The sequence below is a fragment of the Drosophila guanche genome, unplaced genomic scaffold (assembly GCF_900245975.1).
Source record: "Drosophila guanche unplaced genomic scaffold, DGUA_6, whole genome shotgun sequence".
NCBI lineage: Eukaryota > Metazoa > Arthropoda > Insecta > Diptera > Drosophilidae > Drosophila > Drosophila guanche.
This window is the reverse complement of record NW_022995745.1, coordinates 6,616,308-6,687,847: the sequence shown is the minus strand read 5'-3', so window position 1 is coordinate 6,687,847 and position 71,540 is coordinate 6,616,308. Positions and strand designations below refer to the sequence as shown.

Sequence of the window (71,540 nt, the reverse complement as noted above, 5' to 3'; positions counted from 1 at the left end):
TTGATTTTATTTCCATAAATTGTACACTAAAACTTGTACCAACGCTTACATGTCTTGTCTTTTTATATAACATACATTTAATTGCTTTCTGCCTTGGTATGCCCTGTGGCTCGTAACCAACCGCCTGCACTCCCCTTTGGCAGCGTTAAGATGGGTCAAGATTCGGTGAATAGAAAAGAAATCGCTCGGACACGACCTCTTTGCATATGAATGAAAATTGCTTAACGGCACTTTTTACCATCCGCCGCACAGAGCAAAGTTTGTAAATGAATTAATTTTGGATTACACTGGGGAAGGGGATGAGAAATAAATCTCTTTGACTGAATCTGAGGAAAATTTGTCTGGACTGTTTGTGGAGAAATCTCCTTGTCGGCCTTATGCAAATGCGAACCTTTCGCTGTGTTTGTGCTTCTGCTGATGGAGCAGAACGGAAAAATGCTGAATGGGTGCGCACACCCCGCACACCCCGCACAGTTCCCCCACAAACGCTGTGGTGGCACCTGGCCGCTACTTCCAGCTGGTGAGGTGAAATTGAGTAATTTTGTATCCCTGAGATACTTTCACATTTCCCAGAACACGAACAGAGCAGAAAAGTCGCTTGCCTACAACCAGAATTATGTGGAAAAGCGTGAATGGGAGAATAGCAACAAATGCAACATCTGTCGGCGTGAGCAAATAAATAGAGAAGCGCGATGATAGACCGATAGGATCGGAGGGGAATGTTGGGTATAGAATAGGGGCTGGTGGCAGTATCTGATAGATACCAGATACAAAAGGCCTTTTTATCAACGAAAACATCGACAACATCGCTGATGGTAGATGGTAGATGGTAGACAGTCGACGGACAATAGGATGAAGTGCAAACATTTCACGTCACCGGGAGGACAGACACACACAGCGGCAAACATGTCAACCAATTCTGACACGTAGCCTCTGAAGTGGCACCCGGGCAGGCCCATGGCCCATGGCCCATGGCCCATGGTTATGGCATGGGGTACGAAATGTGGTCTGTTATTGGTTTATCATCATTAGAACCATCTTTGGCTCAGGGGTGATTGTCCCCATGTAGAGGAAACACCACTGCGAAATCCGCACAAAAACATTCTTCAAATGTGAGATTGATCATAGAATAATTAACATACATATGTACATGCAGAGGTGGCTTTTTCCTCAAGAATGTTTCGCATTCACCCTGACTGACGCAGAATTACGAACTTTGACACTCGAAGACTATTCTGAGCTTCAAATTAAATCGAAAGTTCAACAGGTTTCTCCGCATCATCATCAACAGCTTCCTGCAAAATGGCATTTGACATTTTCTATTACCGTTTGCCATTTGCCATTTGCTCCACCACGGACTCCGGTTCCGCTTCCAGCTCCAGCTCCAACTCTGTCTCCGTCTCCGTCTCGGTCTGAAGTTATTTGCTCGACAATGGCAACGCAGCGAAGTCAGCCTCCTCCTACCCACAGATCCCCATCGTAAATAAGTTGTTGCAGGGCAAATATTGGCAGCCTCGAGTGGCGCCAGGATGGGTGGGGCGGTGTGGCCTGTCAAATGCACGCAACAGCAAGGCATTTCCACAAGAGCTGCGAGTGTGTGCACTTGACAGAAGTTATTAAATCGAATCAAATCAAAGCCGCTGCTGAAGTCTGACAGGTGCATGGGGTATGGGTTGCCCTGGATCTCCCCTGTGCCATATTTATTGTGCAATCATGACAAGAATGCGTATTGTGTGCGTGCAACGTTTGGCCATTACGATTCCATGACTCCACCGCCTGCCGCTGACATGCAGCCGGCAGCACAGGATCCTCAAGCGATTGCAACTAAACGAATTTCTATTCCCATTCTATGATTCCCATTTCCACTTGGGGGCCATGTTGACTGTTCAACTGTTGATATTGCACTTGGCAGTGGGAATTACACTTCCCGTTCTAATTCGTGCAACATTTTAACTCTACGGTCTAAGCGTGTTTCTATATGAAGCGTTTATCTATGACTGAATAACTGTAGAAATCATCTGCTCGCTCTCGTTGGAGTGCTTCGATTGCGTAATAATTAAATGTCCCAATTGTCCCAAATGTCATACAATTTTCCACCCATTAAAGCCTCTCAAGTCTGCAGTGCTACCGTGTAATTGGTGGCCCTCGCCCATTCTCCAACGGCTCTTTCGGAGCCATCCATTAACTTTGGCCGTCCGCTATGGGAATGGACAAAAAAAATTACAAAATTTCAAATTCGATATAATTCAATTTGGCGAAACGACAGAAAGCAGGGACAACAGTCAATATAATTCCCCATTGCAGTTGTGCGCCATAATGACTTCCTGTGCGCAATGCAACGACCAACCCACAACAGCATCAGCAGCAGCAGCAGCAAAAAAAGAGGCAGAAGGAGGAGGAGTTGTTGCAGCAGCAGCAGCGGCAGGATTATGGAGGTGGTCCTGGCAGGCAGCCATTAGCGAAATATGAGCACCAACAAGGACAACAAGGGGCACCCAAGGCGAATCGAATCGAATTGAGTCAAAGCAAAATGAAGGAACGACAGACCAGGCCCAGCCTGGTGGGTGGTGGATGGTGGCTGGTGGCTGGTGGCTTTTCGGTCTGCAAATAATGCCAGAATTCCGAATTAAGCTGAATAATTTACACAACCCCTTGAAAGTGCACTTAAGAGCTACAATATAATAATAAATAGCGAAAAAAACGAATCGCTGAAATAATATTTCTTTTCGATTTCTCCTTCCCAGAATCATCATCATCATCATCATCATCATCGACAGTCACATCCACATCAGCTCTTGCCTGAGGCATCCTTCGGCATCCTGCTGCCTTCCTGTCACTGACTGCCAATAGAAAATTGCGTTCCCCAATTGACTGACTGACTGACTGACTGATTGACAATCCGACTGACTTACGGACTGCGGAGAACTGAGGACTGTGGACTGGGGAGCAACTTGGATTCTAGCAATTCTATATGCGATGATGGGCTGTGCAATTGTCTGAATGGGCATTCAATGGCTGGGGATGGGGACTGCTGCTGCGACTCCGACTGTATTGGATTGGGACAGTGACAGGAGCAGGTGCTGGGGGTGTGCTGGATTCAGTCAAGTGTATTATCAATTGAAAAACTCAACGAACTTGCCAGGTAGCGATGAATTGGATTGGATTGGATTGAGATGGATTGAGATGGATTGAGTAAGCGCGGTCGGTTAAAGAACCCTACAAAATCTGATGTCTTTCAGCTATCCTCCAACTTCGATCAGTTTGCTTCAGCCTGGAGTTTTATTCCAAAGGATTCACCGTGATCATTAGCTATGCTTGGATTAGATCGTAGCAGTCTACCATAGATAGCAGCTTTGGTTTTCTCAAAAGCATCGTAGTTCTTTAGTGAGAGCTTTCCAGAGATATCCTATCCGTTGGGCTGCTGGTGCTCCACCTAAACCGCTTCTAGCCGCTTTTTATAGCGCATTGCAATGCTCAACTCGCCCCGAAACCATTCTGAAAATGTTTCTTTTTCTTTCCTTCCGCTGCAGCTTCTTCGCTAATGACGCTGATGAGTTGACGAGGTAGGTTTTCCAGGATATTAACGATGATGATGATGACGAGGACGACAACGACGGCGCACCGTTAATGAGGACGATTATAATGTCGCTGATTTTGCGTTCAAACTAACAGGCAACTGAAGCGCAACAGTGCTCCTCCTCCCCATCTCAGCCTCTGCCTCCTGGCCCCGCTGCAAGATCCCTGCTCCCTGCGATACCTTCTCTATTATGCCGAGTGCTCGTCGAGAACGGTTGGCATATTTCTGGTCCAAATGAGGTTGAATCTTGGAGCGGAGCGGAGAGGAGCTCCTCTTGGGCAAACAATGCCGCCACCGCACCAGCCCGCTTGAGAGACCCCTTGAGGACCCATGCCACCCCACAACCCACACCCCACGGCACCCGAAGGCTGTCCTCGTCCATTGAATTCAAAATTTGCTGCGTCGGTCGTTAGACGAGGCAGGAGGATTGTGAGGAAGGGGTGGAAAGGGGGAATGATGATTATGTGGATGATGTTGATGCTGATGTTAACTGATGACTACTTCACTTAATGCAAATTTTACAAAATGGAAATGGAAAAAAAAGAAACGTTATATTTGATGAGTGCTTGCCACGCCCCAACCGCCAAAGACAAGCGGTGGTGGGGGAGGAGGCAGCAGGCTGGAGAGCTGCAAACGAGGCCATAATACTGCAAATCGTCGTATAATGAATGAGGTGCTGCAACTCGTTAGGCCGTAACCAGATATATAGATAGAAAGATAGATACGCAGATACAAATAGAAAAATATACAGATACGGATACAGACACAGACACGGCAAGAGGTGGCGCAGGGATCAGCTGAAGAGTCCTCAAGGATGGGGTTTGTACTCGGATCGCGCTTTTTCGAGCGCTTTTCTATATTTGAAATTAATATGTCATTGTGCGCGGAGGGGTTGTGTGTGGTGTGCGGGGGAAGTTAGCAAAAAAAATACTTGCGAAATTCAATTTCCACCTCGATTTTTTCCACCTCACCGTTTTGGCTGCATTCGAGATTCGCTAACGATGGGCCAAAGGAGAATGGGGCACAAACTAACGAGATTTGCATATGGAAACGAATGGCTGCGCTGTGCTGTGCTGTGCTGTGCGGTGCTCTACCCTCATATTTCACGCATCATAATTCCCCAAACTCAATTCCCACAGCGCCATAATCAACCGCAAGACGAACTGCGGACTCTTACCAAAATTAAGAGACAAAATTGCATCAAAATGTGGAAAAAACTTGGAAATCAGCAAAGCAAATGAAGCATCCAGGAAGCAGAGTGCCTGCCCATAGGTGGGGCGAAGCCCAAAAAAATTTTCTTCATTTTCTAGCCTTGGGGATTGGCCGCTGGCATAGAGGACGTACGTGAACGTGGCAAGTTAACTGACTCAAAAGTTAAGTATTTTTGGGGAATGATAAATAAATAATAAAGAAATAATTTATAAAACATATTTCACTAGAGATTGATCGCGTTCTTGAGTATAAAATTGCTGTTCAAAATTGGATTAATCACTTAATCGCTGACTCTCGTTTCTCCCACCATTAAAAGGGGAAATGTGGAATGACTTCTGCACACCCACTTGGTACCCTGGGGAGCTGCTGCAATCCTTAATGCATGCAGGCCGCAAAGATGCCTCATTAAAAGTCAGGCAACGATATGCCTCATTAGAGGCGACAACGACCCCTTCGATTCCGATTCCTGCCTGCATAATTGCTGATTCGTTGCGATGAGGTGCAATCGAGTTTGGACTGTTTAGTCGAGTCATTAGACGCTACCGAACCAATTCAGCGATTCATCAGCGTCATCCGCAATCATCCTCAGAATTATCAATGCGAGCAGTCAATATTTCCAATCTCATATCCGCTCTCGGGGCGACCCATACCACACACGAGTGCCACAGGCCGAAGAACGAAGCACCAGCAACCCCCAGCCACCGGCCGATGGCCACCGGCCAAGACCCAATCACGGTCAGCAGAGTCCTGTCCATAAGCTGGAGCTGGAGCAGGAGCAGGAGCAGCAGCAAGAGCTTGGGCAGAGACGTAGACCGAGGCCAAGGCAGGTTCTCTGCCTCTTCTGGTACGAGGCGCCTCGCAGTTGGCGTCGCTCTTGCCATCACTCTTGCACCCATGCCGCATGCCGCCTGGTGGTTGTTTCCCATCGCTTACCTGCAGTGGGTGGCGGTAGGATTGTGGGAGGACTCGGGGTGTATGTTCTTGTGTGGCAAGCAACCCTCAACGCCCTCCCCTGCTTCTGCTGCTCTTCTTTTTATGTTTTCTTCCTCCGCTTTGTTCATATTCTTTTCTGATTTTTGCAATCATCCTTGACAGGACTTTTTCATGTGCCCGCCCGCTCTCTGTTTGTGTGGCATGCCCCTCCCAGTTAATTTGGCTCTCTCTCTCTCTCTCTCTCTAGCTCTATATCTCTCTCTCCTTTTCTTGGTAAATTCATTCATTCATTTTCATTTTATGAATTGCATTTGCTCTTTCTCTCTCCCTCTCTCTCTCTCTCTCGCACTCGCTGGACCTGCGCACGCTGCTCTCCTTCACTCACTCATTCTAACTCTCTTTGTCTGCTTCTCTCTCTCTCTCTCTCTCTCTGTCTCTCCTTCTTGCTGGCTGCAACGAGAGGAGGACTCAAAGCGGAAGCCATTATAAATTTTCGTTCTGTCGGGCGCTGGGGTTGAGGCGTTTATTAAAACGCTGATTACTCGATTTGGCAACCCCTCAGCCGGAGGACAGCAGGAGAACCCTGAGCCAGTCAAGGGGGTGGAGACGTCGTCCTCTGGTGGTGACTTTGCCTTTGCCCCCGGACCATGCCAGTGCCTTGGCCGTGTGGATACCCGGGATTGGCAGGCCCAGCAACTAATTGTAAACCACAAAATCGACTCAGATCCATACTTGAGCACTTGTCGCATCTTAATTGCCATTTAGTTAGTTTATTCTATATACTTAAACAATGAAACATAATTTTGCAATAATATTTATGGATTAAAGAACGCTCTCTCCATACACAACGCAGAAAAGATTGTTGCAGCTGTCATTTACTTTCACTGTGCAAAGGATCTTTCCTTGCTGTTAATGCATTTACATAAATTGTTTATTATTACACCTATTCGCTCTCATGTGTGTCTCAATCTCCCTATCGAGATTCTATAATTCTGACATTATTTTAAGTTTAAATAAACCATTTCAAATACATCCATAAGCTACTTTAATCAGTTGACAGTCATTAACTTTTCGCCAATTATTTAACAAGTAGCGTATCCATTTCAGGATGCTTTTACCATCAGCGGATGGCGGATGGCGGATGGCGGATGGCGAACCGTATCACTTGACAGGCATCCCATTAACAGGCCACCATTGAAGCCACAAAATGATGCAATGCTTGTGCTCCCGATGGATTGTGCAGCCTCATCACATCCACACACAAAGGGCACAGGGCAAGGCATTTGGATGGATACGGAATTCTTGAAGCATATTAATGCACGTACATATATGCAAATTACTCGGTATCAGGATGGGCATGGGCATGGGCATGGGCATGGGCACAAAGGGAAAACTGCAGCCAGCAGGTGTGTGTGGGGTGGTTCGATGCTTCTATGGTGGATACCGTGATGGCTGGCGGTTTCGCTTGGTTGGTTCGTTATTCGGTTACATTACATTTCATTATGGGATCGGTGGGGTTTGGGTGTGGGGATGTGCAGGGACATCGTTGGAAATTTAATTCCTTCCAGTTTCATGCATATTCACAAGATGACGACGACGACGGCAACGCACACTCTTATAAATTAAGGATAACGAACGACTTTCGTCCTCGGTCCTCTTCTGGGAATGCGAATGCGACTGGGATAGGGGATGCCTGTGCGTGTTTGTGTGTGGGTGTGTGAATCTATAATGAGACGCATTTTCCTCGGATATCCTTGGCTGCTTTGCATAATGTGCAACCGCTTCCTTTGCTCCACAACCCCATGTATATGCACATGAACATACACCTCATTCTGGTCCTCATGCTCATCTTCATCCTCGTCCTGCCTTTGCCTTTGCCTTTGCTTTATAATTGTTATATGTTTGCATTTCTCGAGGTTCCTTCGCCCAATGAGAATTGCTGCCTTCTGTCGTTGGTTCTTTCGGTTCTCTGCAAATTGTTAAAACACCATAAACAATTATTTTGCATTTTGCTTTGAGGTGCAATCCCTTTGACGCACTCAGTCCCTCGTGTGTGGCTCAGGGGAAGAGAAATCAGTAGAAGGAAAGGTGCCACAGCTGCATTTTGTTGCACATTTTTGTTGCACCGTTTTACCAATTCATTTAATATGCCCCACGGCACATTGTTGGCCAGGAAGATGTCAGAAGGAACGTAAAAAGAAAGGATATGTTATTGCATTATGGGAGTAGAGGATAATGGTTAGATTACAAACTTTTAGTCAAAATACACAACAAATCGCTTCATTTGCTGGTTATTTTAGAACTCCCAAGCTACCAGATAAAATGCTACGGGCATGTGAAGGAATAATAATAATAATAAACGAAACACCAAAAATATTGGCACCAAAAGAAGACGTGAAGAAGAACGCACAAAACGCGGATAAGTAGAACCAACAAGCACAAAATAAAGCAGCGGAACAGACATAAATAATAAAAATATAACAACAAGCACAATCCCAGAGCAGAGCTTAACAGAATTATGTCAATGTAAAGATGATCAGATGTAAAGTTATTGACTGAAAGCATCCATTACACATTTTCCGGTTGATGAGTTTTTGTGTGTGGCTTTTCGGTCTATCTATCTGCTGAAATTTCGCTTTTAGAACTACGACATGTCTTACTCTCGGCAATAATGTCCAGACTTGATTTGCAAGTGGGAAATATCAGGCAACAAATATATCAAATATGTTTGAGGACTAACATAAGCAATAAGAAACTGCCAATGGAACTTGTGAATTTTGCAAGTCTTAAATCATTTCCACTTATCACTTGCCTTTTTAAGTTTTCGTGCATTTGATGCTCAAGATTGGGTTGTAGGAAACATTATCAGCTAAATCTTTAGTAAAATATGTTAAGAGCAGTTAGAAAAGGGAATACCAGGGAATATTTAAGAGCAGTCTCAAAGCATTGCCAAAAAGTTTAAATTAAAAAAGAAGAAATAAGAACATTGCGGAAAGGCCCTTCCAGATTTGCCAGCTCCACTCCAAGAAGTATAGACCACGGAGGGGGGGAAAGAAAGTTTCATTTGGTGACCGCGCTGGAGCGTAAAACCTTTCAGAAATTTTAATTTTCCACGTTCAACGTGTGCTGGCCCTTTATTTGTTGGGTTTTTTGTTTGGTGTTTTGGTGTTTTGGTGTTCGGTCTTTCCCCTCGACTTGCCCACTCGAGGGGCATGGCAGTGTCGGGCCGCGCGGCACCAAGGAGCGCTGCACAATCACAAAAGGCGAACGAGTGAGCATTCACGAAATGTTCCACATCTCACATGGGGCTGACTGTCCATGGGGCTTTGATGTCCGCGAATTGGGCGGAGTCCATGGCAAAGAGCCACCAGCTGAAGATTGTGAAACAAAAAGGTAACCATGATGGCTGACGACTGCAATTGCGATGATGGCGAACGCTTTGCGCCGCTCTTGATTTTAATTTGAATTTCAATTTAAATTTGAATTTCAAAGGGCCGCCCCCACAAGAGGCAGCCATCCATCCATCCAGCCAGCCAGCCAGCCAGCAAATGCACAAAGATGAAAAAATCAAACAATAAACTGCACTCAAGCACGAGGCGGGGTGGTGGGACGAGCTGCTACTACGGCTGCCAGTGGGGGTGGCATGGCTAAGACAAGTGCAAAGGTCTCTAGACACAAAGTTGGCCATATTTGAACGCCATGCTGTGCGCCTTAATTCGATCAAAAGGAGCTTCGCAGCCTGCATCCGCAACCTCCTCCCGATGGCTGCATGCGTCTTGTTGCACTTGAGTGCTGTCATCATCCCCCTTTTGCCCCACTTGGCCCTGAATGGCGCTAGGCACGCCCCCCGTCGTCATCGTCGTCGTCTAACCCTTAACAGGGCACTGCGTGGACTTTCAAGAGCATTTTGAAATTATCCTAAAGAAAAAATAAAAAAAAAGATTGTTTCCTAAATGATTTTTAATGAGAAAGGGTTCCCTGCCCGGGTTGTCGTCCGTACTGCCACTCCTCCACTGAAGAGGCAACGCCCCGGGTGGCAACATTCGCCAAATTCCCTTCACTGCGACTTAGTTGCAATTCGAGTGTCCAAAAAGTGTTCTGCTGGTGGGAAACTAAATTTGTTTGTGGATCATCACAGTCCAGTTTTTAATATTTTTTAGGTAATTCTATTGCTAAATAATTGCTTTGTAGATCAATGAACTTCCCTGACACTTATCGTGAAAGTGCACCTTTACTTTTCGCAACTAAGTTCTCATCCAGAATTTTCCCTCCAATTATTATCAGTTTCTGGTTACAAAATGGAGACACGGACATTTTCGCCTGCAACTTTTCTCATTCATTCATTCATTTGGATTCGGGCATTCTGTGGCACCCTCCGACCGGTCTCCCATTTACAGGGGTCGTCCGGGGTGTAGGCCAGACCCAATCAAACAATCGACATCAATCATAATTTTCGCTATTTTTCTTCTCACATTGATTACATTTATTCTGTTTGTCTACTTGGGCTTTTCTTTGGATCCTTTCTCTGATGCTTCTAATGCTTCGCGTCCTGTCTTCATTTTCTTTTTTATACATTTTGTCATTTTCTTATTTTCCATGGAATTTTCTTTTGCCGTTGATGTCCTTAATCCTTGTCAACACAAGGCAGCAGCTAACAATGGCTCTGGGTCTGGATCCGTTTTCCCCTGTCCTCTGTCCTTCATCCTCGCCCTCGTTCTCGTCCTGGGCTGTTGCTCCTTTCGTTGTCGCTGTCGCCTGACGAGTTTTCATGTTCATTTGTGGTGGGAAAATTGTCATAATCTTTTGACGCGCGCCTTGGTCCTCACCCGGGGTGTCACACCTCCATCCCCCGTCATTTGTTTTGGATTTTTCCGCTCCTTTTTTTGCTTTAGTTACCCCGCATTCATGCAGATAAAGGGTATGATGTGTTCTATGAAAAACAGGTAACTTTTCACGCTTCTAATTGATGCATTAGAAACTCAGTAAAGACTGGATTTTCCATAAATTATAAATTTAATATACCAAAACAGAGGAACCTTCGCAGTCTGAATTCCCTATAATTTTGTCAACAGATCATTCCCAGCAGAGGGTATCTGATAGTCTTGCTCTAGTTTTATTATTTTTTCATCTGATTATATCTCCTGGCACCCACACACACCCTTATTGCTACTGGCTCGCCTTTGATACTCAATAAGAAATTGTCCTTTACAGGATTAGTGAGAGGTTGACAAAGCGTCGGGTCTCCGTCTCCACTTCCCTTCATTTGCATCTCCCACTCCAACGCCATTGCCAGGTTCTTGTCTTGCCTTACAAGGCGTATCGACTTACGAATCATTAAAATTTCACGGCTGACTTTCTCCACTCTCCGATGTCCTCCCGAGAACTTTCTCCGGGGCAGCGGTGGCAAAGAGCAGGCAGCAATTAGTCAGTCAGAAACTCAATGACAATGAGGACGATGACGATGACGATGACGACAGTGGCAGGGATAATGATATCCCAGGCATCCTCAGCTGCGGCCAGCCCTTCAATTGTCCTGTCATGTGAACTGCAATTGAGTTTGCCCCCAAACCCGAGCACAATTTGTGTCCTCTGTCCAGTGTCCAGTATTCTGTCCTGCCCTGGCCTGTCCTGGCAAGTGCGAAAATCGGCAAAATGTGGCAGTGTGGAAACGGCAAGCCAAGTGTATGGGAATAAATGAGCAAATTGAGGCACAAATTGAGCAACAAAGAGAAGGAGGGAATAAGCGATGGACATACTCGCATGCAGAAAGGTGCCTCAGCTGCGGGCACAATGAGACACAGAAATGGGTGAGGTGATGGGTGCCCAAGTGAATACGTTTCATGGCTAAGTGAGTGCCAGTTCGATTCACCGATAGAAAATCATTTACGAGCATTATTCGGGGAAGAGAAAATCACACTACCACTGCCACTGCCAGTGCCCTAGGACTATGATTGGTTTTGTTTATTCAATTGGTTGAACCACTTCAAATGCTATTGCTGCGGGATGTGCAAATTGGATTCTGGAGAATGTATCTGGCTGTACTTATATGTTGTATCTTAAGACTGATTTATGTCAATGGGAGTAACTATTGGATCGACCAGCTTTCCTGTGAACCTTCAAGGTTGCCGACTTGAGGCACTCTCTTCCACCCAACCTTCCACTGCAATGAATATAATAATCAGATTCAGATGGATCCCCAGCGAATCAATCAATAATAATCCGTAGTTTGAAGACGAACCACTTGTGGTTGCAGCAGGTCTCCATATTGTGGTCTTGGGCCCATTCCGTCTGAGTAGTCAGCGATTTGAGTTGACTTGATTCACACTCATTCATGGATAATGGGGAAGGGGAATACGACTGCACACTTCACGCTCCATTGCCCAAATCACCTGCAAAGATTTATGCAAATTTCTATATATTCGTTTATTTGTTAATAGGCATAAAAATATAATGATTGCATAATGGGGGACAGACGTTCTGTTGTCATCATCTGCGTATCTATTCGAGTGGAAAATGAGGCTTTCTCATTGTTTTCCGCTGGAGTGGGTGGGTGTTGAGTGCTTGAGATGGAGGGAACGAATTTCGATAATTTGGATGATAATGGGCCAAGGATTACGCCAAGAGTGTTGCAGTACCCTCACCCTCACTCTCACTCTCACTCGCTCTCCTTCTCCCCATTTCGCGCTTTCCTCGTTTCAGTGGTTTAGCGGAAGTGGAAATGTCAACGAGCTGGCTGGCTGGTGGAGTCGGGGTGCAGAGGCTGGCACATCAAACGTTCTGTCAAAACACGCGATAAATGTCACTTGAGATGCCAGAGCTGCATTTCAAGATGGCGCATTTGATTTCCATTTTGCTTATTGCGACTGGCAGGGCAGCCAGCCAGCCAGCGAATCACTTGACGTAATTAAAACCAACCAAACAAGGCAGAGAAGAACCACAAGCACAGTCTTTTGTCTTGGGCCCCGTGGACGAATGACATTTGCGCCAGGAAGCGGCAATTGAATTGGAGCTGCGGATGGGAATGGGAATCGGAATGGAAACAGGATTTCCATGGGAATAGGAATCTGAATTGGAATTGGATTGGGTATGGGTCTCCATAGACTGGAGACGGCATTTCCTTTTTGTAATTGAAACCCGATCATCATGACACGGGCAATCCTTTGGCCGGCTTCCCCTTTTGTCATTATCCTCACGGTTGTCCTTTAGCTCTTCACGCAATTTAATCAACTTGACGCGTTTCTCTCTGTTCCATAATTTGTTTTGCTCTCCGGTGTCCCCATTGTGTCCTAGTTAGTGGCGGTGAGACATCCTCCCGGTATCAATTACCAAATGTTTTGACAGCAATTGTCTAAATAGGTAGCCAGCTTTCGGGCCCTGAGAGCGTGTCTGTCCTTTGATTATTGTCTGCCATTAGCGATCATACCATCCTTCTTCGAATTTTGTTTACTGCGACTTTAAATGGGAAATGAAAGAAGTGTATTAGTTATTTTTGTATAGCTACTTATCATTGTGTTCTTTACTTTATTTAAATCCAAAATGATTTAGTTTCTATTGGCAAAATCCTTTGTTTACTTAGCCTTCAATGGTAAATGGAAAGCAAATCTCTCACTCATAGATGGAAAGACTGTGGGATAAATTATTAAAATACGTTACTAGATACGTTGTACTGTATTCAATTTATAGCAGATAACTTCAACTACTCTTCCCTCAGCAACTATTAATCCTATTACCCCCAACAGCTGTTAATAATTTGTAGAATTCGCACTCAATAATTCTTGGATCCACATATTGTTGAACAAAATCTAATAATCCACATAATCATAGAATCCGTAGACCAGATTGAATAATTTTTCCAATCAATCAAAGCACAAAGCTCCCTTAAGAGGAAGGGAGCGTAGGATGGCTGAAGGAGGGGGGTCAGTGGTCGCTGATGAAGCAATCAATAGCGTTGATGTCTGATGATGTTGGGGACGCAGGAAGTCATTGTCGGCGGCGTTGTTATTATTATGTTATTATACTCTTAGAGAGAGTTTATTGAATGGTATATTGAAGCCATATAGGGAATAAACGCACTACAATTTCTGTTAAATTCTAGAAACGTTACACAGATCATTAATTTTTGGTGGTTTTAGATATTAATAAACTATCACAACAATTCACAGTTCTAAAATCTTTATGTTTTGGTTTGTATATCACTTCTAAACTTTCATAATTGTTGCTCATTTTTTTTGCCAATCTAAAATGCATCTAAACTTGAGAAATGGTTGTGTTCTTCTAGATATATAAATCAATTCTTACGGGCCACAAAGCTAATCAAAAAACCATTCAAAAACTTCCAAAAATATCAAATAAACATTTAGTACAAATATTTTCTTAAGGGTATCTATCCATAGTTGCCACAATGTTATGCCATTTGTTTTGATTGTCGTGCTACTGCTGCTTTTCATGTTGTTGTGCTATGATTAGTAAGTGAAAATAGAAACAATTTGAGGCTCGTTAAAGTTGACACTTTCATTAAGTTGGCGAAATTGGAATCATATTTTTCCCACTCTCTCTTTCCTCTCCCTCTGTGTGTTCGTTGCTGGTGTTGTCGTTGTCGCCGGCTTAAAAGGCGTTAATGAGGACAGAAGCGGAGCGATGAAATTTGACGAGACATGGAAAATTAGTGACAAATTAAAAGTCCACCCCTGGCAGGGTAAGGGGGAGGGTAGGAGGAGGTTTGTTGATGCCGCTCCGAGTCATCCGAATTGTGTCAAATGTCAAAATAGACGCAACCCCCAGCCAGCCCAGCCCAGCTCAGCCCTCCCATTCATCCGCTCCGATCCGATCCAATCTCATGCCTCCCCCTACCAGCCACCTGCTGGGCCTGCGACTGCCAACATCCAATTAAATGGCAAAAGACGGCCAAGGGATGGGCCGGGGCGTTGGATAAAATAGATGTCAATGATGTCGTCATGCCACCAATTAAACTAATGATAAGCAAAACGAGGAGCGGAGCGAAACGAAACGCAACGCAACGCAATGGAACGCGTCAAAAGTCAAAACATATCCTAAAGAGCCATCATGGGGAGCCGAACCAAACCAAATCAAACCAAGCCCAGCCGAACCAAACCGTTCGGTGTGTGCATTTTGATTTGAATTTATTCACACTCGAAGAAAAGATCAGTCCATAAAATGGGACATACAAATGGAATGCTTTGAGAAGGTTTCTCATCGTGCTTGGCATATCTTTCTTGGGCTTATCTACCGTCACAGAACTATTGTTGTGCTATCTGTCTGCTCTGTTTGAACAGCTCTTTTAAGATACACATTTTAGTTCAAATTAATTACACAATTACCAGTACAACTTTAGGTTGGCTGAAGGAACTGCTAGAGATACCCTTTCTGATGCCTTGATGTTCCTTCAGTGTATGCCAATTGTGATTGGGATTCATGTGTGGCATGCCGTGAGCCTGCTCCGCATCATCATCATCATCATCATCATCATCGACGGGGCCGATGGAATGGACGACTAACCCATCCCAATGGACAGCAACCAAAAATGGCAACTGCCACGCTCGAGAGACGTGAGAAATTGCTTGTTATCAAGTTTATTTCGGTTGGCACGTTGCACATTCCAGAAAGTATGCTATGGGTGCGTGCGTTTGTGTGTGTGTGTGTGTCTGCCACATGCAAAATCCTAACTGAATCCAGCACACACACACACACACGCAAACGCACTGACACACAGTCGACATCCAGAGGAAGCGCTTAAGTGGCATCATTTTGAAATAAAGTTGATTCAATCAGGGCCGAACCCGACATGGATGGGGCTCCCCATGCTCTCCCCCCACACTCTCTCCCACTCACATCATACGTGTATCCCTGTTTCTCTCTATCTGTGTGTGTGTCTGCTGGTGGCACGAGTGTTTGTAGTGCTGCTGTCATTTGTCACGCATCCATCCAATGTTGCCAGTCATCCGTCAGAAATGAAGCCCACTCCGAAGTGCGGAACTCCCACTGCCACTGCAGAAATTAACCGATTTAAGTTGCCAGCAAGAGATCAAAGTGTTAAAGTTTATCTCTTCCAACTTTACAGTTTTTGCAGGAAAAGTGTGTCCCATAATCAACGAGGAATTGGGCTAAAAAACAATAAACAAGAATCATGTTTTGGCACATTTTCCAGGGCGCTGTCTGAATGTTATTAGTGGTGGACTGAAGCCATATTTCCGCACTTGTAGAGCTCTTAAAGCACCCAAGAGCCAGCTTGTATTGCCACAAATAAGAGTCCCATGCCTGGTTCAATCTTTGGCCACATCTTTGCTCAAATTTACTTAAATTTCGACCACAGTTGGGTCCGACCCTCCCATTTCCCAATCAATTGTTTATCAAAAAATATTTTAAGGATTCATCCCAATAATTACACAAGAAATTGCAGCTTTCCGAAGTTTAAGCAGAAGCTTTTTCTTGCTTTTAAACCCAATGCACGCACCCCCGAGGCTCAGCGCAAGCTCCAAAGGACCTTCGAGGCGACATATGGTGGCGCCCTCTGGCGTTGCCCGACACAGCGTGCCATAAAAATTAGGTTTTGCCATAAAAGTAAATGAGAGACGACAAAGCCATGACATGTTGTGCGCCCTTGAGGGGAATCATCAGCATATCTTTCGCTATCTGTCACTTTTTGGCCGTTGATTAAATTTGTTTGAAAAGTTTCGAGGAGCATTTTTTGCCAGCATCAGCCCCATCTGTGCGTCCGCACTAATTCCTGTACCCAGAAGGAAACGAAAAAAACTCATATCCAATGAAATGGAATAGAAAATTCGAAACAAAAGCAGAGCTCCAACCATCCCATTGACAGCTTGTCGTCGTTCTTTTGACTCTTTTTAGCTGGGGGCTTGGGTGGTGTGGCTCTATGTGGGTTTTAATTGAAAAATTCTGAAATCACATAATTGCGGGGCATTGCGGGTCCAGCATTTTGAGCTGCGTAATTAAGAAAATAAACCCCATGTAAGTAAGCTCCCTAAGAACCCCACCATCTAAAGCCACATCCCCTAACCGCTAAGATGCAAATGGAATTATGAATACTCGTACTTGAATGTGACGTTTACTTTTAATTTGTTTGCTGTCGCAGCCTTCCTTTAGCCTTTAGATGATGGTCAAATAGAACGCCACGTCAACAGAAAGTGAAAAGCCATATACAGCCATACAAGGGGGGAGGGAAGGGGAGGTCGCGCTTTTGAAGTTGATGATGATTCTGTGTCTGATTCGAATTCGAATGGGTCTGATGAAGAGTTCGCTGCTCATTTAGGCGCAATGTCCACAAAAGACAACCCCCATTCGGGCTTTCATTCGGTCTCCGGGATTAATTCTGAATTATGAGCGTTTTTGAATTCCATTTAAATGTTGTTTCTGCAGCAATAATTGAAAAGAGAAGAGCCCAACAGCTTAATGAGCTCACAGCCAAACAGCTCGGGAGTTATTAACGTTGGTATGGGCATGGCTCGCCCTGGGTCTCGTGGTTGGGTGAAGTGAAGGTTCTCTCTTATCTCTTTGTGCATAGGGTGCGCAATTTGCTGAAAAGAGACAGCTGATTAGGCAGGAGTGGGAAGGATATTTTCATAAAGGAAGCTGCAAATCGGGAATGGGATTGAGCTTCATCAAATCTTCAAAATGAAATAAATCAAAACAAGAAACCAAGCACTGAAACAACTTTTAATCGCTATTGAATAGAGCTACGAATGTTTGATGAGGAATTCTCCTGTAATTCGAAAGGTATTGAGTAATCTGCAGTGGAAGATAAGCAATAGACTAGCTGCATTCTTTCCACGTTTTAGCTCCTAAAGAGTTCTAAGAACAAAGTCTGGCCAACGAAAATTGTTTTAAAATAAGTTTTATAGCATTCGTGGTTACCCATATTTGGCTCTAACAACCTCCCTCGCAGCGGGCGGGCAACCCTTTTTTTCCATTTCTGTGTCAACCCTCGAGCCAAAGAAATCTGAGAGCTGCAAGAAGAAGCCAAGTGGCCGCCGCTGGGGCAAGGAATGGGGCAGAAGTTGACCAATTATACAAACCACTTGCACACACTCGCAAGGAGTGGTCTGGAGGGGGGTTATATGTGTGTTTGTGTGTGTGCACACCCTCAAAAAGCAAAAGAAGAGAAAAAACTGAAAACGAAAACACGTCAATGCGATAATTATTAATAATTATCCACTCGTCCTTCTTCTTCGGTTTCTCTTTCGCGTTTGTGCCACTGCCGCTCCTTTGAGGCCACTTCCCCCACACCGCCCCTTGGCGCGGCGCGGCACGGCACGGCCTGCCTGGTGCTGATTTCTCGCCGAGTGGCGTTGCAACAAAGGCACGCCCCACGCCTCAGACACCTCTCCTGACGTCCCATGCCCTGTCCTGCTAATGGACGGGTAAAACTAAATTATGGCCAAAATGGTGTTGGCTTTCTGGCTGGCTGCCACTTATGTGCCACTTACACACACACGCACATGCACACACACACCCGCCCCCCATGCGCCGAAGCCCGGACCAGCCACCGCTATTCCCCATTTTGGAGTCCGGGGCACAGAGCGTGTGCATGAAACATGTAATTATGAAATTAACGATTTCCAAGTGGCTTAAAGCGACGTCGCCATCGCCCATCCGACCATTGGGAGTGTGTCTGCCAGGATAAGGAATACAGGAACAGCACGTTGCAACAATGCACTGGGGATATTTTTTTTGTATTCAGCTAGACGGAGAGCTGCAATTGGGTACAGTCTCTATATTGATGGGGAATGCACATGCAAGGTCGAATTCGGATATTCTTATAATTCCATCAATATGGTGTAGATTTTTCCTTGGCATTCAATCGATTGAACTCCATAAATGTTAAGCCATACAGGGAATCCATGACTAAGTCGAGAGGTTCCTCAATATATTACCAATTTGTTATCTTTATCCAGAGAAGAATTTACAGCTTTCAAGCAACAGTTGCAGCCACTTATAGGCCATTACTTATAAGAAATTGTTAAATAGAAAAGTTTAAATTTGAATTCTTTTATACAGAGAACTTTTATATTTTACAAAGAGTTTTCTTGCACTTACGATTCGATAGCTCGAAAGCCCCTCAATCAAATTCCCTGAACCAAAGGACAGCGGGACACCAGATCTACAGATCTCTCTCCTTTCTCTTTCTGTGTGGCATGAAATCTCGCCAAGATTTCTCGAGTAACTCCACTTAATCGCAACGAAGTCATGTGGAGTGTGAAGCGCAATTGCGGTCGTTGCTTGTCATTAGTTAAATGGTAGGACTCCCCGGCTAATGCCGAAAGGACAATGGCGGTGAACTGCCCTGGGGGCTCCCCACTTCGCTCTCTTACTCTCTCTCTCTCTCTCTCTCTATCCGTTTCTGTTCCTGTGGCTAAGCAATAACAATGGCCAAGTCGTGGCCCATTCGAGAACCTGGCTAATATGCAGGCAGAGACAATGGCAAATGCCAGTGGCAAATGCAATTCCCCCCTGGGGATTACCCCAAAAGTGAGCAAAAACAAAACGAAAATAAGCAATCGAAGAGCTGCCAGATGTTCCAGCTCCAGATTCATTTGCAGCACCTCGAAACGATGGGTAATTAGTTGGCCACAGATTTGAGTGGAATGGAAGGCTTTCAGCCTAATGAGCTGTTTTCGATGGCCTGGATGACGGGACAAAAGGTGGGCACATAACGCAGTGCAGAAGCAGGGGTTATGTGGATCAAAGGATCAATCAACCAATAACAAATCGAATTGAAATTCCAATTTGCATTCAACAATAAAGGAACCCACCCACACCAACTGCAAGCCTGGCTATGAATGTGTATGGATGTGGTTCTGGCTGTTGCCGTGTCCCAGGAAAGGATTCCGACTCCCAACCAAATGGGAAGTGCGAGTGCGATTGCAAAATGCAAAGTTCTTCCAAATGCATCTCAAGTGGCCGTCGAACATCAAACAAAAAGGCAGCGCAACGCCGCACAAATGGGAGGCAAGTGAAGGCTTTTAGCCTATGAAGTGGACGCCTTCCATATGGAATCCAAATAGTCGCCCACTCACCCACTCACGGGCGCTGGCACTGGCACTGGCACTGGCAATGGTGCTGGCAATAGCACGTCTCCATTTGTGTGTGATTTATGCGACGTCTCTTTGAGGATGAAGTGCAGATTACATTATAAATATGAAATAATGCGGCGGCCCTTGAGCACAATGCGAAACGGAAACTCCTTTTATCGAACCACAGCCGAATGGGGCAGAGCAGGGCCACGCTGTCGCACTAGCAGTGGCAGTGGCACGACAACCGAATGTCCAAATGTTAGCAGTCCATAAAGGAACCAATTAGGTGACAGTAATTGTATTAGAATAAGTACCTTTAAAATGTGTGCATATGCCAAGGAAAAATAATCTTCTCTAGAAAGTTAATTCGTTGACAAAAATGTTAAAATTTCCTGTTAATTTTGGCACGAACAAAGTGTTTCTAAGTGTGGTGTTAGTATTACGTTCTCATTGATTAAAATCTACAAATAATATAAGTGAAAGTATGTGGGCAGAACCTCAAATTACAGACGCTTCAATGTGTTGTCCATCGATTTTCATGGACATTTCTGAATTCTTGAATGAATATAACCTTTGAAAGAACCTTCTTCTGTAGTCTTTTTCACTCATACACTTTATGCAAATCTTTTCGGCTGTATTAAAGTTTTGCGAATATTCCCAAATGGCTTTCTTCCACCTAGTCCTTCTAGTGCGAACGTTTTTTGCTTAATGTGCTCCTGCTCCTGATTGTGCCCCCAACTATTGTATCTCCTTCTCCTGTCCCCAACTTCCCATCCCTTACTTCTTGTCCTTTTGTCAATTAGATTTATTTCATTTGTGGCTGCGACATCCAGTGTGGGGTGCGAGGCACCAAGCCACTTGAGACTGGCTGTGGAGTGCAAAGCGGGAAAATGGTGATGGAAATCATTGAAAATTGTCAGTTTTAATGTGTTGCTTCTGAAGAGTGGAGAGTAAAGATGAAAGCAAAGGACAACAAATCCATCAGTACATAATTGTTTTATGGGATTGTAGGAGGGAGAATGCATACTCTGTATTTACAAATGTAAACATTCATATATCCATGTTAAATTAAGAATATGGAGTATTCCGGTGGTGTTATTTCGTCGAATAAATACGTAAAGGATAGACTCTACTCGGACTTTGTGAAGGTCAAAATTCTACCTTAAAAAAGCTCTTTTAGTAATTCGTTTAGTAATCTCTCTTGGGCGGCAGCTATATTTTACGGACATTTTATTGCAATACCTCGAAGAGCCCACCGGAATAGAATTTTCATAGATTTCCGCCAAGCAGAAGCCTCACTGTAGATGCATTGGTTGTGTAGGTGGCTTTTAGGTGTGGTGGTGAGGGCAGTTATTCTCGAGACAAGAGTGCTAATTGAAATGGCATATTGATTATGCAATGCGACTAATTAATGGATGTGAAAATGCAGTCAAATGTGTGGGAAGACGGAGAAGCAGCTAATCGATAAGCCACCACAATTAAACTGGAGAGTGAGATAGACAGAGGCAGAAAGAGAGCGCTCAAGCAAAGGGACTCCTTAATTAACATGACCAACTTTGGCCCGAACAATGTTTGCAATTTGGGGACGGAAGGACGGGCCGAGAGACGGGTCCAAACGTTGAGGAGCGAGCCTGGAAGCAACAACATTGAGAGTGCCAAAAGAGAAAGAGAACCAAACCATTTCCATAAAATTCCAATTCCAAATTCCAATTGAAAGTTCAGTTTAAGCTTTGCATCCACTTTGAAAAGTATTTTTCTCTAGAAGTAATTAAAGTTTCCCCCAGCGAATATAGAAATAATATAAATCCAGGTAAAATATTGACAAAAAAAATGGATTGGATGGTAATTAATTGGGCCATCCTCTCGTCTTATTTTATTGACATTATTGACGATTCCTATGGAAATGCAACCAATGAAATGTCATAGTTTAGGTCGGTTTTGTTTTGCTATTATTGAACACAAGTGAAAATCCATTTGCAGCTAAATTACAACCAACAAATATAGAGGAAACATTGGGCCAAGAGCAAGCACGTAAGTCCCATCATTCGCACACACCCACACAGAGGCACACACATATAGACACAGGGTAGCGCAACATCCAGCCAAATTGGCGGCGGGCGCAAAACAAACTGAAACCGAAACGTTGTCGAAAAAGTACGCAGGGCAGTCGCTGCATAATTACCGTACACGTACGGAAGGGACACACACGTACAGTGTCGGTGAGCGGCCTTCCAGTCGTGAGCGAGAGGGCCAGAGCTGGTGGCGCTGTGTGCGAGCGGGATGGCCACGCCTGGAAGTTCAGCGATTGCCCCTGCCAGCGGAAGGGCAGTGAGTGCGCGAGGGATGGCTAGCATGGCGTAGTGGTGCCATCCCGTTTGCTCGCAAAGATGGCGTAGCCAGAGCGCTGGCAGCAGCGCAGCAGCAGCAGAAGCAGCGACACAGTCGACAGTTGAAGCTGCGCCAAGGTGTCGTCGCGCGCGGCATCTGAGCTGAGCAACCACCGAGCGACGGCAAACGACAAACGGATCGGAAATATCCCACTCCACTCCACGCGTTGGCGTTGTCGTTGGCGTCGCAGCTGGCGCGGGCAGTGACAGCGGCAGAGAGACAGCGACGACGCTTTTGCTCGCGTGCAGCGCTCGCTATGGTTTCAGTTCGTTTTCGCACGCTGTTCGCAACGAACGGTTCATCTCTCACACACACAAAAACAACAAGCAGCAAAGAGCCAAAGAGACACGCAAGAAGGCAGCGTAACACATAGAGCCGTTCACCGTTCACCATTTACAGTTTACAGTTCAGCATTCCCGAGCCGAATCGAATTAAAAGCTTAAGAGTGAAAACCGTTGTCCATCGCTTAAGTTACCATTCGATAATAAGTGCGTGTTTTTCTTGCTCTCGTTCGAGTGATCGTGCATATTAGCATATTGTTTTTTATTGTGTCCTAACTGTAACTTTTAACTGTGCCGGCAATGACCGTTCTACGAGTGCAATAAGACCCTACTCTCCCCCTCTCCAGAACAGTTGCCGAAAAAGTGTGACCAAAAAGAGAGACAAAGAGAAAAGCCGTCGGCAAAATGCAGGCCACCAAAATGCGTACCCCCTTTGCCATCCAGGAGATCCTTGGCCTTGGCGTTGGTGCAGCCGCCTACCAGCAGCAGCAACAGCAACAACAACAGCACCAGCAGGTGGCCGCTGCAGCAGCCACGCCCAGCTCCACAGAGGCGCCACTATCCCCGGCCGCCACACCGCCGCCCCGCAATGCCAACACACCAGCCAGCGCCGCCTCAGGCGCCTCTGGACTGCAGCAGCAGCAGCTGCAACAGCAACAACTGCAACAGCAGCAGATCTCCCAGGAGGCGGCCGTGCGGGATTCGCGCTCCCTCTCCCCAGACGTGACACGACTGTCGGCCGCTGCAGCTGCGGCAGCCGCCGCCGCCGCCCACTGCCAGCTGCCCGTCTTCAATCCGGCCAACTTTTACGCGGCCGCTGGCTATGCTGCCGCCGCGGATCCCTCCAATGCGGCGGCGGCCCACCACCACCACATGACCACGCTGGCGGCGGCGGCCTATCTTCGAGGCTTCCTGCCGCCCGGCTTCAGTACGCCGCACGAGTTCCGGGGCCACTTCCAGCAGCATTTTGGAGCCCAATTCGCAGGTGAGTGAGTCTGACTGAGATCTGTTGCACGGCTAATTACGGGGCATCCCATACACATGAGCATCTATCTGTATATTTGTGTGCATGTGTAACCTGTACCATGCTGTTGCATCAGAGTCCTCCCTGGGCTTTGAACGGGTGCAGCCAAGTGGCAGCCCGGACGGACGGACCAACGGGCGGACGACTGCCCTCCTGTGTCGACGCGTAGGTCCGTGGACTAATAAGCTCAAAGGGTAAAAAGGGGTTGGCAGGCAGGGCTGAGCATTGAAACAATGGAACGGTAAATTAAGCACGAGTGGCAACGCTCAACAAAGCTTATTAATACAAAACACACACAGACACAGCCACATGCAGATGGTTAAGGTTTGGGGGAGGGGAAAGAAGAGGCAGCATTCCATGTCAGCAAAGTGTGAAATCTCGCACACACTTCAATCCATGTCCCGCAACCCCGTATCCCCCACCGTATTCGTATCCGTGTGAGTGTATCGCTAATTAAGCGCATAATTTCCATTCAAATTAGCGACAAGCAGAAGAACGCTCCTCCATCTCGGTATAGGGGATAGGGATAGGGATCGTGCATAAAGGACCCGTCTCATCAACCATTGAAATGCGAAAGCCATGGGGCAGTCCGTTGAACTCATTTCAGGCAATTTTAAATCGCTCTTTAGACTTTACTTCTCTTATGGGCTCAAAATTTCAATATTTTACTGGAAAATGTACACTTATCAATACCACATTCGACCCCAGTTTAGTTTAATATATTGATAATAATGTCAATAGAAAAATGTAATACTCTGTAATATTTAAGGCCGTGGTGTACACATGTTTGGATATCCCCTGAGAATGCCTCTCTTAAAAGAAGCATTAAAATTTATGAAACTTGAACACACGAATCTTCGTTTCGTGGACTTAAAAGTGGAAGTGTGTACATATCATTGGCATACGCCAATTATGAGGAATATACATTTATTATTCTGACGTTGATCCATAAACGGATCTTTTTTTTCAACCCCGAAAAATTATTTTCTTTTGCGAAATTGCATTAAAGCTTCATTGATGCAGTTCTGATAAGATCATTCCGCTTGAGATTTGCCATAAAAATTCCTATTGGTGCTATAAAAAAACGACACTCTGATAAACATTTATTTTAGCATTCGTTTTTTATTGCATTAAACAGAATTCCGAACTTTGCGCAATTTGTGAAATGCTTTTTTCTAGTTCTGGGATATTTTCGTATAGTCCAGTATTAAGTTTTTGCCATCATATTCTGGTATTTTATGTCAGGTACTTCATTGTGATATTAAGATAACGCAAACGTAGCACAAAATTTCTTTGTCTTATAGATCACACAATTTCCATCTGATTTCGTGACAAGATCTACCCTAATGTAGATCTGGTTTGCTTCTCCTCCGTTTATGCCGCGTCATGGGGCAGATGGCCACGCCCCTGGCTAGAATTTTCAACGCCATCCCTTTCTGGCCAACGGTGTGTGGCGTGCTAGTTCGTGTTTATCTAACTATCCCACTCTCACACCCTCGAGAAGGTACACATGTAGGCCTTCTCACCTACGGGGCAAAGGTGCGAAGAACGAGATACGAGATACAAATGTATCTGAGAGTTACACGCACTTAATTTGTTAAATTTTCACACTTTACATCTGTTTATTTGTTGTTCCGTTGTGTGGTTTCTGTGCCTGCTTTCACTGTTGACCTTTCCGGGAGCTGTTTTTCCAGCCACTTCTGCATTTTTTCCTTCATCTGCTGGCACTTATTGCTTGTCGTATTCTTCTGCTGGTTGTTGGCCCTGGCGTTATTCTTATTCTTCCTTCTAGTTCTTGTTAGTCATGCCCATGACCATCCTGGTCTATTTGCCGAGGGTCCGTTCGTCTCCGTCTCCGTCTCCGTGTCAGCGTCCGCGTCCGCTCGCACATTGTTTGCACAACAACAGTTGGAGGGCCTCGGGGCCCCTTTTGGCCTGGTTGAGCTGTAAAAAAGGCAACAGACGGACGACAACGTCCTTTTCTGGTTTCTTCTGCCCAGCGCCAGGACACAGGCACAGGACACGGGGCGTTAGTTTTCGAAGCAAATTGTGTACAAAATAAATCGACTCGAGTGGTTAACCGCAGTAGCAGTAGCACCAGCATCAGCATCAGCATCCTTTCAATTTCTTTTCTATTCCTTTATGTTGGCTACGGGAAAATTGCTACTTTGCCGGGATGCCTGTGTGCTCCTGTGCTGATGCTGCTTTTGCACGTTGTTATCCTTAATTTGAGTGGCCATCGAGGAGAACTCCGCCTGCTGCTCTAGGGCTTCGTTTCTTCTTCTAATAAATGTTTACTCGAAAGTCATGCAAGTGCGCAGATCCTTTGGGATACTCATGTACACATGTACACATGTTTGTGTGTGTTCCTACATATATAGATCCCTCGATTCGTATCGCTGTCATCTGCTGATGTGGCTGCTCTTTTATTGGTGTTTATGTAATGCCCACAAACTATGTTTTTTCTTCAGCACACATTTCCACACATTTCGAAGTGGCCAACGAAGTGGTCTTTCCCGTCTTTATCTCTCTTCTCAGCACCTCACTTGTGGGCCATTGTTCCCAGTCCCAGTCCCTGAGTCATGGGCAATCCAAAGTGCCAGTGGATTGGACTTAATGGCAAATAATTGCCCACAAATTGTTGGCTCTAATTGGGAGAGCAGTGCCTTGCCTGCAATTCATTCAAAAGTTGACAAAATTAACTAAATAAGTCAGATAATTGCTTGGGAACATCCTAATGAGTGTAGGGAAATCACATATTCACCTGAAAGATTTGCTTTACATTCTTAGACCCATTCCCTTGTCGCTGCCACACGCGTGTTCACTGGCTGAAAACGGATCGCACCAATTTTCGAAGCCAAAAAAGGAAATTTGTGAACACGTCAATGAAAATAGAAACCTCTAAAAAGTGCAGCAGCAGCATCAGCGATAGGAATCTAGAATCCAGACTCTAGAGTGAAGGACAAAGATGTTTTTGCGATATTATTGTGGTATGGAGGGGGGGCCGCCGCACTTCCGAAATAACTCCCGTGCACATTTCCTGCCTCTCTGGTGCTCCTGGGGGCCTACCTCGTTTTGTTGCCATACAAAAGGTAATTCGATAGTTTTGCGCACATTTTCCCAAAAACCAAAATACCCACAAAAACTCTACAAAAAGTGAGGGAAACAAAACCAAAGTGGAAAGCAAATTGCTGCCCGACCAATTGCTATATCAAGTGTTAATTATGTGACAATGAGTAGGCCAAAAGAGCGGAAAAGAACAACCCAAAACACGATCACAATCCTCACAGAGAGAGTGTGAGCGAGGGAGAGAGTGTTTGGCAGGGGAAGAAAATGAAAATGAGATCCCCATACCTATTATTTTCATAATAATTTTTTAATTGGAAAACTACAAGTTCGGTTTTCGGGAAAAAATTAGAAAACTCTCCTCCGAAAGGCAAACAACCGAAACGAAACGAAAACAAATACAGAAGTAACAGCTAAATAAAATTGGTAGATAATTTTCCCAAAATATATCTTGTACATTTCCAACGAAGTGCAGCCGAAGCAGCAAGTGGCATTCAACCTGCCTCGGGCACTAGCTGTGCATCTGAGAGATGGATGAGATGGAGGGAGTCTGAAGTCTAGAGTCTGGATAAACAGCATGAGAAGAAGAGGTAACCAACACAGAAATTGATGACAACAAGTGGCAGGCATTGAAAGGAGCTGCGAGCTCTGAGACTTTTACCAGCTGCCTTGGCCCACCAATTGCCTTGGCCCGACTGCTGCCTGGCTGCATGATCATCCACAAAATGCAGTCAGCCACTTCAGACTACAGACTGCAGTTGCACTCGCAATAGTCGCCGGGGTCTTCGTCATTTTCTAGGAAGCACTCGAGTGCGCGGCGTGTAAACAACTTGCACAGATTTTCCAGCCTGCTTTGTCCCTCGCTCACTCTCTCTCTCTCTCCCTGTTGATGCCGTGGGCAGAGGACCACAGAGCCACAAGGCTAGTCAGTGTTTTGCCCATAGTCCTCAGGCCTAGCCCTTGGACCATTAAGTGGCTTTGTTCGTCAGTTAATGCGACTCAAGCTCCTCTCAAGCTCCCCTCTAAAAGCCCCAATCCCCAGCTTGAACGTTTTCTGCATGATTTTGCAGTTAAGCCGCTGGGCAAACACACAAATCGGGAAAGTGCATTGGACAGCGTGACGACATGATGGACAAGAGCTTTGCTTTTTATGTTTTTTTGTTGTTTGCATTGGAAAATTCCCAAAAGAAAACCCGTGGATGGAGCAGGGCAATAACGATGCTGTGAATGGGGGGGGCTAACAGATTTATTAGAATACAAGGCTGTGGGTAAATGCCAGGCCAATAAATCCATTCATTTGCATAACTAATGACAATCCTCATTGCCTCGGCGGAATCCTCTTGTGATTCTTCCTTTAGCGGTTACTCAATGCGGCAGTGCCAATCTGTTGGCGGAAATGTTGCGAATTCCATTTCATTTCCCTTGAAGCAATTACCCTGACAACAAATGTTGCCACTCAAAATTTGCCATTAATCGAATCACGAGGTCCACAGCAGAGAATTCTTGTCTAGGCGCTGGTAGCTGTCCCCCGGGCGCCACTCAAAACATGCACTCACCACTCACACACTTATTTTGCACTCATAGATTCACTACTCGCACTCGCACTCGCATTCGCATTTTGCACTCGCAAACACTCATTCTGCACTAACATTGCGGCGTTTTGCGAAGGGGGCTGCGTGCCCAAATTGAATATTAAACGTGTTAATCCATTTTACGGCCACGCAAAGAACCCAACAGTTAGACCTTGTCCCACACCCCACATCCTACGAAAAGAGTCCTGTTTTATTTGCCGATCTTAACGCTAAGAACCCATGCCAGTTCCATGCAATTCCGCAGGAGGAAGGAGTGGTGCGAGTGTGGGTGTTGTTGCCTCTAAAAGGCGTTTGACTTTTTATTAATTTCCCTGTTGACAGCAATTTGCAACGCTACACGAATTTGTTACCACCAAAAAACACACACACAAACACACATCCCAAGACTAAAGGAAGAGGAGGAGGGTCTGTGCTGTTGTGCGGTGGGTGGGTCTGAAGCTTTTCGGCTGTGAAACGTGCGATGAGTGTCGTCGTGTCTCTGTGTACGTAAGTGTAACGAAACGGCCGGAAAAACGAAAACTTCCGCATGTGTTGATGGGTTAATAAATATTTGAGCACACACATACACATACACATGACTGTCTCTCTCTCGCTTTCGCTCACTTCGCCCTTTTATATTTACCGCTATTTCCGCACAGCATTTACAGTGTTGTAAAACGTTGCTGCCAACCGAAATGGACAGACCACAAAAGGGTTGTAGGTTGCAACCGTTTTCTGGTTACGAGTTAGTTGCCCATTTAAATGGAACAACATTTCGACCAACCGACCGACCGTCCCTCCGTCTGTCCATTTTAGAGGCGCCACGGCATACATATGTACGAGTGGGTGTGGGTGTGTGTGTGTGTTTTAGGGGACTGTGGGGGAGTCCAGGCGAGTACAGAGTTTTATGGCCCAATGAATTTTACAAAAGTAAAACATACCATTTCGCTTGGTTTCTGATTCGTTGTATGAGTGTGGGGGCGAGGGTACATGGAATAAGGCCTTTAGTGGCATTCCTGGACAGCACACTGAATTTTATCGATAATTCAGTGGCGGCAGGGACAAAATAAAGAAGCAGTTATTGATGGCCATTCGATAAATGAGTGTAAGAGATGGTCCAATGAGAAATAAAATAAAACGGGGTACAAAATAAACTCGAAATCGATGCAAAGGCAATAAAAAGTCTATGGCATATGCACACAGATATGCCAGATATACTCATAGATGCATATATTCAATCTATATTTTCCCTTACTCCAAGAAATGTATAATGAATCGTCGATTTTTACCAGAAATCGATAGCACTTGCACTTAATTATCGCCCCCATAGCGTGAGTGTAATCGAGGAGCGCCCATCGCTGGCTGAATTTCATTAGCTAATAGCCACCTAGGTACCGCTAACAGCCGCACAGCCCCACAGCACCGCAGGGCAACTACAAAACGCAATTGAACGCGAAATAATGTCTAATTATAGAGAAAAAGCAGCAGCAGCAGCAGCACGCGAAACGGGAGAAGGTAACAAGGCACCTCTCACTCGAGTGCAGGGCATATAAATAAATTAGAGGCGGAAGACGTCAGAGCGAGTGAGTGAGAGAGACTGAAGCGTTTCGTTCAAAAAGGCGGCTTTTGACAACAACGAAATCGCACTAACTACCCAATTATTTCATTTAAGCTTCACTGCACTCTCTCCGCTCTCGCTTTTTCTCTCTCTCTCTCTCTCTGTCTGCCTGCCAGCCTGCCGCCACTTCTTCTTTTCCCCTGTGGCTCTCTTCTACTAGCAATTGCAGAAATCGCAAGCAAAATGGTTGAATGGCTCGAAGAAACATCGTATAACAACGAAAATAACAAAGATACCAACAAACAAGAGGAAAAACTCTTACATCGAAAAGCGACTCCTTTGATACACTTTAAATATTCATCGTATACCATGAAGCAGCAACACACATGTAGCTGATATTGTTTTGTTTTCAATGTTTAAATATTTGTCAGGTGTTTCTTTGAAAGAGGATACATGACTTCTTTATCGCGAGTCGATGCATCGATCTTATCCTTATTAAAACTCAATTTTTAGCTCAGAAATTTCAGTTGGATTGCAAACATCTTGTTAAATTCGTATTACCCTCTGAAAAAGTACACGAAAAGCATAGGAAATCTGCTTCAAAATGGAAATACAACACACAGCAGAGTCGTTTTGCTTTTTACAAACACAGCAACTACAGCTACAGCAGTGCCAGTGCCAGTGCCAGTGCCAGTCCCAGTGCCAGCGACAGACCCAGTCCCAGTCCCAGTGGATGAGGCAGTGGTAGTGGCAGCAACAATGAGTCAAGTGGTTGAGTGACTGTGGGGGAAGTGGAGCTGGCGAATAAGCAAATTTAAGCACAGCTGGGAAAATCAATGGCAGGAAAATCTTCAGCCAACAAAAAGTGAAATTGGAAAATAAGCGTAACACAAAACCCCGCTCCACCCGCGTCCGGAAGGGGGCAGAGGAAAGCCCAAGGCAAGCTCCTCTACTGTGACACAACCTCCCACACCTGCCTCCGTTTCTCTCTCTCCTTTTGAGCAAGGTTTTTATTGTCTGATTGTTGCTTTGGGTCCTGCTGCTACCACTTTTACTCCTGTAGATACAAACAGGAAGGATCAGGCTCTAGGAACGTGCCGTCGTCATAGCAGATCTAAAGATCTTTTCGGATTGTGTACTTCAGTCACATGCAAAACGTAGCAACTCCCCCATTCCCCCATTCCCCCATTTCGCTGTGAATCTTAAATGTTTCCCCACCAAAAAACGTTTTAAAGTTGCCAAAGAGAAGAAAGTTTTTAATTTTCCCAAAAACTGTCTAACCGTCCCGCTCTCTCGCACACACACACACACCCACACGAGTGGGGGGGGGGGGGGGGCAGCGGCAGTCAGCCATTTTGGAAAAACAACGGGACTGCTCTCCGCCTTTTCGTATTTATTTCAATGTTGAACCAGGGAGCAGGAGCAGCAGCAGCCAGGGAGGCAGGGAACAAGAACAGCAACAAAGGGAAATGCGAGCGCAAATCGAGTTAACGAGCTAACTGCGGGGCGTCCCCTCCTCACTCACTCACTCACCCCCAACACGGGCAAACACAACCACCACCCACAATTTGGGAGACATATCCCGAAAAGCAACCCCCAAACAACAACAACAAGAACAACAGCTAAAGCAGCAGCAGCCAGAAAGCCAGAAAGCCAGAAAATAAAAAGACGAAGAAAAACGCAAGACTGTAGATTGTATAACAACTAACAACTTAACCACCACCCAACCATCCCATCATCTGAGGACACCTCCCGATAACCACCCACACCCACACCCACACCCGAGCCACCCACTCAGGAGGTACGCTGCCTGCCGCTTGCCGCTTGCCTCTTGCCTCTTGCCATTTTTCTTTTGCCACTTTGCTTCTTCAACTTATTTACGTCTCCATTACAAATAATTGCGCGTCATATTGGCTCGGCTATACTTAGCTCCCACCCGCGCCAGACACAATCCACCCCATGCCTCTGGCCACCCACACCATGGCTGGGAGAGCTGCCAACTCAGGGCAAAATGTTGCCTTGCCTTAGCGCAAATAAATACGCTTTTCATTTGGCAAAAAGTTGCCAGGACCACCCATAGAAACCCCACACTGCTCCTACCATCGTGTGGCCCCATTTTGCCTAGACAACCCAAAAGCATCCCAGCCGCACAGTTCCTCCTCCATCACCACCACCCCCCTTCATGGTGCTAGCGTAAGTAGTAAATACGCTCGAGTATTATTAACGTAAATGCAAAATTGCCAATTTCGAGTGTATTTCCTGTCAACAGAAATGTTCTTCTTTTTGCCAGTAGCACTCCGGCCACAGCCAGTGGCACTAACACCACCACCACCCACCCCCTCAAGGTATTCAGCGAAAATAAAATTAAGAGAAAAGTAAAAAAAGAAAAGGAAGAGAGAGATGAAATTGTAGATGGCATGGGGAGGGCTCGGCTCACTGGCTGGTTGGTTGCCTAGGGTTTCTGGCCTCGCGTAAGCTTCATCGTTCTAGTGCTGGTGGCACCCCAGTGGCCCATCCTCATCTCTACGCAATGCTAGAACATCCAGAACAGCCCCTACCCACCCACCACACACAGAGACACAGACACAGAGATCCATGCCAAGTGGTTGGTGGTGGGCTTTTATTAATATGTCTGGCAATTTCAATTTGACTTTATTGGTAATTTTACATTTCGTCTCTGGATGGAGGAGGTGCTCGGAGTGGGGAATACTTAGATGCAAAGGATGGGTAGTGGAGAGGGGATTGGGTTGGGTTGCCATTTATCACTGGGTCTGCAACAGAACAGAACCTATAAATCAGTCACTCCGGATGGAGTTCGAACAGAACGAGAGGAGTCTTTTCTTGCTTGGGATTTAAGAATAGAAAACTATCGAGTAGAATCGATCTCTGCAAACTCTCTGCACGATAGATAGCTTTATGGAAATGTGGAAGAGCCTGCCTGGCCAAAGCCATTAGCCGCAGCGATAAATTGGCATATTAATATCGTGACCGCTTCGATTGGCAGTTAATGAAATTCATGGAATGCCGCACAAAACAAAAGCCATTCGATCAAAATATTGCTTAATTGAACAATTAAGCAATGAACAAAGGAGCTACCGAAGTGGCCCAGGACAAAGGCAGGACACAAAGCAGTGGATGGGCAGGAGGCCAATGCACGTATTTATTTCACTTGAGGAGCAGACAGACCCCGGGCCAAAGCAGAACTATGTGTATGTACAATACATATCAAATTAATTTAGGCGGAAAACGAGCGGGGAAAACTGGCTGAAAATGGATATGGGAAAGGCCGAGTGCAGAGGGTATACGAAGGCGGAGGCGGAGGCGGTGGCGGAGGCTGCTGTTGGCCACAACATATCGCATGACAGAGAATCAAGCAACTGCCAGGCACCGCTCCGATTGACTGACCCAGCGACCAGACCGGACTGGGCCGGACCAAATCAAATTAGTTGATGAACCGAGTCGAGCGCTGAACGATGGGAGACGTCGAATGGATGGGAGACGACATCGATAGCTGGCCAAAGTGGCTAACCACTCGCTCGCATCTATAGAAAGTATATATACATATGTACAGTATACAATTTACTGTTCATCATTATTGCTATTTATAAGTATGCTCTGGTAGTGTTTATAAAGCATTTTAGCCCAGAGCTCGCTCGTTGTGTGTGGGTTGGGATGGACATTGGTCAGCTGTCGCTCCTCACTCCCCGGCTAATTGTTAACTGATGTGTGTCTAATTATGCCGCCAAAGTGGCCAGGCAATAACAGCCTCTCACAGAACACACAACACATAAAAATATATGTAGATACCATCGAAAGAATGCTCTCGGATGAGTATGTGTGCAAATATGAGTGGTTTCTAGGCAGTGGTTTGTTCATTGCTGGTTGCCTAATTTAATGGAAAGTTGAACAGTTTTGCTAGTATAATCTGTAAATGTTGAAGAGTGCAGGAACTAGGCGATAGATCGTTTCCATTATAAGCCAATAAGTTGTTCAACAGAATTATGCAATTATGCTAATTGGGAATGAAGTGGTGTCTAGGTCTAGGTACTCTTACCTGTAGATCTATCCATCGAATCACTTGTGGAAAGTCTTTGTTCAGTGTATCCAGAATTATTATCTAATCTTAATAATTGCTTTAACCTCTACACGAAGAGACATACATCAATAAAATATCTCTGGCTCTTAAACGTCCTTAAATTGAAACCAAAATTGTTTCTTTATGAGAGATCAATGCTTATTAAAGGAATTCCTAGCATCCCATTAACCGAACAACTGGCAGGGATAATCATAGATAATTTGGTCAGCCCGATAAGTTTGTGGCCGGAAACCGATTTTGGCCATGGAAAGAAAAGTGAGACGCGCACAATCGTCACCATCATCATCAATGTGGATCGGAGGCCTTGTGCTGCCGGCGATCACAATAGAACGCCCTTTGCGACACGCCTAAGCCGATTCCCGTTTAATTTGAGACGGGGGTAGAAAAAAGGGCTAAACCACTTAACACCCTAACACCCTAATTGTCAAAACAAAGCCGAAGCCGACGCCGAAGCCGAGACCTCCTTTCAGCGTCTCCGTATGCGTCTCCTCCTTTTCGTTTTCCTTTCCTGTCTGCCAAAAGAAAATATTTGGCTGTGTGGTGGCTGTTCTCTTTCTCTTTCCCATTTCCATTTCCATTTCCATTTTCTGGGAATGCCATGAAAGCAGAAGGAAAGAGAAGGAGGACAACATGCGCTTAACCCTTCGCTGGCTGACATTTGAATACAAATCCAGGCAACTTGTCAAAATCTGCACGAATGAGTTGAATGTTGAATGAGAGTCGGTCATGGGGCATGGAACAATTTTCCAGCTGCTGCCGCCTGACACGGTTATCGTGTGCGAAAAATCAGGGAATCACAGGGCATTGAATCGGGAGTGCAGGAGTGTTGGAGTGCAAAAAGGATTCGGCTCGAATATCTCCTGGGTGCTGTGTCCTCGGTCCTAGGTCTGCGGCGGCATTGCCATTGTCCTCCGCTCAAAGGGAAATGGAAATGGGATTTGTGGCAGGGCAGACATGCCTCAACATCGACAACGACAACGACATGTGTAGTGCAAGCGCCAGGAATGCCACTCAACTAATCCTCCCCTCTTGTCTCTCTCCTTTCCTTGCAGAACATGCGGCCGCACGTGGTCAGGAGTACGCCAGCAGCCTGGCCACCGCCAGCGGAGATGAGCAGTCGCCCAGCAAGACTGGCGGCAGTGCAGGCTCGGGCTCCGCCCCGGGCAATGGCAGCAGCGGCAACAGCAACGGACATCTAGGCTCACCGCCCAGCAGCAATGGACCTGGTGGGGAGGCCGCCCGTGGCAACTCTGCAGGATCAGGCGGCTCTGGATCGGCCCTGGCCAGCGCCTCTGCTTCGGCTGCTGTGGCATCCTCAGGCAGTCGCTCCTCGCCCGCCAGTGGCGGCGGTGGCCCTGCCCATCACCATGCCGCCTTGGCGGCCCATCAGCATGCGGCAGCCGCTGCCGCTGCGGCCCATCACCATGCCGCTGCTGCTGCTGCCGCTCACCATGCCCACCACGTCCACTCCGCACATCACGGCCACCCCCACTTGCATGCCCATGCCGCCCATCATGCAGACGCAGCCGCCTTCCTGGGTGCGGCCGGAGGAGCTGGCGGCAATCCCAATAGTCTTCTGGCCGGCCATGGCGGCGATGTCCTGGTAGGACCCGGGGGCACCGGACCCGGTGGCAAAAAGAAGAACAAACGCCGACACGGCCGCACCATCTTTACCAGCAGCCAGCTGGAGGAGCTGGAGAAGGCATTCAAGGATGCCCACTATCCGGATGTGAGTGCCCGAGAGCTGCTCTCCATGAAAACCGGCCTCGCCGAGGATCGTATACAGGTAAGAGTCGGAAACCTTTAAGTCATAGACTCGTACAACATGCGATCTGTGGACAATTTAAAGCTTAACCTCCGCTGCAGCGGAGCCTCCTCTAGCCTCCTAGAATTCCTTTGATGTATATGGTACATATGTATCCCCTAATGTGAAATCAAGCTCTCCAGTCGGGTAGGGCGGGGGGCTGGGCTTCGTTTTGGAGTCACGTAGCCTTGCAGTCCGTCGTCTGATTGTGGATTCTCTGACTTTAATGGGCCCCTGGTGGTTGAGAGGATTTATAACCGTTTGACGGGGGAGAACTTTTATGGGTGCGCTCGTAAAGATTCATTGAAAGCTTCGATTTGTGGCAGGATGGGGGATTACGGGTGCCGCAATGGGAATGGGACTCTGCTTCGGTGTGAGAATGGAGAGACCTGCCCACTTGGCAAGTGTTGCCGCACTTGTGGGGCCGCCATAATGAGGCCTCCGCTGATTACATAATTACGAGTGCACACAATGCAATTGCAACAGAAACAGAAACAAAAAAAAAACCAAAAACAAAAAAACGAAAACACAAATGTGGAAATGAAGTAAGAAAACGTGGCAAGCGGCACTCGCCGACACTCAAAAAAAAATGCGAGGAGCACGAGACGAGACGAGAGCATAACAATTGCAAAATTTACAAATTGGAAGGCGGGTCGGCAACTAAAACAAAGCGATCGACAGTCAAAGAGAAAACTGCAGCCAGAGTCGGAACTACACCTATTTCCACACAAAATGACACACAATTTCTTTCTTAGAGATGTTGGATCTCATTCTTTGGTTGAAAAAACTTAACTTTGAAGACAGTTTTAAACGAATTTAACATTTTTTAGGGATGTGTCCTCAAAACATTAACATCCCTTGATCCTATCGATTGCAGGCTGATCTTATTGTAGATCTTGCTAAGTTAAGTTGATAAACTATTCCAGATTTCCAGGCAATGGCTTGGAAAAAGATTCAATTATGTAAATAATTTAATTGAAGAGAAACAAACGCATAATTGTTCGAAACGATAGAAATAAAAGCAGAAACACCAAAAGGGAAAAGCAGAAATATAAGAACAAACACTCCAAATGAGATGAACGTGGAATAGAGTCGTTGAATTGGTTATAAAAAACATTTTTTGAGAGCTGTTCTACATCCACTTAGATACGCAAATTGCTGACATTAATCTATCCTGCGATACGATTTGTAATAAATAGAGCTTTTGCCCTTCGATCATCAACCATTTTGAGCTGCCTTCCTTCCAGTTGTTGCATAACTCCCGCTATTTCAATATGCACTTCAGAAGCCGCAAGATGGCGCTTGCCCAGGGGTATTGTGTGTGTATGTGTGTGTGTGAGTGCATCTCGTGGGGTACGTGAGTGCCCGTGTGTGTGAGTGTGTGTGTTAATGTGCAGAAATCAAATTAACAAGCACAATTGGCTGAAAAGTGAAAAGTAAAAAAGGAAGTAGAAGCAGTAAAACGCACAAAATAATTCAAAAGCACTCACTCTCGCACTCTCCTCACACACACACACACTCTATCTCTTTCTCTCACGCACACACTCACAAACACTTCAATTAAGTGCAAATATGGCGCAGCAGCGCAGTCGGCTCACAGCTTGAAAAAAGCAGAGCAATGGGTGAGCCGAGGCAATGTCGTCGGCGGGGCGGCGGGCGGTCTGAGGTCTCTTGGTGCCGAGGCGAGGCAATCATTAGCACCACGATAAGAGGACGAGGACAAAGATGATGCCCGATGGTGGAGGAGGAGAAGGAGCGAGGAGTAGGATTGCGGCTGTGGCCTGTCGTCGGCAGCCATGCAAATTCGTTGAGACAAGAACAACGGCAACGAACGACCGGCTACTCGTGTACAAATCGAAGCCACCATTAAAAGTTTTCTCTCTTTCGCTCTCTCGCGCTGCCTTCGCTTCGCTTCCACCTTTCCCTCCTTCTCCACACCCGCTGATTGTTTTCTGCGTGTGTTTTTTTGCCTGCCGTTTTTAATTGCATTCCATTTTGTGTGCGTTTCGTCGTGCATTGTGTGTTGTATGTGTGTGTGTTGTGCATTCTCTCCCCCTCGTGGGCCCCTGTCCATGCTCCGCTGTGCTCTGCTTCTGTGCCAGACAAGCCTCAAAGAAGAAAAAGAGAAAGAAACATGGCTGGCAAAAACATGTTTTCGGCTCTCCTGCTCTTCCACACATACCCAATACCAAAGCTCGCTCTCTGCTTCTGTCTCTCTCTACCTCTTCTGTACGGCTGCTTGGAAAGCGGTCGGTGCGCTGCTCTGCCAAAAATGTTGCTACTGTCAAAAGTCAACGACCAGGCGACAAAGGCGTCGCTAGCGAAACGTTTCACATGGCCCCAAGGCAATCACTGACTGAAATTGGCTACCAAGCGGAGCCATACAATGCTCTAAGAGAGTCCAATGGATATTTTGGTTAATAGATGCGGGACTAGAGATCGATGCGGACTGATATGTCGCCTGTGTGAGTTTTTGGCGAGTGCAACAAGGACAAATCTAGAAGCTCCAACTTCTTGCGATGTGTCTTTGCGAATTGTGCAATTGGCTTTGCCTTCTCCTCCTTGGCGGGGTTTTGTGCGCAGATGGTATCCGTATACCCCTTTGCAAGAGGGTATAATGGTTTGAGGCAGATGGAATGCAGAATGTATAGAATTCACGCCTTTAAATTTCTAAACCAATTCAGAACACAGCTTCCTTAAGAGAAATGTGTACATAGCTCTTCAAGGGTATTGCTCATGTCCTAAGTGCGAGAATGCGGTACATACAAAACATTGAAAAGGCGGCAGAAAAGGAATCACAAACGAACCGCAAAAAAGGGCATTCGGCTGTCCATTTCAAGACTGAGCTGGGGACAACCTGCTGCTCGAAGGCTCTCTTTGTGCATAAAACAATCGAATTAAGACAATGAAAAGTGCACTTTTTTTGTGTGGCAAATGCATTAAATGCACAATTCCAATTGCACTCCACCGCATGTTCCGATTGTTCCAATTTGCCAAAAAAATGGCACAAAAACTGCCACATTCTGCAAAAGCACAAAAGAAACTTCCAGAGGGAATCGCTACACTTGCACTTGAGAAAGTTTGCAAAAAACCTACTGCTAGAACCTCGAGCATCATTGAGCCCTAAGCTTAAGTTCTGGCAGTGGTCATAAGATGAATATCATACTCCATAAGGCAGTACCAGGAGCACCCATTTAAATAGCTAACAAACAGCTCTCGGTTCAATTAATTCCGGTTATCCTTGAGTCGCTCACTTTCTTTCCCTCTTTGGAAATTATACCATAAAATTGAGAGCAAACACATCAAGTGTTATCGTAAGGGAATTCATTGAAATTTAAATGAAACATTAAAAAATAACGATGCAGCGATCTCGATTTTACGCTTGAAAACCTTTTAATAATTATAGATTTTATGAAGCAAAGGTAATTATTTGCTTAGAATACATGGAATAATAATATAGAACAGCAATACAAATATTCTAATAATTTGATATTTTTCCTTAAGATTCCCCTTTGAAAAGTTCCTTATTGCGATTTTCGAAGGATTGCCAGAAACGTTTCAAAATGTTTTTCTCGTGGAAACTACATGAGGATTACACGCAATCGAGTCATGTAACAAATTGTTCGCATCATAGTTTTTTTTTTTGGTTTTGCATAATTCTGTTGCTGCATTAATTATACACTTTTGCGCTCCTCTCACTCCTTTTTCTCCTGCGCTTTTAATGAGCTGTTAATATTAACGCGCAAACACAAAGAAGGTGGATAAAAAAAAAGTGGAATTAAAAATGATTATGCATAATTATGTAATTAACATTTAAACAAAAGAGGTTATGGCTGGAAACAAAAGCATTTAACAAATTGTTATTTGCATTTTTCTCCCACTCTCCCCACTCCCCACTTTTTCCCTCACTCTCTGTCCCGTTCGTCTCTCGCAGCGCAGTGTCGCAGGTTTTAAGCATTTTTCGTCTACTCCCCCGTGGAAGCATAGCTACAAATAGAAAGGAAAGCTTACATATATGCATGATGGTCATTCCCTAACCAGATCCATTGTTCCAATTTGTGAATCATGCACATCAGCAGTGATACTCTCTGCCAGGGCATAATAGTAGCAGCAAACTCTCAGAACTAGGCGCATTTTAAAAAGTCATTTATCAACGCATTAGCAACACTGATTGAGTCTGCCGCTACCCTGCCCTCTCTCGCCGACTCTCGCCCACTCGCTCTCCCTCTCCGTCTCTCAAATAGATAACACTTTCGCCAGCTGTCTCCCTCTTACACAGAAAACACCCTGGGGATGGGGATGGGGAAGTGGCGGGTGTTAAGTGTTGTCAACTCAAGCAGATTTAATTTGCCATGTTTTTGCTTTGCTTTTGTTGCTGTTGTTGTTGCTGTTGGTGTTGCTATTGCTGTTGTTGCAAGTGCAACAATAAACAAGGCAAACAACTGTAAATGCAAATGTTGACATCACACCAAGTGGTGCGTGGAGACGGGGACGCGGACGCGGACCCGGACCCGGACGAGGCCGCGTGGCGCACAAATTTAAAGTGATTTCCACAATTTGATGGTCCCTGGAGAATTGCGGCACATGTTGCAGGAGCAGCAGGAGCAGCAGGAGCAGTGGCAGTGGCAGTAGCACAGGGCAACCCTGGGAAAAGCAGAGCCCAAAATGAAGTTGAACTTTTCACAACAGCAGATTAAGTTGTCCCCCGGGAGGACAAGGAAATAAGTAGACAAGGACAGACCACTTTCCGTGCAAGTTGTCTGTGAAATTGAAAATTGACCGTTTAATGTTGCCGCACACGGCCACGGCCCAGCCACGGCTACGGCTGGCACCATTTTTGCTTGGCTTGTCTTGTGCCACTAATAAGTACTTGAAATGGGAAGCGCAGGGGCAAGACGGATGCGTGACAAGTGCTGTCTGCTCGGGCACAGCCTCATCCTCATCCTCATCCTCAGCCCCATCCTCGGCAGGCATGCCAACTCCACCCAGTTTTCGTTCTACCGTTAATTTAATTAGTTTTTGGTCGCTTTGCTGGTCGTGTCGTGTGCCGCCGCCCTAATCGTACGCCTTTTGTCCTTGTCGTGACCCTGTCACGAGTCGCGCTCTCTCTCCGTTGCTTTTGGTACCAGTTTTTGTGTAGACTGTACACGGGGCGGACCAACCGTGTAAGGGATAATCCTTACAGTGTTTCTGATAATCTAATGGGCAAAAATAGGCCAAGGCAAAACAGTTTGAAATCAATTCCATTGCCTCAAACGGCGAACATTTCGTTTATTTTCTGTTGGTGAAAGGACAGGATATTGTTTTAGCAGGCAGAATTGCACTTGTGTATATTTGCATATTTCTTTAGTCAGATTTCCTAAGCTCCGTAAAGATATGAGCAATTTCTCTGCAAAGTTTATTTTTTCCACAAGAGTATTCTGCATTTATTTCTTAACGCATTTTATTCAAAATCTGAAATCGAAACTTTACTCTACTTTACCAAAAGTGTTGAAACTCCATCATTATTTTGGGGTTTAATTAAAATGTGTTAAAATTTGTATTTCTTCATCGACTCCTGGATTCGTATTTCGGGGGCAGTTATACAAACGTAATTATTGAGCTACGGGCAGGCAGAAAGAATGGAATGGAATGGACTGTAGCAGCTTGGCTTTTTATGCTTTCGGCGCCCGTATTCAATCCCTTTGACCTACTTCTGTGTCCGATTGCACTCCATTTCCCCAGACAGAGGCGAGATGTGTGCATTTTTAATTGCATATTGAGTTGCATTATCCATTCCCCCTATAACCTGTAGCCCATAACCGAATGAGTAACCTTCAACTGATCCATTTTTCACCCCTTGTGTTGCAGGTCTGGTACCAGAACCGCCGGGCCAAGTGGCGCAAGACAGAGAAGTGCTGGGGCCACAGCACAAAGATGGCCGAGTACGGCCTATATGGGGCGATGGTGCGCCACTCGCTGCCGCTGCCGGAGACAATCATCAAGTCGGCTAAGGAGGACGAGTCGGTGGCCCCCTGGCTGCTGGGGATGCACAAGAAGTCGCTGGAGGCCGCCGAACTGCTGAAGAGCGACGAGAGCGACCGGGAGACGCCCACTTCGGACGACACCAACACCAGCTACTCGGCTGGCAGCACCCACAACTCGCCCATCTCCAGCTTCTCCATCTCACGGCTCCTCTTCGACGCCCCGCCGCCCGCCACGGGCAAGCCGAGCAAGCACCATGCCCACGCCCACGCCCAGGCCCAAGCCCACATCGCGGCTGCAAATGCGGCGGCCGCCGCAGCCGCTGCCGCCCATCATCACCATCATCATCACCACCATGGTGGGGAGGCAGCCGCCGCCGCCGCTGCTGCCGCTGCCATGCACGCGGGCATGGCCCAGCAGCACCACCACGCACACGCCCACTCCCAGCCGCACCACGCACAGCCGACCGGAGCATCCGGCACGGGCGCCGGGGGCCAGCACCAGCACCACCCGTACAACCAGCAGCAGCACCTGCACCACCTGCAGCAGCTGCAACAGCAACAGCAGCAGCACCACCAACAACAGCAGCAGCATCTGGCCGAGCGGGAAAGGGAGAGAGAGCGCGAGCGCGAGCGCGAACGGGAGCGCCAGCAACAGCAGGCGGTGCAGCACGCCATGCACATGCACCACCACGGCCCCGCCGGCTATGCTGAGGCAGCCGTGGCCGCTGCCGCCGCTGCTGCTGCTGTGGCAGCCGCTGCCAATGCCAGGAATGCGGCCGCTGCAGCCGCCGCCTCCGCGGCCGTGACCGTTGCCGAGTCGGAGGAGGATCCGGACGAGGACGAGGAGATGGACAAGGATTGCGATGCGGAAATCGAGGGCGACATGGAGGTTGCTGGCGATGCGGACGGGGATGTCGATGGCGATGGCGAGATCGACATTTGTGACGACCACGACGACGAGGTGCACATGCACGAGCAGCTCCTGCTGAAGGTCAAGCAGGAGCAGGCCGCGGGCGGCTCCTCCAGATGAAACATGTACATCGATGTGTTGTTCTAATTCTTAAGCAACGAACAACGAAGCGCAATGGGAACGCCCCGGATGACTCCGGGCGTGGCAATGAACCCTTTTCTAAGCATAATCTAATAACATTATTCATAATCTTAAACGTAAATCAAACGGAACAAAAACATTTTTTTTCATAGACCTAAGAAGCAAGCACCCATACATAAATACGAGTTAATCGTACGATCGTATATGCATAGATACTACTATAGTACCATATTCAATGGCATTTTTTTTTTGTCCTTTTTTTTCGAGAGTGTAAATATTTAAGTATTAAATTATTGAAGAACGAACGAACCGCAGAACCCATTCGCAGCGATTTGCAAAATTTCTAAAATACGCTAAATGTGATTTAATTTAGTTATCGATTCTGAACAAGGCTTTTTATCGTTTAAGATCTTTTTTTTTATCATCGAAAACTAAGTTAAAAATATAACCATTTTTTTTGTATCGCATCCTTCCTTCCTTCCTGTAAAAATTGTAAATAAGCAAACCTCTTCGCCATGCAGCGGATATCCACTTTAAATGGGGCATATCCCCAAAGAAACCTTAAGCCCTGCTCCATATTTCTTTGTGTTGTTTGTACCACAGATTAGAGGTTAGAGAACACATAGATAAACGCTGTTATCTTCTGTTGTATGCATATGTGAATCCAGCGAGTATTCTCGGACATTCTGTACATACGAGTCCTAAATCTCTGATCTGAGAGACCATCCATGCAACACTCAAACTTTTAACTCCGGCTTGAGAACCCTCCTTTCAGTTCTTAGTTTATCCTTTGCATACTCTTAATCCAAAACATTTTATTGGGCATTTTGTGAAGCCAGAAGATGAAACCACATAATTAAACTGCAAATTGTGTAATTATTGAACGAAAGAAAACAAAACAAATCCACAACATACAATACATACTTACGAATATATGAAAGTTAGATGAAATAAAAAGGATGATATACAAAATAATCGGTGGCGTTTTTTTGGTTCTAAGTAGTTGAGTTTGTGCACTATATTGTGTGATTTAAATAAATGCATCCTCTGGATATAAGGGATTACTTTTCACCCCTACCGCATTGGATTTCGAATTACTTGTAAGCTAGATTTGAATTAGAATTTCTTTATTAGTTAGAGGTATCCTTATTTCTGTTAGAGGATCAGAAATTCATCAACGAGTTCTTGCTTTTGGTTTCGAACGAAACGTGCAGAGTTTTGTGGCACGATGAAATCACGACGCATGTTCATCTCTAGTCTACCTAACAATCGCAACAAGCGCCACCTAGCGATGTCAGAAGTAAATTGTTCAATGAGTTCCAAATATCTAAAGCTTCTATTTAGATGCGAGTGGAGGCGCCACTGAATAGCATTAAATGCATTTTACAGTGACAAATGTATTTACATTTGTTTTTCTTTCTATATATGGAACTCGTATAACAGTTGAAATGCGGTCTGGCAGCCCTATGAAAATGACCACCAGATGGCGCTAGTGTTAATTTACTGTCAATTTTTACCATGTTATGAAATATACGTTTGAATAATTATTGCAAATTTGTGAAATTAATGGGCAAAATACTGTAAAACAAATAAAAAGGGAAAAACTATAAATCAACAAAAAAACAAATTTTCATTGTTTCTGTTTATCCTCAGTGGCAATCGAACTTGTGCCATTGTGATTCGCTTTGAACTACAGCGTGCTGTTTGCAACAGTACCGCGAGGTCGGCGTGGCATAGCTCGTTGAGGTGCTGGCGACCCATCCAATAGATATTTGGGGTGTGGTTGGAGTTTCAAATCCGGCTGTGGACCACCAATTCTCTTCTCAATATTTCTTCCCAAGGTTTTTTCACTCATTTCCGCATACCCCTGCACTCGCCACGCGTCACCTGTCATTCTCACGACATTTAGGCGTGCCAAAGTACAGTAAAGGGGAGAAAAAAATGCCTCCAAAGGAAGCTGAGCAGTCGTCGAATCTAATTTCTAGACTCTCGGTGTCAATTGTTTAAGAGGCACATTCCACTTTTTATTTATTTTTCTTCAAGCTCTTCTTTTATTATTGTTTATTAACTTAGTCTCGAATCTATTTTTAATATCTAACTAAGATATCTACATATAGTTTTCCATTTAAGGAATTGGATACAATGCAAAGTATGCCCTGAACTGGGCATGTTTTTCTAGGAGAACAGGATACCCAGCGACTACGCTCCATATCCAAAGTTACCCATTAAGAATTCCGTGACAGACGTCTCCACAGAAATAAAATGAAATTTCAGTTGGGAAAAATTTGCATAAATTGTTGGGCGAAAATCGAAAACTGGAGGCAGACCGCAAAAGCCGGAGCCAGAAGTGGAACAAAAGGATGAGAACAAGGCAATGGCAATGGCAACGGCAACGGCAACGGCATTTGCCAAAAAATCTGCTGTGAATGTATTGCAAAACAATAAGCAAAACAATAAATCAAAATATGAAATAATAATGGCTTCGGCCTCGCTGGATGATACACGAGTCGAGGTCGATGTCGAGGTCGAGGTCCCTCCAAGGAACAGCTGTAAGTCGGGAGAGCGCCCATTGTGCAGGAAGAAGGATGAAACCCGAGCAGGAGCACGGAACCCAAGGAGCCGTCGCGTTGCGTTTTGCGGCCGCCTCCTGTGCGCGCTCACAAGGATTTTTTTGGCAAGCTCTCACTCTCCTTCCCTCCTTGCGCTGAAATATAAATCTTAATATGTCATAATTCGAAATAATTTCCCAAAACCGCAAGCGCAAGTAGTTCGCACCAAGGGGCCAAGGATCCGTAGCAGCAGTAGCACCCGCTGGGACCAGCGGAAATGCAACTTTCGATGCCTTTGAATGCACTCTACGTCTACGTCTACCTCTGCCTCTGGGTCTCCTGGGGGTAGCTATAGGTGCGCGAGCCCAAGTCCAAGTCCAAGTTCGGGTCCAACTTCCACTCCTAATCCCACAAATTATTACCCTAATAGCCTGATATTGTCGCGGCTTAGCGACATCGTTTGTCATCTCTGAGCGTGCGCGGCGCCGTTTTGGAAAAATATTGAAAAGCAAACAGATGACAAAAATATGAAAGCGCGCTTTCCGTTTTCCACTATTTGTTTTATTTATTAAAAAAGCAGACAGGCAGCGGAAAATGCTAAATGGTAAACAGAAAGGAGAGTTCTGTTTCATTGTTTGCCTTTCGGGAAAGTCAGCTGCAGATGCGTGCGGATGTCCTTTTTGACCCCAAGCACGCGCTCACAATGCGGTCATCCTGCGGCCAGCAGGTCCAGCAGCTTAGTGATGGTGCTGCTGTGACGGTGGTGTAATAAAGTGGTGCTGCAGCTTTTGTTTGCTTAGGTCTGTTCTCGTTTGTCAGCAAACAATCCACCCAAAACAAAACAAAAAATACAAAATAAACCAAACTTAACGGACTTCTGAAGCAGGAGAGCGAGAGTTGAGATCGCCAGAGATGATGTGGCATAACCCTAGAATTTTCCGATCATCCTTTTAACTGTCGCTCGTTTTGCGAAACGTATTAGTGCTTCGATTTGAATCATAAAAGCCGAAAGCCAATTCCCAGCTAATTCACAATTCAAATTCATATTTAAATTCATATTCATATTCCATAATTATAAAGCCAACCCCTCTGGCAGCGATGGCAGTGGCAGTGGCAGTGGCAGGGCGCACACGCATCGGGGCGGTGAGATTTGGATTATAATTTGATATTTTGTTGGGCAAAGTATTAGCATTTAAATTGCCTCATTAGCAGATGCTTCCAGAGTACAATGTTCTTTTTTTTTCTCTTGTTTTTTGGGAGAAACTGGAGTGCGGCTGTTGCTGCTGCAGCTCCTGCTCCTGCTCCTGCTCCTGCTCTATTTGCTATATGCTATTCCTGCAAAGCTCTATGGCTCTCTATAATTTGATTAATCAAAACAAAAACAGCAACACGCAAAGGGGGGCCCGTCTCGTTTCAACCCGCCCAATTCGCACACGGATCCCGGATCCTGGAACCGATCTCGATACCAATTCTGAATCCAATCCACGCCCATTGCCATGGTCGTGTCGATAATTTAGAAATTAAATGTACCTCACAGAAGCATGAACTGAAAAGGGAATAAGATCTGGGGAATGGGATACGGAAATGGGCCAAGGACAGGGAATGGGAATGCGAATGGCGAAAGTGAAATGCCACAAACACACAAATCAAATCTAATCAAGCAAAGAAAGCATCGCCAGAGCGAAAGACTTTCCCAAGGGGCACTCCCAAAAGGCAAGGGGTAGGCTCTGGCCCCCTGCCACATCGCGGGTAGGGGCATGCTCACCCCTCAGCCCTAAAAAACACCAAGGTCTTGGTCTAGTTTTCTTTTTTTTTTTGTTCTTTATTCCTCTGTTGTTGCAACTGCAATTACATTTCATTTTTTGGGATTTCAATTTCGATTTCGTTTCGTTTCTTTCGGACCCAAGACCAAGGACTCACGCCACGACCAGACGTACATACACACATACATGCGTACATGTGTACATATGTATGTATGTAGGGTGTCCTTTTGCCATGGGTGTCAAGGATTTGTCCGTTTCCTTATTATAGTGATTTTCAGTGTTGTTGTGTTTTTGTTGTTGGCTCACTGGCTGGCAGGCCTTGTAATTATTTAGTTTACGTTTTTTTCCTTCCTTTCCTTTCCGTACCATTCCATTTCTTTACTTTAATTTCCTGCCTTCCTTCTCCTTACATTTTTTATACGTACTTTTCTGGTCGCACTCTGTTCCCTGATTGAATTGGAGAAATCGGCTCAGTGGCTTGGAAACTTTCAATTTCATGCTTAGATTTTGTTCTCTTTTTTTTTTGTGAAATTATAAAAACATTATGCCCTGCCTTTATATGTAGAATAATATTAATGTAATTGTACGGCTCCACATAAAATGACACAAATCCAATGGAAAGATTCTTTGGGATATGTTTTATAGGCAACTTCATCTTTCAGACTGCTCTTTTACATTGCCGTAAGGTCAAAAGAATTTTTAAATAGCTTTAATCTATATGCATATCTATGAAGCTACACATTATAAATTATTAAAACAATTCTTCGTTCTTCCAAAAATTGAGCAAATATCTCATTTTTGCATAGCCAGAATTAACTGAGAACTGCTCAACCTATGCTTCTGGACTGTAAGTATGTAAGTCATTCAATTTATAATCCCGTAAAACAATAGAGCATTACACACTTTTCTAATTAGTTTTTAGGCATTTCCTAGTCATAGTTAGTTCCCTCGAGAAATCCCACATTTTAGCTGTAACTCTCAAACTTCATCGAGCAAGAATTATGAATGTCACTTCCAGCTGCAAGGAATGCCCAATGCCAATGCCTGTCTCAGTTCCAGTTCCAGTTCCAGCCCCAGCTTCTATTTCATATGCTGGGCAACAAAAAAAAAAATCAAGTTCACTGTCCCATTACGCCGTGCAGGCAATTAGTTAATTAAGCGCAACTTCAAGTGTCCCACTTGGAAATATATCACACGAAAATCGCTTCTTGTTGACATTTCTGCAGCATCATCCGGGACATTTGCATATTTAATTGAAGAAGCCAGGACCCAAGGAGCGACAGGAAAAATACAAAAGAAAAAAAAAACAATTTTCTTAATAAAACTACGAAAATGTCAAGCGAAATATTGGAAAGAGAAGAGAAAAAAATCAAATTAAAATCAAGTAAGAGACGAGCAAAGAGGAGCGGAGCGGATCGGATGAGGAGAAGGATGAGGATGAGGCAAAGTAGAAGGAGAAGGAGAAGGACGTTGAGAACGACGACGATCGCCGAGAAGTAGAAGTATAGTCTATGGCTGGTGACGACCGAGTGGAAACCCCGCGGCGGCCATCAAGCCAAAAGGGTTACATGCAAATGAAAGGATACGAATACGAATACGACACAAACACACATATCTTGTTGTTGTTGCTTTTTTTTTTGGTTTTTGGGCACAAAACTGAGCGATTCGGGAACAGGACATGTACGGGAATCTCATCCCTACCCTATTCGAAGCAGTTGTCAAACGCTCTTGATAGATCAGTCGCCACTGGAACTGGTATTGTGGATGGTGGACTGCAGCCCGTGTCCTTGGAGCTTCGTCACCTGGTACAACCAGAACGATAGTGGTTCAACAATACGCATAAAGGTTTCTTCAACTTACTTGTGAGATGAGATACATATTAAATGGAGGCCAATCAGCGCATATTTCTATGCTGGCTTTGATGATTCTTTTATTAAAACCAAGCTAAACATTCTTTAGCTTTAAATAAGAAACAATTAGAAGAGCCCAAATGCATTTATTTAGCTTTTATTGTGGCAAAACAATGGATTAATTATCTTCCTGCTATTATATTTCTTCCAGTAAATGTGTAAAGTAATCGCCAAGACTCGGTTTGACTGGCCGTCATATCGCGGCTTGTATCATGATTGATGCTTCAATTGTTGGGCGGAATCAAGGTCCAGGCATTAGCATAAAGCTGCAGTCCGTTGTGGGCTGTCCATTGTCCGTTGTCCGTTGTTTGCTGTCCGCTGTCACAACACAGTTGTCAAAGGGTTGAAACAATGGCTGACCAGCCAGTCCACTGACCAGGAAAAGCGCGTGCCGTCAGCGTCTTGGGAAAATATTGAACTTGCCCGAAAGAAAAACGAAGAAAATCTACACGACCTGGCAGGCGGTCATTTACAACCCTTGCCGTCTGCCGTTTGCCGTTTGCCGGTTGCCCGCTGGTCAGCAGAGGGAAAACGAACCGAACAGCAGCAGCAGCAGCAGCAGCACCGGAAAATGCAGCGTGAAAAATGCGAAAGGAAACACTAAAATCGACGCATTTGATGAGGGTCGATGAGACGACGACAGACGAGCACGGAGATAGGAAGATGCCAAGCACAGGGGGGATCTCCACTTAGCATTGTCATGCGGTAGGATCCCGGGGCTATCGACTTTACGAGGATCTAAAGCCAGCAGCAGCAGCAGCAGCAGCAGCAGCAGCAGCAGCAGGTTGCTTCTGGGGCCACGCGCCACTTATGTAAATGTCAGGAGGAAAATGCGAGGAAGGAGCAGCAGCAGCACCTGCATTGGGGAACAGGTGCTGGAGGAGCGGCTGCCAAAGACCGCCATAAAACTGATCTATGATCATGTCGTATTCCCCCATTCCCATTCTCATTTCCATTCACATCCCTATAGCGATTACGCCCAAGAAGAAAATGAAAAATCACCGTGCCATATTGCCAGGGCAAACAATTTGAATAGCCATTCCCTCCTTGGCCACTTGGCCCGAGCAAATGTTGGAAAAGTTGAAAACCATCTGGAAATTGGGCAAACTCTGTAGGGAGAGAGACGGAGAGAGTGTGTGCGGGGCATGTCCTGTTTTCGACTGAGTCAGGAACGGGATATGCCGCAATTTATGCGTCAGTTGCAGCGAAGCGGAAAACTGGTTCGCATTCGATACAGGATACAGCGAAGGAATCCAGGCCCAGGATTAGCACTCCAGGCAGGTATCGAGAACCAGAACTGAGAGAAAACTACCAGAGAGACAGCCAAGGAGAGCAAGAGGCAGAGAGAGCGAGAGAGAGAGACTTATCTAATGAGCAAATGATGGAACAACTTCCTTGCCATAGACCGATGGGAACTGATCGGAATCGCGGGACTCTACAGCATTTGTTTCTAGAATATTTATAAACTCTCACGTAATCAGAATTAAGTCTTGGAGGTTTGGAAATCACGTAGAAATATATGAATTATATTATATGACTTCCTAGAGCACATTTTCCTCTAATATCTCTTGCATTTGCTGCCTCAAACTGCGATTGGTTCTGCCTGGCATGTGCTCCAAGTCCAAGCCTTTTGGTTTCCCTTGTGCCAGCCAGCAGCTGTAGATGAAAATGGAGCTATAGATGAACCAGCAGCTACGCAGAGTGCCCAGGATTAGCCCTAATCAATATGCAAAAGCAATTGGAATTATGTATACAGGCCAAAGGCAGGGACTGCCTACAAATTGGAGCAAGCCAGCCAGCCAGCCAGTCAGCCCTTCATTTGCACCTGTAGACAGACGTTTCCCTCTATATTGATTGCTTATCGAGGGTTCCGAAGGAGAGCAAACTAATGAAGACAGGTGCCACGGGGCAACAGAAACAAATATACACAAAACCAGAAATACAAACAGCGAAGAATGGAATGAGGGCACCCAAAAACACTCATTTTCTATACAGAATGTAGACTCTTGCGAGTATGTTATGGTACCCCCATAGTCGTGGCAGGCAGGTTGATTCGAGTGCGAGTGCGAGTGCGAGTGCGACTGCGAGAGTGCCACATAATTTAGGATATTTCATTTGCAGCCCAACCAACAACCAACAACCAGCATAATCAGACTCTGGCTAATTTCACCACGGAATACGCTAATTTTCGATCCCGATTCCAATTCCGATTCCAGCGATATTACTATTCGCACATGTCCCGATGACTGCACAATGACAATGCGAATGGGAATGGGAATTCGAATGAATGTGAATGTAAATATGAGTGCGAAAGTGAATGTGAATGTGTGTGTACGAGGGACCCGCATCAGCGGGTGCAATTTTATGACTCCGTTAGGATGCGACACGATATCGATGGCAAACCAAACCGAACGCTGGCTAATCACAATTGTTTCCCTTCCTTTCTCTTATTGCCACACGCCCCGAAGGCTCGTCTCGATTTTAATGACAATTTGATAAAGTCTCTTGCGACTCATGTGTGAGATGGATCATAAAAATTTCCATCCCGCTCGTAAAAGTACCAAATCCATGAAGAGTTTGTCGCGCATGTACAATCTCCCAGCCATTGTTCTCCCAGCCACTTTTACTGCACTTTTACGTACCCATCATATGTATGTCTTCTTTTTGGGGTTTTACGACGCAACATTTAAGGGAGAAACAATTCATTAGGCTTACAAGTAGATATTTCGAAACTTTTTAAACATTTTTACGATCCATCTTTGTGGGCAAACATTGCGTGTAGCGCAACCCAGACAAGAGCTATCTGCGGAGCAATAAATGAAAACGAAAGGGAGGAGATTCATTAGAAACATTTTAAGCAATCGCATCTGAGATATTAGACTAATTACTGCAACGATTTTGATTACAAAAGATGTCTGCTGTCTTTGGTTTATTTCTGAAATATTTGGTATAATATTCTACAACAATATTCTTCACCTAATTTGAGGAGCAAACAAACGCCACAGAAGCAACGGAGCGACGAAAGATGCTGTCTGGTGATGTGATCTTCATGCAAATGTAAAACAAATAGATCTATCTATGGTCAGAATGGGGTCAAATGCGATGAGAGAAAGTGCATGACCACATCTAAGCCACAAGACAACAAGCAAAGTAAACAAAAAGTTCACTTCAAATTGGCTTAAGTGCTCAACTCGACTCTCACTCCTTTCACTGTGCTCGCACTCGCACTCGCACTCCTTTTCATTGCCTTGTGTACACATACAGCAGCGGAGAAAGCAATCTGCATCGGCAGCATCCTCCACCTTTGGCCCTTTTTTTTGCTGACCGTAAAGATGTTTAATTACCCGGGACTGGGTGGCGCAGAGACCCTTTCTAATCCCGCCCGAAATCGCTATAAATGTATCTATTAGCTTGCACTTGGCATTGTCTCGAGATAAAGTTTGTCGTGCAAACAACATTTACATACGCAATCGGAATCTCAAACGGAATCTGTAGCCTGAATCTTGATCGGAAACAGCAGCAAAGGACCAAGGACCAACAGGCACAACCCTTTTCGACTTTTACCGGCTATGCAAATCGATTGGATTGTTTGATCTTGCGGTCTACCCCTGGCCGGCCGGCTCCTCTGACCCCGCGACAACCCTCTCACAAGGCGCAGGACAAAGAGAGCTGAGAGTGTCTGTGTGCGAGAGAGACCCAATGTGGGGCAAGGATATCCAACATTCAAATTGAGAAATGAGAAATAAAATTAAATTGCTGTCACCGAAATGTAGAGAAGGAGAGCAACAACACACAAGAGCGACAAGAGCGACATTCGTTTGGCGCGAAAAAACCAAACACAAGATGTCCCAAAACCAGAGAGAGGGAGAGTGAATACACACACAGACACACACTCGGACACGTCACATTGATTAATCGTCGAGGATCAGGCGTGGTGCTGCCTTGAGTTTTGTGCCTTGAGCTGCCGTGAAATCAGAGCCTTCTGACAAATACAAATAGTTTTTAGTTGGCAAAAAGCGACTACTTTCCCCCCGGTTCTTACTCTTACTCTGATCCTCCCCTGATCTGCTCTGCTCTGGTTTGGTCTCTGGTTCTGGTCTCTCTATTCGGGGCGGGGGCTACTATTCAGCCACTTATTACTTATTGCTCATGTCAGATGGGATTAAGGAACTACTGTCCCCTCTCCACTGCCCCATTTATTGACAGTTGCGATTCATTCCCCCGCCCAGTGCCCGCCGCTGACGTTGATTGAGTTGCTTTCAGGAAAGAAAGGAAGGAAGGAAGGCATCTTTCGGCAAAGACTTGAACTCTATCTCTCACAGCTACGCTAATGATCGTTATCAGACTAGTTCTTGTCCCATTCCCATTCCCATTCCCATTCCCATTGCTCTTCATTTGAGGCAGCTGCAGGGGAATTTAGTTTGCTCCTTAGATATCTGCAGATAACATTTGCAGATCCAACGATTGCAGATTCTTTTCTATAAGAAACGGTTTATGGTTGTAGATTTAAGCTCTCGGAAATATCAGAATTGCCGCGCAAGTTTTCTTACAGCTACTTTAAGTCGTGGCAATTTCCGGCACTTAACCCTATTAGGCCGACAATTGTTCCAATTTGAAGCGGCAACATGTGGCAACAGGCACTTGAAGCCAACAACTTCTCGTGCCACTAAACACTGACTCCCACTCCTATGGCAAATATCAACTCAAGACGATCCTCGATGCGTTGGCGGAATGAGTGGAGTATCACGTGCCACAGGAGACGAAAACGACGACGACGACGACGACGACAGCTGTCCCCGAGGGCTGCCACCGCCCTCGTGCGACGCATGCCACGATGCGATTTTGTTTCCTTTGCCCCGCTGCCACATTCTTCATATCCCATTATTCTCCGCCTTCCATTGACTTCTTGCAGTCCCTTTTTGGCGCAATTTTGTGAAAGGTGTTTCGGGCTACCGCCGACGCAACGTTCCATCGCTTTGGTTCGCTTCGGGCTCTTATGTGACATTTAGCAAGGCGAGCAACGAGTCTCAAATCAGAGCAGAACAGAGCGATCCTCACCTCTCCACCTCCACCTCTTGGGCAGCTGGCATGGTCGCAGGATCAGGCACAGGACCGACTCAATTGAGCGCACAGAAGCCGTGCAACAATGGATGGGATGGGATACGATCCGAGTCGAGTCGAGGCAAAACGGCGGCAGACAATGCAACGCATTGCATTCAAAGCCATTTACTTAAAGGCATTTAATAGACATTTAAAAACGCAACAGAGCCTCGGGCGCAACAGCCCACGCCATCGAGTCCTTGGCAGCTGCTCCTGCTGCTGGACTGGACTCTGGCAGGACTGGATCATAACGTACACAACTTTCCATATGCCTCCTCCAGAGCTTGAATAACTTAGTCACGGCCCGTTGGATCGTACGGTTAACGAGGAACTTTCCCGAATCGCGTCATAGCCACAAAACAAAACAAAAAACACGAAAAAGCAGCAGCGAAACCGAATTGTTTGCGTATATTCTATGCAAATTTATGGTAATGCCAGACCGTTTTGTAGTCTGCTGCCTGGCAGTTGTTGGTGGTGCACAGGTGCGTGATAAGTGCCGTGTCGCAGGACCTACAGGATATGCCGTACCACTCAAGTCACCCAAAGCACCAGCCCACATGGTGTGTGCCTTACCGTCCAGCAGCGTTCGACTAATCGGCAATGTCCGATCCACGTACTCACGAACTCAAAGGCGGAACGAACGGGCCAACTCTGGCTCCCGTGAGAACTGCACTCAAATGGGGGCAAAATCGTTTACTAAGTGGCTGCGGAAGTGCAGTTCCTTTCAATCCTTTGAACTGAAAAGGGCATGCAACAAATTTCTGAAGAGATTATCTGGGAGACTAAAGTCGGAATGTTTTTAAGGCAGAGTACCTCTTCTTTCACCCCTGTTACAGTGTGACTCTTCGACACATTTGTGTTCTCTCCCCAGCATTAAAAATCATTCCATTTAATCTTCGATTTTTGTCGCTCCAATGTTTTATTTCAAAAAAAATATCTTAATCAATTATAAAATCATTCTCAGCATATCGTTCATATGCGGAATATATCTGGATATGGATACCGATGCGAGTCTGCGCTTTAAGCCACATTCTGCTAAATGTTTAAACAAAAGTAGTAACGAAAAAAAGTGGGGGAAGGAAAAATAATCTGTCGACAGCCAAAGATGTTTCTCGTTCTCACTTCTCCACGAACAGATCCTCCTGGAAGGAGAAGCTCAGCCGCCGCTTGGTTCCTGCCTCCAAGCCCAGTCCCAGGCCTCCACAGGCGCCCAGCGATGACAGCGAGTCCGCCTCCTCCTCAAAGTCACAGTCGCTGGTGGAGTTGTGCCCGCTGTCGGGGCTGATGTGGCGGATCTTCTGGGCGGAACGAGCGGCCGCCAGCAGCTTCTGGGCGGACTGACGTACACTGGAAGAGATTCTGGTGGCGATCTTCCGTTTGCGTCGCACCACGCGCTGCCTCCGCAGCTGCAGGGATCGCCTCTTTCCCTGGGATTGACTCTCGGCTGGGGCTGGGGCTGTGGCTGTGGCTGGCAGTTCCGGTGGAGGCTGGGGGGAGCGCACCTCCCGCTCCTCGTAGCCACTCGCGTGCGGTGACTTCCAGTACTCGCAGAGGTCGCTGGCTGGGTCGAAGGCAGGTCGGTAGGTGGGCGAGTGGGTGGCGGTGTCAGCGGAGGTTGTGCTGCTGAGGGGGTGGTGTCTGTGGCGATGACGCAGACGTTGACGTTGCTGCCGTGGGGCGGGCGCCTTGCGGGTGCTCTCCAGAATGGCATCGATCATCCGCTCCAGCGTCACGTCTCCCATCTGGCTGGAGCTGAGCGTTGTCTGGCCGCTCTTCGTGGCAGGAGCTTGTGGCACGGGCAGGGGCTGGGGCAGGGGCTTTAGCTCCAGGTAGCGCGGCTTCTCGAAGTAGCNTCCTCGCCGCCCAATCCAAGTCCCATTGCCAGAATGGAATTGGAATGCTCCTCGTCCAGCTCGCAGTCGCTGGTGGAGTTGTGCCCGCTGTCGGGGCTGATGTGGCGGATCTTCTGGGCGGAACGAGCGGCCGCCAGCAGCTTCTGGGCGGACTGACGTACACTGGAAGAGATTCTGGTGGCGATCTTCCGTTTGCGTCGCACCACGCGCTGCCTCCGCAGCTGCAGGGATCGCCTCTTTCCCTGGGATTGACTCTCGGCTGGGGCTGGGGCTGTGGCTGTGGCTGGCAGTTCCGGTGGAGGCTGGGGGGAGCGCACCTCCCGCTCCTCGTAGCCACTCGCGTGCGGTGACTTCCAGTACTCGCAGAGGTCGCTGGCTGGGTCGAAGGCAGGTCGGTAGGTGGGCGAGTGGGTGGCGGTGTCAGCGGAGGTTGTGCTGCTGAGGGGGTGGTGTCTGTGGCGATGACGCAGACGTTGACGTTGCTGCCGTGGGGCGGGCGCCTTGCGGGTGCTCTCCAGAATGGCATCGATCATCCGCTCCAGCGTCACGTCTCCCATCTGGCTGGAGCTGAGCGTTGTCTGGCCGCTCTTCGTGGCAGGAGCTTGTGGCACGGGCAGGGGCTGGGGCAGGGGCTTTAGCTCCAGGTAGCGCGGCTTCTCGAAGTAGCTGTCGGGAATGCCCATGCCGCGGAGTGCGAGCAGGGGACCCGGGATGATGGCCGCACTCGGGGAGTACTCCGCCTCGAAGGTCGGCAGTGTGGAGGCGTAGGCGGTGGGAGCTGCTTCTGCTGCAGTGTGTGGGCGGGGTGTGGGAGTACTCAGCGGCGAGGACATAATGTTACTGAGGTCCTTGAGCAGCGGTGTCCGTGGTTGCATGGACAGGGAGCTGGCGGGCAGTGGCGTCGAGGTCAGCTGGTTCTCCTTCCCCTGTCCGTGGGCGAGCGCCAGGCAGAGGGACTTTCGCTTGAGCTTTCCCCGCAGCGCATGGAACTCGCTGTAGCTGCTTGCCCCTGATCCTGATCCGGCTGCAGATGCTGCTCCTATAGCTCCTGTTGCCGCTGCTGCTGATGACTTGGGATTGGTGACGGCTCCCCCTGGCAGCTCCTTGGCCAGGTACGAGGGTCGGGGCTGGTTCACAGCCCACTTGAGCATCTTGACAGCTGCGATATCTCTGGCGATATAAGTCGTTGATCGGGTTGTGTGTGTCTAGTTGTGGATCTGAAAGTAGCAAAGGAAGATCGGGCTAGTTAGCAATTGTCTGCTGTGGTTCCTTTATATGTGTTTAGGGCAGAGTGTGCGAAACCCGCCGAATGAGACATGTGACACGGGCAAACCCGACTAACGTGTCCGCAGGGAACGGGTTTCGGTGGGGTTTCGGCAAGGTTTCTGCAAGGATTTCGCACAACATCGCCGCCGGCTGCGCCCCTGAATCCTGCCCCTGTGAACAATGAGGACCTTGCAAACAATGGAAAAGCGCGCAAAAGCTTTTGACTAGGTTCTGGGCTCTGTGCTCTGTACTCTGGCATCGGGTTCAGTTCACTTCATGGCTATGGAATAGCTAGGGCTACAGCAACAGCTACTTCCAGCTGCGACAGCGACTGCGACTCGTGTTTTGGGTGGTAGGAGCGGCCAAAATGGTGGTACTGCCACACTGCCACACTGCCACACTCTGCCCATCTCGGGCCACTCAAGACCCTGCTCGGAGATGCGGAGATCGCGCGCGGTGGAATGAAGAGAAGAGAGTGTAGAGCAGAGCAGAACAGAGCAGAGAGAATGAAAAGGAAAGAGGAGGCTTCGACTTCGATGCGTGCTAGCATTTTGCGCTTTTTGCAGCCGCTCTCTCGTTTTGGTCTGAAGAGCACTTATCGGCCACTCGGGCACTTGGCCCGGGTAACCCACAAATAGCAAAAAAAAAACAACATACAACATACAAAAAAATTAAACCCGATTCCGTACCCCAAATCGCAATCGCACGCGCGCGAATTTATGAAATTTTATGCAATTTTTATGGGGTGTTTTTAATTAATTTTCTCACAGTGGCCGAGGCAGTGGCAGAGGTAAAGGCCCACCACTCGCCTGCTTTAATGCATTTTTAATGTTCTTCCGGTAATGGGAGAACGAATACAAGTACGAGTACGATTTTGAGCACGAGTACGAGCACTCGTACTTCCACTCCATTTCTCTTTCACTTCACTTTATCTTTACCTTTTTTCTGGTTCTTCTGGTAATTCCTATTTGATATCCAAAAATGTCGAAATTTTCCTTTGGTTTTCACACAGTCAAAAAAAAAGTTGTATAACTTTCGCTTTCAGTTTGCGGTTGCAAATTAACAAAAAAAAAAAAAGAACAACAGCCAACAACAGCAAAGAGCCTAGAATTTTGTGCAGATCGCGTTCGAAGACGGTGACGGGTACCGGGTACGTCCTGACGGGGGCGATGGTGCAAATGTGACTGATTCTCCCTCTGCACGCCACATTGCGTGGTCACCTCTCCAGTGGCTTCGGCAGCGGCTGCGGAAGCGGCTCTCCCTGCTTCGGCTCTCGCTAGGTCGCTCTCTCTCTCTCGCAGCCACCACCTTTGGCTCTCTCTCTGCTGCTGCTGCTGCTGCATTTGGTTATGTGAGATTCTTCTGCATTCCTGTGCACTCTCTTGCGCATGCACGCATTCCTTTGGACTCAACTGGGAAACCCTTTCCACGGCGGTGCACCGTTTTGAATATTGAAATTTAAGTTCGGATTTCAATCGAATATGCCCTGACAAATGGGCCATCAGCATATTAATGGCTCTCAGGGGATTTTCATTTGTTGTAATGGATATACATTTTCCGAATATTGATCGCTTTCTGAGCGAATCATTAGATGACAGTATTTTGGGAAAATTGGCTCTAATGTCTGTGGATGGATGGATTGTCGCCTTAGATTGTCGCCTTACTTGGCTGCAAGGGAGAACGAATTACCCAATAATCTCCTTCGGGTTTTTAAGATATCATATATGAAATCATCTCTGTTGAGTTTTGAGCTCTGAGCTTAATCTGAAAATTACAAATACAATAGATCAAAATATTCAAATGAATGGTACTAATTGTTTTCCTACATTAACCGTGAGGTTCGATATTTCCAAATCCCAAATGACATTTTCTTCGTTTCTCTTCCTAAGATTCACATTCCTTAAGTTTCGATTTCATCGATTGATTTCATATCTTCGCCTAAGGCTTTTGAATGGCACACACATCTTGGTTCAATAAATCCCAGCTCTTCACATCGGATCGTGCATCGGACAACTGGCTACCCAAATCAATCAAAGCCAAAAAAGAAATTATGAAAGGCGAGCGCCTACAGTCACAGGATCCTGTGGCTGCATCTGGTCTCGGCTTTCTCCTTCTCATTTCTCTTCTCCCTCGCTACCTCTCTCCCTTTTGCCAGCCTTATCAAATAAGACGCCGGGAGACGAAAATGTCAGAAAGGCAGCAGTACAAATATGTGCCCCTTCGCGCAGGCCCGGCCCGGCCCGGCCCCGTTCAAATTCTAAATTATGGCCCATAATTCAGGGCCGTGTTTTAATAATTTTGCGTGCGAGTCCAGATAGCAGCGGCAGAAGGAGCTGTGTCCTAATCCCCGAACAGCTGTCCAGCCAAGGATTGTGGATTGTGGGTCCCCGCTCCTAGATTCTCGATCCCCGATCCTCGATCCTGGCGCTATCAGTGCGGCGTGTGATTCAAGATTAGTTTTCTTCTGTCCCTTACCTACTCTCCACTTTATCTGATGTCCTTGCCGCCGCACGTCCCTCCAATGTACGTGTATGTTTTAGGAGGGGAGGCGGGGTGAATGGGAAAGCGAGTCCCACGTCCCACTCTAAGAGGCAGAGCCACAGAAATAATACGAAGAGTAAGAAAAAATAATAGTGATTGGAAAAAGGACAGCGAAAAATCGAAAACGGTAGCAAATCCGAGCGTGAAGTCTTAGCATCAGCGCGTCAGGGTCGGAACCGTGCGGATTCCAATGTCTATGAAAAATTGCACAATTGTTGGGCAATTTATTAGTGGATCGCGACGCACTGTCTGCCCTTCTCCTACCTCCTCCTCCTACCCTATGTGACTGGATCGGGGCTCAGGACTCAGGGCTCAGGGCTCTGCCCTAATTTATCTTCCTTGTTCTGCTCACCTTCAATGCCTGAAAATGTCTCCTCCCTGAGTCAGAGTCTGAGCCTGAGCCTGGGCCAGTGACCAATGCGTAAAATTGCCTTTGATTCGATGGAACTGAAAGACAGATAGACGGATTATTGGTAAGATTTTGAAGGAGGGCAGAAGCCAAAGAAAAATGCAGCTGGCCATCCCGAGTGCACTCTGCTGCAATATTATTGATTTATTTCCGTTTTCTTCGCTTTTTCCGTAGATTTATTGTTGGTCACTCGACAATTCTGGACAGCTGAATCGTTTTTTTTCGGTGTTTCTGAATGGAAGAGCAAATTGAGCTCCGGGAAAGCCTCTCAAATGTCAAATTTGCGAAACGAAGGTTTAAGATTTATTATTTAAATTAAGGCTGTGAGAACGACCCAGAATAAGTATTCATCATTGATCCATATTTCAGGGCCAACAACAGTCGGCTGAAAGTGAATTAAGCAAATTTTGGACTACCTAAAGAAAGAGAAACATATTCCCATTACATGCACTATTATCACAGCTTCTGTTATTAGATCATGGATTTGGAAAGGAAAGGAAGGATACGAAAGAGCAACTCACCATGAAATATATTCCAGAAATGGCAATTCTTTCTTTCCTCTAAATAATCGATTAACATGAGGATACTATGTGTACCTCTAGTGTTTCTCTCTTTACTAGGTGGAATATTTGTATTCGAAGCGTGCCTCAAATTCACATTTATTCAATTCACTCCTTCATTGATCATATCTCTGTATTAATCTCCTGGGAACTAAATGAGGGTGGTCCCATTGCCTAATAAACTCTTAATGCTTGTAGAACACTCTCCAATTGTTTTGAATTGTTCCTACAGGTGCCATAAATTATTACCCACTTGGTGGTCCGGAACTGCGAACTGAGATGGCAAGGACCTGACCCCAACCGATTCACATCCGAATCGCCGGACATTGAAGAGTGATCCAATTGCCATTGAAAGGTAATACAAGTAGTAGAATGCCACTTCGCCCAAAGTGCCAAATAAATTAGTCAAAACAAAGAAAAATATATTATAGAGGGATTCTCAAAGCGGGCATAATTGACGGATCTCGAGAGACACAGCTGTCTCTGGTTTTCTACTCTCCTCTGGTGTCTCTCTCTCGCTTTCTGCTTGTCTCACTGCAGCTTCTGTTGAGATTCTCTGCTCAATGGACAGGAGTCCGGATGAGTGTCGGTAGTCGAATCTTTGGATACCCTTGAAAATCGATCTAGTACAAAAATTGAAATAGTTTTCTCTTTAAATGTGAATTTCTTTATTCTTAGATTTTATTTTTGTTGTTTTCCTTTTGCCTTGCAAGCCCATGGCCACCATCCTCTTACCCCATTCAGAGGGTATCCAGAAAGTATCATAAATATGCGCTTAAAGGAGAAAGGAGATAGGCAAAGAAAGCGGAAGAAAATGGAAAGACAGGACAGGAAGGCGAACGGAGACGCAAGAACAAAGCGGAAGGAGATGGCCGGCCAGCAAGAGAGAGTGGAAATAATGGAAGGGTGGGGAACAGTGAAAGAGGCTGTGGAAGCGACTCTCCTTTCCAACCAATAAATTGCAAAACAATTGCACAATTTTCCACAACATTTTCCTGCAACGACGCTGACGCTGACGCCGACTCCTCTGCTTGTCCCATAAACAATGGGCCAAATTGTACAATCCCCCGGTTCCCACTGTAGCTGCCAGGAGTTGTCCTTTTCTTGGCGAAAATGGGAGAACAGAGACCAACAGACAGAGGAAGGAGATGGTGTTGGAGAGGGAGAGGGAGGAAAGGTGAAAGGAGCCACACGCTGAGAGAAAGGTAATTGAAAATTATGTTTTGTGGCGTAAGCAGCGCCGAGCAGAGCAGCGAAGTGAACAGCTGGCCCCTCGACCGAGGAGCACCGTTATGGCATGCCATCTCCTTCACTCTCACTTTCAATCAAATGATCAACGAACGTTTCGCACAGCTGTTGGAACACATAAGTAGATTATTATCCATGTAGAATTGGTAAGAGAGAGAGAAGGTTCTAGCAGTTCATTTTAGGAGATTCCAATGAAAGCTCTAAGAAATGCTCCGAGTTATCATAGCCTAACATAACTGTAATTTATGTGGTGATGATAGAGCCAAAAGGATAAGGTTTAATATGTTCCTATACAGCTTATACAAATTTGATTTAAATTAGACGTTCCGAAAAAGTCATAAAAAACCCCATTAAGCCACATGTTGGTGAAAATAAACAACAATTATGTTTGACCGATATCTACTTACCATTAAATTTCATCTTATTCTAATTTACATTTTATTTAACACTTTGAACATTGTCTAGCATAACTATTTTTGATATACAAATCGATTCTTGCAGTTACCAACTGGCAATGCTTTCAAGCAAAAGGGTACAAAGGGTAGTACGCAAAGGAACTAGGCATTGCATTCCATAACTTACGTGCCATTGCCGTTCAAGGCGACATTCCACCCACTTTCCATATTGAAAGAGCGCTTGAGACTGTTGCAGTGCATCTCCCTGGCGCTCTCTCTCAGCCCCTCTGAGAAAATGCAACACGTTCGCTGCGCTCTCCGACTTCACACTCACATTCTTTCGCTCTCTCTCTCCGTGCGTTCTCTGCAGCACTCTCATCTCTGCTGAGCGCCGGTAGTTAAGTGGTGGACGCACCCGAACAGGGGCCACTCTCAAAACGAAGTTCGCGTCGAGCACACACGCATGCGCAGCACTCGTAGACTCACTCGCGCCGCGTCCGAAGGAACTGGAATAACCATCTGCAAATATATAGAACATACACCCATTAAATCTGTGCAATTTGTGCTTTTTTTTAAGTGGAGAATAAACTGTGAAAAGGTAAATTAAAGTGAATTCAAGAGGCATTTCGCGCAAAAGTCTTTCCACGAGTCCAACGAGGCATGGACTTTTAATTAGGGATATTCGATTAATATTCAACTGGAAGTTCGTGTCCAGTTCGTGTCCGAATGCATAAAAGGGTACGACGGCGACTGCCCGGGGGGAGGCTGATTGCCTGGAATTCTTTTCATTTTGATTTCATATTTGCCGCTTCGCTGATTTGGGAATCGAAGAGGCCACCAGAAAGCGCGCCAAAATTCCCGAAAAACTCACCCGGCAACTTTTTGCGTCAAAAGCCAACCAGCTCTGGCATCCAGACAGAAAAAACAGAACCAGAAGATACACATAGCAACACACACAGACACAGATACAACTCGAAACTAAACCAAACTTATTTTCTCCCTCCTGCTCTCCCGCACTTGCAGCACCCACAACCTCACCCACACCAAGGAGAGCAGCCGCCGGCCAGAGACCAGAACAAGATGCTGAAGTGGGCCGTCAACCAGCCACGTCCCTCGTACATGGAGGAGACCACAGCCACGCCAATGGGCAGGGGAACGGTACCTGGAACTGGAACTGCTGGAGCGGTGGAGGCAAGCAGCTACAGCGAGTTCCATGCGCTGCGGGGAAAGCTCAAGCGAAAGTCCCTCTGCCTGGCGCTCGCCCACGGACAGGGGAAGGAGAACCAGCTGACCTCGACGCCACTGCCCGCCAGCTCCCTGTCCATGCAACCACGGACACCGCTGCTCAAGGACCTCAGTAACATTATGTCCTCGCCGCTGAGTACTCCCACACCCCGCCCACACACTGCAGCAGAAGCAGCTCCCACCGCCTACGCCTCCACACTGCCGACCTTCGAGGCGGAGTACTCCCCGAGTGCGGCCATCATCCCGGGTCCCCTGCTCGCACTCCGCGGCATGGGCATTCCCGACAGCTACTTCGAGAAGCCGCGCTACCTGGAGCTAAAGCCCCTGCCCCAGCCCCTGCCCGTGCCACAAGCTCCTGCCACGAAGAGCGGCCAGACAACGCTCAGCTCCAGCCAGATGGGAGACGTGACGCTGGAGCGGATGATCGATGCCATTCTGGAGAGCACCCGCAAGGCGCCCGCCCCACGGCAGCAACGTCAACGTCTGCGTCATCGCCACAGACACCACCCCCTCAGCAGCACAACCTCCGCTGACACCGCCACCCACTCGCCCACCTACCGACCTGCCTTCGACCCAGCCAGCGACCTCTGCGAGTACTGGAAGTCACCGCACGCGAGTGGCTACGAGGAGCGGGAGGTGCGCTCCCCCCAGCCTCCACCGGAACTGCCAGCCACAGCCACAGCCCCAGCCCCAGCCGAGAGTCAATCCCAGGGAAAGAGGCGATCCCTGCAGCTGCGGAGGCAGCGCGTGGTGCGACGCAAACGGAAGATCGCCACCAGAATCTCTTCCAGTGTACGTCAGTCCGCCCAGAAGCTGCTGGCGGCCGCTCGTTCCGCCCAGAAGATCCGCCACATCAGCCCCGACAGCGGGCACAACTCCACCAGCGACTGTGACTTTGAGGAGGAGGCGGACTCGCTGTCATCGCTGGGCGCCTGTGGAGGCCTGGGACTGGGCTTGGAGGCAGGAACCAAGCGGCGGCTGAGCTTCTCCTTCCAGGAGGANTGCGGCCATCATCCCGGGTCCCCTGCTCGCACTCCGCGGCATGGGCATTCCCGACAGCTACTTCGAGAAGCCGCGCTACCTGGAGCTAAAGCCCCTGCCCCAGCCCCTGCCCGTGCCACAAGCTCCTGCCACGAAGAGCGGCCAGACAACGCTCAGCTCCAGCCAGATGGGAGACGTGACGCTGGAGCGGATGATCGATGCCATTCTGGAGAGCACCCGCAAGGCGCCCGCCCCACGGCAGCAACGTCAACGTCTGCGTCATCGCCACAGACACCACCCCCTCAGCAGCACAACCTCCGCTGACACCGCCACCCACTCGCCCACCTACCGACCTGCCTTCGACCCAGCCAGCGACCTCTGCGAGTACTGGAAGTCACCGCACGCGAGTGGCTACGAGGAGCGGGAGGTGCGCTCCCCCCAGCCTCCACCGGAACTGCCAGCCACAGCCACAGCCCCAGCCCCAGCCGAGAGTCAATCCCAGGGAAAGCGGCGATCCCTGCAGCTGCGGAGGCAGCGCGTGGTGCGACGCAAACGGAAGATCGCCACCAGAATCTCTTCCAGTGTACGTCAGTCCGCCCAGAAGCTGCTGGCGGCCGCTCGTTCCGCCCAGAAGATCCGCCACATCAGCCCCGACAGCGGGCACAACTCCACCAGCGACTGCGAGCTGGACGAGGAGCATTCCAATTCCATTCTGGCAATGGGACTTGGATTGGGCGGCGAGGAGCTTGAGGCCTCATGCCAGCTGGATGCCATGTGGCTGCAGGCGCAGGCGCAGATCAGGGACGCCACCAAGAGGCGCCTCAGCTTCTCCATGTCGGAGGCCAGCTGAGGATCTTCTTCTGGGACATTCCATATATTTTTTATCACTTTTTTTTCATAGCCGTAAGCAACTTTTTTTTGTCGTATAAAGATTATAAGAAGGAATAAATCATTTTTTATGCAAAATGAAACGTTTTCTGATGAACCCAATGACGGAATGAATGACGGAGGAAAAAGGAAGAAAAGTTCCCACATGGTCTGGGGTCTGGGGTGCCATAATTTGGATAAAGAAAACCACAAAAGGAGCCAGCACTTTATGCAAAACACCTCACTCGAACTTGACTCGAGAGGGGGTCAACGGAGCGTGGCGCAAGAGTTCTGCGGAAAGTACACGGAAGAGTAACAGTCCCGCTCCCCCGTCCCACCAAGTGTTTCTCACTGCCACAGCTCCTGGTTTAATGAGCGTTTTAATGCTCTGATAGCGAGACATGGCCCATCTGGGCCTACGAGCACGATCACGACTCTGGCAATAGCCATAGTCATCATTTGGGTCCAAGGAATGGTTCAGTTCGGTTCGGTTCGGTTCGGGAATTTCTGGCTATAATAAGGGCAAGGGATGGGCCGCATTTGTCACTAAACATTTTGTGGTCGAAATGCGCATGAAGACAACCGGGTTAAGGGAAATATATTATACAGGGTGGCTGTCTTACGTAGATAATGATTACCTGGAAACGAGGCAAAACCATGAGAGAGGCAATCAGGAAAAGAAAGGAAGATGGTACCCACATGGTTTCTTCCCATAACAGACACAAACATTGTTTGAAAATGTAAGTTTTGTTGTAAAAATAAAGGCAAGTTCCAGTTTGTTTATCCTCAACTTACTAACTTTCCACTAGAATAATCTTTAGGAGCAGCATCGCCTCATTACTCACAGAAAGTCTGAAAGATGTCCTACGAATTGGTTGCAAGATTCCAACGTTTAGGATTATCAACCAAAAGAAGTACTGGAGAAGCCCTTAAAGATCTATTGATCACCCGCAGAGAACAATAGAAGCTTCCTACAGGGTAAAGTGAAGCCTTAATTATGATAATAAGTTGTTCCAGTTGTCTATGGCTGAAGGATTGTCGTTGCATCGAGTTGGTCAATGCCACTTTAGACTCTAGGGCGTTAAATGAGCTGTCATAACATTTTGTCCAACCCCTGAACTATGCATATTCTCACCATTTTACCGCCTCGTCTCTGGAGTTCGACTAGAAATGGGTTAAGCCAAGCCGTTAACACTTTTCACAGACCCCAAAAACCAGACATACATTCCCATGGCAATGCTCAGTAGAGCGTGAAACTTTCATTGGTCCGCAAGTACAGCGAAATAGTGCTCCTCGTCGTAGCATCTACAACTTGCTATAAGAAAATGCATGCTCGGACGAGTTCAGCGTCGATCTACTCGACTGTCTGCTGACCAGCAAGGCCGACCGATCGACCGACCCGACACATGTCCATCTCTTTGTGTGATATGACAGGAAAGACAAAGTAAAAGACTTTATTATGTGATATGAATGGGCTGGATCGACAGGGTCGAAGCGGAACTTTCTTCGGAGGTCGAATGGGTTTCTGGGCAGTCCAGCGGTCAAGCAGCCCACCCGAAATCACGGCACAAAACAAAAAGCAGCGCACAGGTCCTGTCATACCCTTGTCCTTATCTATATGAACTTTCTTCAGGAATTTCGCTGACCAGGAACAAATCGCCGTGAGGTTAACATCCTCGTCCTACCCGTCATGTGTTGTCGTCGTCGTCGTTGTAGTTGTAGTTGTAGTTTTCATTGTTGTTGCTGTGTTTTTTATTATTATTTCATTTCACTACTTTTTTATGGGTTGTTGTCCATTATTATTATTATCTGGTTCTGGGTTTCTGGCGCGTCCGGCTAATGATGGCCTTTGCTTTTCTTTGCTTTCCCATTTCCACTCCCATTCCAGTTCCCATTGACATTGCCCGTTCCCATTCCCGTTGTGGACTTCCCGTGTCATTTAACATGCATTTCTTTAATTTCGTTTTGATTGAAAGTGAAACGGATACTTACGCAATGTCCAAAGAATTGTTGTACCTTTTCCTCTATGTGTTTCCTCTATGTTTTGCCTTATCCTGTTCTGGATGGTTGCAGCGTAATGAGTTACCCGAGAGTTAGAAAAGTTACAGCGCCATAACCGATTGTCCATTGTAGATAGGAAAAGTACCAGACGAAATGTGGTTACCAAAATCATTCACATGCTACTTGCATTTATTCATAAGTGTATGAAATTTAGTTAACACACATGTGGTACCTAGTTCCTTTTGTTCTGAACATACGCTTAAGTCCAAAAATAAGTAGGAATCGGCATGCATTCCACTGTTTTATTTGCATTCTCGAACATAATTTGTGCTTGAAACTGCAGTTTGGTGTCGTTTCTGCTGTCTTCTGTTTGTTCTCTTTTATTTTGTTCATCCACTTCAGCATTGTTCTCTTTCTCCTGTGCTTTCCTCGTGTGCGTTTTTCACCCTCTTTCGCATGCATTTTAAGTCCATCTGCAGCATTGCTTGCGGTGTTCATTTTTGTCTCCTCCTCCCACGCCATTCGGCATTCGCTTAGGAAGCTTCGGCATGCTTTCAGAGCTGCCTGCGTACACATGTGAGTTCTATAAATAGCTTTTGGCTTATCTTTTGTTCCTTCTTCCAGTGTGTGTTTCTTCTATTTAATTGAATTGTTGGCTGCTTGGCCCCCCTCTGCCATGCCCTGCATAAGTGTCATTTTGCAATTGTGAACAAGTTAATAGAGTGCCAGAAATCGGAGGATCGGGCGGATCCTACTCTCAATTCGAAACCCATTTGAGGGCACATCACACTTTTGTTCGATGGGAAATGGGGAAAATTGTGAAAAATCGCCCATTAAAGCGGGCACACTTCAAAACTCTAATTGCGATTTAAACGTTTCTCGAGTGGCGAAAATTTAATAGCAGCACACACACACACACACACACATACACAGAGCCAGACATACACTCTGCTGAGGGGCACCCGCTTAATTTTGGACAGTGACAAAAGTCGACAACGACTCGCCATTGGGTTATAGTGACTGCAGCCACTCGATCGGCTACCGGCAACGTCGATTGACAACGCTCGACGCACCTTTCGACCCGCACTTTGTTGCCCGCTTCCAGTGTGCGCAGTGTGCAGTGTGTGTCCGCCGCTGGCCTTGCAGCGCGTGCCCCGATCCCAGGTCTGACGCTGCCAGGGCTTATCGCGCGGCAAATCGATCGAAACAGTTGCGAAAACAGCCCAAACAATGGACCGACTGGCTGTGCCCGGGCGGCTGGGGAGTGTGGCGGCACGTGAGGGCGGGCGGCCGGCGGCAGGCATTTCGCTTGTTCCTGCATGTCCTGTCAGGAAGTCGCTGTCTCCTGCGAACGTGTCAACATGTGCAAAAAAAAAAACACAAGCATGTACGCAGAAATGGCAGGACAAAGGACATTTAACAGTTATGCTGCTGCCAAATGGATACATTCATACGTTCTGCGGGTACTCCTCCCAACAGGCACTCGATGATCGGCTGCTAACTCTAATATCCATTAGACACACACAGAGAGAGAGAGAGAGAGAGAGAGAGAAAGGACTCCCAGTAGAAGGCGCTAAACATTTGAGGCGTAGACGCTAGCTGGCCAAAACGCAACAAAAAAACTTCTGGCGAGGCTCTAACAAGCCGTATCCCTCGCTAGCGCCCGAAAACTCACCTGTTGTCCAGGGCATTGTCCTGCGGGTTGCTGCTGCTGCTGCGGCTGCTTTTTTTCGGTCCAATTATACCTCAGACAACATATTATTTGCAGCCAGAGCGCTACACATCAACTCGAGCAAACTCGATCAACAGCAGGTGCAAAGGTCACGCAAAGTCCTTAAAATGCGTTCAGATCAGCAAGAAGCAAAGTAGAGAAAAAATCAAACTTTAAATTTAATGTGTCTCTTCCAAGGTGGGACAGCAATCCATCAAATGTAGCAAATGTCTGCGCATAACACACCCAACGAGATCAGAGGCCAAGGATATTTAGCATATTCTGCAGCAGCATCCATTTTAATATAAACAATTAGGTATTCCAGGACGAACCTCTGAACACAATCAAAGACCCATAGAAATAATCAATCCATCAAACGGAAACCTCAAAGAAGGTCACAGAAAGGAGCATCGATGCGGATGAGGACGAGGATGCGCATAGCATAGTCTAGTCACAGGCCCCGTCGACATAATCAATCTTCTGGGCTCTTAGATCTGGATTAGACTCGATCTCGATCTCGATCTCGATGGCTGGATCTGCATACGCTCTGCATAATATGATCATGCATCATCTTACCGACTCCAAGCCGACTGGCATAATTGCCAATATTCCATGGGCGAGGCAACCCAACACCTCGGCGAGCACTGCAACTAAACAACACAAAAAATAAGATATAGAAAGAAAAAAAACCCATCAAGATGCAGTCACCCAGAGAACGGAACGGGGACATGCGAGGGCAACCCTTTGCCCTGGGAAGGATAGCACTCTAACAAATGTTGCACATCATCATCGGGCCGCATATCATTAATGCAAATCTATGGGCCACGACCAGCACCAGGCACCAGGCACCAGGCACCAGAAGTACTGTCATGTCATTGAAAATATTATTATAACAATTGCCAGACTCTGCAGAGATGGCAAACTCCCTGGGCGTAGAGGAGAGTGTTGTGCGAATACTGTGTGCGATCTTTGTTGCAATCTAAGGAGCCAAAGGAGGAAACACTGCGATCCTTTTGCTACTTCATTAAGTGCGGCTCACTTGACAGCACGGCGTCGGGATGTGACAAAATCATTGAGAATCTGTGCGCGGAACCCTTTAAACCCTTGAGTGATGGGCGGTGGGGGGAGAACACAGAACGAGACCCGACCCGTGAGATAAAGAAAAACACCGAATTGTCCTCTCCGTTGAAGTGCGCAGAAATTTAAATGCTGCCAAAGAGTTCAGAGCGGATTAGAATTGAATCATTTGCAATTTTCCGCATTGCACTAATGAAAAATAAGGCATCGATGGAAATCGGGAAAATCGGCAACATGCTGAATGTCTTTAGAGAAAAGAAAAGAAAAGAAAAGAGAAAAGGGTGACAGTCCTGCCCGGCCTGTCTGTCACTGGAGAGATTTGAGATATTTCGAAGGGTGACACAACGCCATTTCTATGGATATTTTCCGAGCGTTCTCTCGATTTGAATTGATTTGGCAAACAAATTTACAAACGCACTTCAGAGCAAAGGTTAAACTCAACCCTCAACAGCCACGAATTGTCCGTGCAACTTGCTGCATCGCGGAGAGGGGAGTCTGAACCAGAGCCCAGAGTACAGGTAGCGTGCGTTATGCTAGACTGCACCTCGACTGCACTGCCATATGGGACGACAGGCCTCGACCCTGACTAAAAGTCTTGACCCACTCCAACTGCAACTGCAACTGCAACTCCTACTCGTATTTTGCATATTTTGTACGTGGCAGCTGTGACTATGCAAAAAAAAAGTTGAAAACAAGAAAGGGAAAAGGGAAAAGGCAAGAAAAACCTCACCCAGAGGAAACCGAAAACCGAGCCCGTAACTAGCTTTTGTGCTTGCCATTTTCCATAATTGAAGTTGAAGTTGAAGTCCTTTGCGACACCCAAATGTCTGAATCAAATATCATATATCAACTTACATATCAAAACAACACGGGAACAAACAACAACAGATCGGAGCAGGCAGAACTTCTATTACATGGCCTCACACCTTTTGCCGCGCCAAGGAGCCAAGTCAGAGGCAGAGGCAGAGCCAGAGCCAGAGGCAAAGGCATCGGCCCTACCCCTGACAAGACGAGACGAGACGAGACGGCAGCTGCCTTATGCAAATCGCGTTTATGCAAATTCCCAGGAGACACATGATAGGCGCCTTGCATTTATGAATTATTGAACTATTGGCAGTCTAAGCAAATATAAATTGAGCAATAAATTGCTCAAGGGTCTCTCGACTCTCAACTCTCAACTCTCAACTCTCGACTTTGCCTTTCTCGATCAGAGTCAGAGGTCTTTGGTCGCTAGGGACATTGATGTTTTCCATGGGGACATCGATACGCGTGAGTATATTTCCCTGCCGATGTCGTTGCCTCCTTGCAACATGTGACATGACATAGTCAAAATAACAGAGAGCAGAGAGCAGAGTGTACAGTGTAGAGTGCAGAGCCCATAGTAAAGGCAAGATCCAATTACGATAAGGTGCCATTGGACGATGGAGAGAGAGAGGGCCAATTACAAGAGTTAGTCGCGCGTTTGATGTGCCCAAAATTGAGGTGCTGG

At 46.6% G+C, this 71,540-nt stretch overlaps 3 protein-coding genes across 4 annotated transcripts; 2 read left to right on the top strand and 1 right to left on the bottom strand.

The window, feature by feature from the left end:
- The first annotated feature begins 22,241 nt into the window (after positions 1-22,241).
- Positions 22,242-43,541, top strand: LOC117581269 (homeobox protein B-H2). Its single transcript, XM_034268280.1, has 3 exons — positions 22,242-23,424; positions 34,807-35,540; positions 41,409-43,541. Exons 1-3 carry the CDS (start codon positions 22,845-22,847, stop codon positions 42,552-42,554), a joined length of 2,460 nt encoding a protein of 819 aa, XP_034124171.1. The 5' UTR covers positions 22,242-22,844; the 3' UTR covers positions 42,555-43,541.
- An 11,244-nt stretch (positions 43,542-54,785) lies between these two features.
- Positions 54,786-58,218, bottom strand: LOC117580772 (flocculation protein FLO11). 2 transcript variants are annotated; one of them, XM_034267467.1, is made up of 3 exons: positions 57,955-58,218; positions 56,200-56,967; positions 54,786-55,570 (listed from the first exon to the last, which is right to left on the bottom strand). In XM_034267467.1, the coding sequence occupies exons 2-3, from the start codon at positions 56,899-56,901 to the stop codon at positions 55,016-55,018; spliced, it is 1,257 nt and encodes a 418-aa protein (XP_034123358.1). In that variant the 5' UTR covers positions 56,902-56,967; positions 57,955-58,218; the 3' UTR covers positions 54,786-55,015. The 2 variants fall into 2 exon arrangements, with proteins under 2 accessions (XP_034123358.1, XP_034123357.1); XM_034267466.1 differs by having other exon boundaries at positions 54,786-55,749; positions 56,418-56,967; positions 57,955-58,217.
- A 4,405-nt stretch (positions 58,219-62,623) lies between these two features.
- On the top strand, positions 62,624-65,361 carry LOC117580768. Its single transcript, XM_034267462.1, has 3 exons — positions 62,624-62,767; positions 63,193-63,661; positions 64,434-65,361. Exons 1-3 carry the CDS (start codon positions 62,633-62,635, stop codon positions 65,243-65,245), a joined length of 1,416 nt encoding a protein of 471 aa, XP_034123353.1. The 5' UTR covers positions 62,624-62,632; the 3' UTR covers positions 65,246-65,361.
- Positions 65,362-71,540: the final 6,179 nt, after the last annotated feature.

Excerpts from the sequence above, each read along its gene's own strand:
- LOC117581269 (XM_034268280.1), top strand. The coding sequence starts at position 22,845 with ATGCAGGCCACCAAAATGCGTACCCCCTTTGCCATCCAGGAGATCCTT. Across the intron at positions 23,425-34,806 it reads TTTTGGAGCCCAATTCGCAG|AACATGCGGCCGCACGTGGT; the intron begins GTGAGTGAGTCT and ends CTTTCCTTGCAG. Across the intron at positions 35,541-41,408 it reads TCGCCGAGGATCGTATACAG|GTCTGGTACCAGAACCGCCG; the intron begins GTAAGAGTCGGA and ends CTTGTGTTGCAG.
- LOC117580772 (XM_034267467.1), bottom strand. The coding sequence starts at position 56,901 with ATGCTCAAGTGGGCTGTGAACCAGCCCCGACCCTCGTACCTGGCCAAG. Across the intron at positions 55,571-56,199 it reads TGCGTCATCGCCACAGACAC|CGGCAGCAACGTCAACGTCT; the intron begins CACCCCCTCAGC and ends GCGCCCGCCCCA.
- LOC117580768 (XM_034267462.1), top strand. The coding sequence starts at position 62,633 with ATGCGCAGCACTCGTAGACTCACTCGCGCCGCGTCCGAAGGAACTGGA. Across the intron at positions 62,768-63,192 it reads GGAGAATAAACTGTGAAAAG|CACCCACAACCTCACCCACA; the intron begins GTAAATTAAAGT and ends CCGCACTTGCAG. Across the intron at positions 63,662-64,433 it reads GAGTGCGGCCATCATCCCGG|GTCCCCTGCTCGCACTCCGC; the intron begins GTCCCCTGCTCG and ends CCATCATCCCGG.